This window comes from Natator depressus, chromosome 7, assembly GCF_965152275.1.
Source record: "Natator depressus isolate rNatDep1 chromosome 7, rNatDep2.hap1, whole genome shotgun sequence".
In the NCBI taxonomy this organism is placed as follows: Eukaryota; Metazoa; Chordata; order Testudines; family Cheloniidae; genus Natator; species Natator depressus.
In genome coordinates this window covers 107,173,439-107,234,479 of record NC_134240.1, presented here as the reverse complement: position 1 = coordinate 107,234,479, position 61,041 = coordinate 107,173,439, and the positions used below count along the sequence as shown (strand labels likewise).

General features: G+C 42.7%; 1 protein-coding gene across 2 annotated transcripts; it reads left to right on the top strand.

The window, feature by feature from the left end:
• The first annotated feature begins 30,489 nt into the window (after window positions 1-30,489).
• Window positions 30,490-55,152, top strand: BAG3 (BAG cochaperone 3). 2 transcript variants are annotated; one of them, XM_074959246.1, is made up of 4 exons: window positions 30,490-30,738; window positions 48,438-48,794; window positions 50,829-51,167; window positions 54,246-55,152. In XM_074959246.1, the coding sequence occupies exons 1-4, from the start codon at window positions 30,562-30,564 to the stop codon at window positions 55,014-55,016; spliced, it is 1,644 nt and encodes a 547-aa protein (XP_074815347.1). In that variant the 5' UTR covers window positions 30,490-30,561; the 3' UTR covers window positions 55,017-55,152. The 2 variants fall into 2 exon arrangements, with proteins under 2 accessions (XP_074815347.1, XP_074815345.1); XM_074959244.1 differs by having other exon boundaries at window positions 50,781-51,167.
• The last annotated feature ends 5,889 nt before the right edge of the window (window positions 55,153-61,041 follow it).

Sequence of the window (61,041 nt, the reverse complement as noted above, 5' to 3'; positions counted from 1 at the left end):
AATAATTCATTTTGAACTACAGCATATCTTTAAAAAAAATCTATTTCAATGCTGTTACATGTATCAGCACAATTAGAACCATTAAAAAGTGTTGCCATTTGCTATGCTGCAGTGTGTGTGATGTTCCTTATTCTTAGAATGTAAACAATGGAGGAAAATTTTACTACCACACCTGGGTTTGTTGGGTTTTTTTTTAAGAAAAACACCCACTGTGCAGTAGATCCTCTCAACACTTATTGTACTACCAAGTATTGTGCTTTCTCCAATCTTGCTGAAGTCACAGTAGTAAGTCTCATTGGTACTGTGGCAGGATCAGGTTCTTATTTTGAATAGCATATTTCTACAAACCATATGTCCTCAAAGTGCTATACATTATTAAATTCTACAGTTACAAAGATAAGTGACAGCAGAAGGATGAATACATTAAGAGGTAAAAAGGGAGAAAAAAAGGAGGTTGAAGTTGAGATCTGAACAATATTTTATTTCCATTTTTGCTAGCACTTTTTACTTAGTGCATTGCCTTATTATTTAAATGTCAACAATGGAAAATTAGCTACTGCTACATACATTGTGGTACTGTCAAGTTTAATGACATTTTAATAGCCTGGTAGAGGTGACAGAACTCAGTGTGAATCTCTTTTTCTGCCTTCTCAAAATTTCAGACATTACATATCTTCCTCCTAATATCGAACAAACTGTCAACATGCTGAATTGAGGGTAGTAATCCCAAATCCCATTTGATATGGGTAAGCAGGGGAAAAGGAAGATATAAATGACAGCTATGATAGGCAATAGTATACATAAATGACATACTATTACGGTATACAATATCATAGGAATCACTAATACATTCAGCAAAATATCCTGGCTTTTAATCTTACATGCCAAGAAAGTGAGACCATCCATTTCATTAAAATCCTGTTTTATTAATAAGCTGATAATTAACTCACTAGTTTCACTAAATTCTATGTACCATTCAGCTATGTTGAGTCTTGGCATTTTTATAGTACCTAACAACTAGTGTGTCAAAATGGTCTTAGAATTACTGAGCCATATCCTACTGTTGTTTAGGTGTTCCCACACAAGAGCTAGAACAGAGGTGGGCAAACTACAGCCTGCGGGCCACTTACGGCCCGCAGGACCATCCTACCCAGCCCTTGAGCTCCCATCCAGGGAGAATAGTCCCCGGCCCCTCCCCTGCTGTCCCCCTCCCCTGCAGCCTCAGCTCGCCGTGCCACCAGCGCTCTGGGCGGCGGGGCTGCGAGCTTCTGCTGGGCAGTGCGGCTCTAGCCTGCACGGCTGCATGGCTGGTTCTGGCCAGTTGGTGCAGCTGCCAGTCCTGGTGCTCTGAGCAGCATGATAAGGGGGCAGGGAGCAGGGGGGTTGGATAACGGGCAGGAGGTCTTGGGGGGCAGTCAGGGGACAGGGAGAAGGGGGCGGTTGGATAGGTGTGGGAGTCCCAGGGGGCCTGTCGGGGGCGGGGGTGTGGATAGGGGTCGGGGCAGTCAGGGGACAGGGAGCAGGGGGGGTTGGATGGGGGTGGGGTCCTGGGGGGCACGGTTAGGAGCGGTGGGGTCCCAGGAGGAGGCGTTCAGGGGACAGGGAGCAGGGGGGGTTAGATGGGGCGGAGATTCTGGGTGGGGCGGTCAGGGGACGGGGAGGCGGGGGGGGTTGGATAGGGGGTGGGGTCCCAGGGGAGTGGTTAGGGTCGGGGGTTCTCGGGAGGGGCAGGTCAGGGGACAAGGAGCGGGGGGGGTTGGATGGGTCGAGGGTTCTGAGGGGGGCAGTCAGGGGGAGGGGGCGGATAGGGCGCGGGGGCCAGGCTGTTTGGGGAGGCACAGCCTTCCCTACCCGGCTCTCCATACAGTTTTGGAACCCCAGTGTGGCCCTCAGGCCAAAAAGTTTGCCCACCCCTGAGCTAGAACACTGTGCAAGGATCTTCTTACAAAGTTTCTCCTGAACAGTTCCATTTGAGAGGGCATTGGAACTAGGAAGAGGATTGACCCATTGTCAAGGCTGATTCCTCACTCTGGCACTTCGAGTGCAGAAGGTGGTTGCCCGCAAGGATTCTAAAAATTAATACTGACCACTCTAGGGTTGTATTAAACTCTTAAGGTTATAGCTTCTCTCTGACCTTGGATGGGTAGATGCTGCCACCACTCAAGTGCAAACCCCCCCTTTTTTGGAACCCAGGAAGGCGCACTTGGGAATTCCTTCCTGTGGAGTACCCTCAAGCCCTTTCACACACACCCCTCCCGGGGAAGAGCTGAGAAAGAAAGCAAAGGAAATCAGCTGTTGCCACCAGCTAATTAAACAACATATGCACAAACCTCTTAGGACACAAAAACCCAATCCTGTTCTTAAAAAAGGTAAATTTGATTAAAAACAAAAAGAAAGAAAATAAATTTGGAACTTAAGCTACTGCTAGATTTAAAAAGAGCAAATATAATAATTAAGCATCAAGAATGGCTTTCTGGAGGTCCAGCTTAAAGGTTACAAGTGAAACAAAAGCACTTGGGTTAGCACAGAGAAGTCCACAAGCCATAAAGAAATAAAAGAAATAAACCTAATCGTGTCTTCCTAGACATTTCCTGATCTACTTACATATCTGGGGTTTTTAAAGGAGTAGTTTCTAGGTATGAGCTGATTGTTTTTCATACCTGGCTTAAAGTTTTTTACAGCATAGTTCCAGCCCCATCCCTGCTTTGTCCCCTCTCTCCGGAGAACAACAACAGACAGACAAAAGGGGAGTCTTGTTTCAATTTTAAAAAGTTCTAGCCCTCCCATTGGCTCTTTTGCCACGTGCTCACTCACTTCCTTTTACCTATGCATGCAGTCAGACTTTTTAACCCTTTACAGGTAAAGCAAGTAGAGAACAGCTACCAACAGGGATTTTATAGCTAACTGTCTGGCTGGGTGTCCATAAAAGGGAACTACCCCCCCTCCCCACACACACTTCATTTATCACACCCACAAAACCCATAGATGCGCCAGGATTCACACAGATTTTGGGACATTTCCAAAGACCCAGAGCATACATGCAGCAGCCCAAGGCCTGTATTCTGCTCTTTAACCTCTCCCATTGCAGCACATACTGATATACAACCCCTAACTTGAGGCTTCACAGAAATCTACACTGGAGCAATGGGTTTGTGTTTTAATATAGGGGGATTTACTTTTATCTAGCAGTAGCTGCTACGTGAGTTGATGCTTGGAAATCCATCAGGATTTGAGAGAAGCATGCCACAGAATGCAGCTACTCCTCAACTGGGTATACAGGATGGAAAATGCAGCAGAATCACTGCTCAAACCCACTCCCACTGAAGATTTGAGGGATTTTCTCGCACATTGTTTTTAGCTTCCCAGCAGAGGGTAGTATGTACCCCAAAGTTTTGATTTTATACTACTTACTTGCAACACACCTAAAATCCGGAATCTCTAATGCTCTCAGTCTTTCTTCCAGAGGGGTAGCTTCAAGAACATCAGAAATTCAGGATCTGAAATTTGATGCTACAATATTTCAGCCATTTTTTTCAGAGCGCTGACAATTTTTTCTGTATAAATTACATGACTTGTGGGACAGCCTGGGATATATTGGGATGTTTCTTATCTAAGTCTTGCTAAATTTTAGATGGTGATTCTTTAAATATAGATTCCAGGTTGTATTCATATTATTACCATAATGATTCCATACAACTGATTAACCCTAAACACTGAAACATATTAGGTATCAGAAAATTGATGCAGTACTTCCGAAAGAATTGGTGCTTTGTATCTTATCACTGTTTAATATTAACATTGGTTTCAAAAGCTTTTATTTCAATCCAAACTCGATCCTCTTCAAAAGGCCTCAAAGAATAAAGAACCATGCTGACTGAAATTGAGGTGTTTGGAAGCAAAAATGTAAAGTATTGTACTAAAACTACTGGCCCATTTTAAAACTGAGTAAATAAATATAAAAAACTACATTCAAATTCGGACTTGAATCAGCAAACTGGTTTTTACATTACTCCCTTACATCTAAGGATTCAAACTCAGTGCAGGGAAGTTACATGCTCATCATAGTCATAAGAGTGTTTCAGTGCAGTTTCTAAGAATGAGGTGTCTGCATCACAACTGTCATCTTTATTGGCAATTTCAGCAGAGAGGACAAGCAATAAATGAACATGGAAATGGAATTATCCTCTTTCAACTAGAAGTGCTGTCTAAGTCAAGTTTCAGGAGCGTCATGTGGAAAAAAATGCATACTTCAGCCTGTGCTGAAGACAAATAGAGGACTTTGGTTTTCAGGGCTGTCGCTCCGGCACCTTTCAGAAGCACTTATTTCACAACAATATTAAAAAATATACTGGACAAAATATAGTGCTCTGTGAATGATTTTCTTAAGAGGTGTTGAGTTTATGTACATATAAACATAATCTCTGTTAAGGTAAAAATGAAAAACATAATAAGAGTTAGCAAACTATTGCTACTTATATATTTTGTAATATTATAGTCACTTTTCAGGGTGTTCTGTCCTGCTCTTCCCATGCGCTCTCTAAAAAGGCAGTTTTTAGGGAACGTACATTTTTGGCAGGACTAAGGTTCCTATACCTAACACATAAACTACTACTGGCATGATTCAAATGTTCTCATTATGAAGATTCTGAATAAAGGCTCCATATAAAAACTAGCATAGGAACATCTTTATTTTTCTTTACTTAATGATGTCTATTTAGGGCTTTTCTACACAGGGAAATGGATCGGACTAGCTTCTTGTATGGATGCTTGTATCCCAGAATAAGAGTGCTTTTTCTGATTTAACTTAACCTACTTTGGAAGTGGATTACGCTAAAGTGGAAAAAGGCACTCTTATTCCAGAATAAGAGTGTCCACATGGGAGTTATTCTGGACTAGCTATAGCACTTCAAATTCACATCCTACCTTCTTCTGGAATAACTTCCCTGTGTAGGCAAGTCCTTTAATACTTTCTCCCATCCCTTCAAATAGTGACATAATAAAGAAAACAATCTGTAAAGAGGTTTGTCAGGACATTTACAAGTCATGCTATTCATGCACTGATGTTTTCACATCATTATTCCAAACTGTCATAAATATAAAGGGAAGGGTAACAACCTTTATGTATGCAGTAATATAAAATCCCTCATGGCCAGAGGTACAGAATCCCCTTACCTGTTAGGGGTTAATCAGTTCAATTAACCTCGTTGGCACCTGACCAGAAGGACCAATGGGGAAAGAAGATACTTTCAAATCTGGGGGGGAGAGAAGGCTTTGTTTTTATGCTCTGTGTGTGTTCTCTCCGAGACAAAGAGAGAGACCAAGCAAGTAATCCAGCTCCTACTGAATGATACATCTAAATTACAGGAATAGTAAGTAATAGCAAGGAAATGTGTTAGAGTATCTTTTGTTTTAGCTTGTGAATTTTCCCTGTGGGTAGAGGGAGGTTTATCCCTGTTTTTTTGTAACTTTAAAGTTTTGCCGAGAGGGGAATCCTCTATGTTTTGAATCTGATTACCCTGTAAAATTACCTTCCATCCTGATTTTACAGAGGTGCTTCTTTTACCTTTTTTCTTTATAATAAAGTTCTGTTTTTTTTAAGAATCTGATTGGGTTTAGTATCCTAAAAGCCCAAGGATTTGGTCTGTGCTCACCTGTACCAACTGGTGAGGATATTATTCTCAAGCCTCCCCAGGAAAGGGGGTGAAGGGGCTTGGGGGGGAATATTTTGGGGAACAGGAACTCCGAGTGGTTCTTTTCTTTGAATCTTTGTCTAACTCACTTGGTGGTGGCAGCGAATACCGTCCAAGGACAAGAAGGGATTTGTGCCTTGGGGAAGTTTTAACCTAAGCTGGTAGAAATAAGATTAGGGGGTCTTTCATGTGGATCCCCACATCTGTACCCCAGAGTTCAGAGTGGGGAGGGAACCCTGACACAAACATACATTACAATTGCTGGATTTTGAATCCACATTTTTGGAAGAAGACATTCCGGCTGGAGGCAGTATGGGTTTTGAAAATGTAAAGTGGATAGGTGTTTTTTTGAAAAGTGTTAAAAAATGCAAGAGGGATGAAGATGCAAGGAATTTTTGGCATGGTGTAATCAGCTATATCAACAATGATGGGTCTTGATTTGTCAGAGATCAGATGAGATTTTCCACATTTCTTTTGTCTGAGAAAAATTGTTCCCTGATGAGGAAGATCTGTGCAACTCAAGGTTGCCTGGTATGGGAGATTTTAGGTAAAATGTTTACATGAGGGGGATGTACACTACGTTGTGTGGTCCATGTAAGATGGGCAACTGGATCTGTGCTTCTGCAGATCCAGTAGCCTGGAATCCTGCAGAGTTGATACAGACGTGCAGTGGCTGCTTCTGAAGCCAGAGTCTAGAAACAGCAACTGCAGAGGAGCTACCCATATGTGAAAATGGCTCAATTTCATCTATGTCTTTGAGTAGAGATGATTAATTTGCAGCAGCACTTTTAAACTACCCATACCCATTCTTCACAGAGTCAAGTAGCTCTGTAGTGAAAATGATGTAACCAGGATATTTGACATATCCATGTCCTAGTACAGGATGACCAGCTATAAGCAAGGAACAATGTAGCCAAGATATTTTAACAAATCATAGAAGCAATTGTTATGTGACTCTTATTCTCCTTAGATGACATGGCATAGGAGTTTCAATTATGTTTCACACACACATATTCCTTGTTTAATGATATTTTAAACCCGTTTTTCCTGAATACAGAAATTAGTGTAATCTGCAAGAGAAGCTCTCAGAAGAAAATTAGTTCATCGGATTATTGTTCCTTCAGGGGATCACAGAATCATAGAATATCAGGGTTGGAAGGGACCTCAGGAGGTCATCTAGTCCAACCCCCTGCTCAAAGCAGGACCAATCCCCAACTAAATCATCCCAGCCAGGGCTTTGTCAAGCCTGACCTTAAAAATTTCTAAGGAAGGAGATTCCACCACCTCCCGAGGTAACGCATTCCAGTGTTTCACCACCCTCCTAGTGAAAAAGTTTTTCCTAATATCCGACCTAAACCTCCCCCACTGCAACTTGAGACCATAACTCCTCGTTCTGTCATCTGGTACCACTGAGAACAGTCTAGATCCATCCTCTTTGGAACGCCCTTTCAGGTAGTTGAAAGCAGCTATCAAATCCCCCCTCATTATTTTCTTCCGCAGACTAAACAATCCCAGTTCCCTCAGCCTCTCCTCATAAGTCATAAGTCATGTGTACTTCTCCATCTATTCTGAGGAGAACCCTTGCTTCCATTCACTTAGGGCAGGTCTCAGTTTTTCTAGAGGTGTACAAGAGATAATTAAAATAGTTTATGGAACCTGAACTCAGACAAATAGGATGGTGCATCTGTACACCCTTGGAGCTTGCAAACTAACTCTACTGGACCTTTGAGAGAAGTTATGAACTCTACTAAGAGCTCAGGTAATTTGTATTATCCAAAATTAACCATCTCGAAAAAACTTCCAGTACATTCTGCACCACATCATGCCTCCTATATTCACACATTGATGAGGCCATACATACCCAGATCTCTTTTCTTATGAGCACGAATTCCCTCACACCATGGCAGGGTCTTGCAGAGACACTTCTCTGCACAATCTGAAGTCTGGGCCTGAGAAGGGGGTGGAGACTTTTAGTTGAAATGCACTCTGCCAGAAAATGCAACATAAGAAGAACCAAAAGTTTGCCACCTTGTTTAACACCATTTGTACAGCCACTAAAAATGGCTTCAGTTTTAGAGATTTTAAAACACACTGCAAATTGCAGGCCAAAAATGGCTTTAATCCTGCATAAAACTATATTGAAACCCAGGGAGTAAAATACTTTATAAAAGCAATTGCAAAGTCTCTTAGGCTTTGTCTACACCAGCACTTTTGTCAGTAACACTTTTGCCAGTCAGGGGTGTGAAAAAACACACCCTTAACATAGGCGCTGACTCCGTGGGTGCTCCGGGGCTGGAGTACCCCTGAGGAAACAATGGTGGGTGCTGAGCACCCACTGACAGCCCCCCTATCAGAACCTTCCCCTCCCCACAGCACCTCCTGCCTGCTGGCAGGTCAGGTGGATCAGCACCTCCACTCTCCCTCCCCGTGCCTCCCGTCTGCTGCGATCAGCTGTTTTGCAGCATGCAGGAGGCTGGGAGGGAGGGGGAAGGAGCGAGGACGTAGCATGCTCGGGGGAGGGGGTGTGAAGAGGTGGGGTGGGGCGGGGGTGGGACCTTGGGGAGGGGATGGAGTGGGGTGGGGCCTTGGGCAGATCTGGGGATCAAGCACCCCCCAGCACATTGGAAAGGCAGTGCTTGTGCCCCTAATCAACAAAAGTTTCACCAACAAAAGCACGGTGTGGAAATGTTATACCAATAAAAAACAAAAACCAGCAGGATCTTATTAAAGGGAAAAAGGCAAAATACCACATTTATCGTGAATACAGAAAGAATCATAGTAAGCAGTTAGTTATAGCAATAACATTCCATTCAATCTCATATTTATTCACACATTCATTCATACACACACACACACACAGGTTCTGCAAGGTTGTTATCATAGTAAGCAGTTAGTTTTTAGCTATAACATTCCATTCAATCTCATATTTATTCACACAAAGAAAAGGAGTACTTGTGGCACCTTAGAGACTAACCAATTTATTTGAGCATAAGCTTGCATCCGATGAAGTGAGCTGTAGCTCACGAAAGCTTATGCTCAAATAAATTGGTTAGTCTCTAAGGTGCCACAAGTACTCCTTTTCTTTTTGCGAATACAGACTAACACGACTGTTACTCTGCAACCTGTCTTTATTCACACATTCATTCATACACACACACACACACACACACAGGTTCTGCAAGGTTGTTATCATAGTTACCAGCCTTAGAGTTGCTCATGCCAAGCCACTGGCCAGGTGGCCTGGACATGAGGAGGGAGCAGGGCCTTGTCAGATGCTCATCTGATGCTCCTGGAAGTTGGTTTGCAGAATCAGACCCCAAAGTTCTCACTTTCTAGAGTCCATTTTTATAGGAATTTCTTCCTATGCCAGTCTATGGGAATTGCTTCATCATGCTGTTGCTGAATCAATCAGCAGATAGCACATTCCTGACGGCTCCCTGCTGCTAGATGTTATCTTGTTCTTTGGTTCTCCCATCCTTGAGGCTGTTGGGTGGATTCCAGTCTGCCCTCCGGGGGTCCACCGGTTATTTCCACTTGACGCCTTCTTCAGCCAATGGACACTGGATTCTTAGGCTGGCACCTCCCTGATCATTCAGTTATTATCCACACGAAGCATCCATCCACATACATCCTCTATCTCTATTTTAATCACAATTGTTAACAAAGCAAGATGAATACAACAAAAGGGCGGGGAGTCTCTGGGTGCTGTTTCTGTTGTTACAGAGTATTGTTTTGAGTCTCTCTCTGTGTGAGTAGTTGTTATTACAAAGAACTGCTTTGAGAACAGACTCTGTCTTAGAATGTACTAACGCAATTAGCAGCTTGCAAGTTTAACACATAGAGGGAGAGAAACAGTACCAAAAACCAAGAGACCTCTTAATTAGTAATACCCTGGAATTTAAACTATGGGGAATCAAACTTATCTGTGATTTTAATACAGAACTTCTTTAATATGACCCAACAGACAGTGCTATGCCACTCATTGAGTTGGTTTTATAATATCGATTGGAGAGCTCTCTCCCGTCGGCATAACGTGGCTACATGAGTGCTTTTACAGTGGCACAGCTGTATCAATACAGCCGTGCTGCTGTAAGCTTGTAAGTGTAGACATGAACTGAGAAAACTTCTGTTATCTTCACTGAAACAGTAGACTTGGGATCTGAGACAGATGATGGTATCAAATAAAAATAACAACAGCTTTAGGGGTTGTGAGGATCAGGAGAGAAGAACTCCAATCAACATTGGTTGGCATGAATTTAGATGGTACAGCAGTGAATATGGCTATTCAAAGGGTGCGCAGGCCACGTTTAGGCAAGATACAGTATAGCAAGCTCAAGTGTATCTCAAAAACTTGACACCTGTCTTAGAAAGTTATAATTGATTAATTTTTAACACTGAAAAGTGATAAGAAGTTATAATTCAGCTGTTGCCCATTTGATCATAACACAGAAACTCAGTCAGGGCTGTCATAGTCCAACTTAGGGGCATTCTATTCAGGCAAGACAGGGAAATTTGTGGGGAAACTGTATTTCATTGTGACTGAAGCCTCTTTTATTTTTCAAGGAGAGGATCTCTTGTGTGTGCAGATTCATGATTTTGGCACTCACAACAAGGAAAGGCATCTTGGCCCCTCTGTCTGCAAACTTATTCTTACAGAGGGTAAATCTGAAGAGATAAACCTTTCTGGGCCTTTAGAGTAGGTCTATGCTGCAATAAAAGACCTGCAGCAGTGAGTCTCAGAGCCCAGGTCAACTGACTTGGGCTGGCAAGGCTTGGGCTGCAGGTCTAAAAATAATACTGCACGGAGGGGAAGGGGGTCTTTTGGACATAAGACTTCAGGGGGAAAAAAATCAGAAGCTGACTTTGAACATGGGTGTCAGACTCACCAGGATCTAGTAACCACGATTGATCTGATTTCTTTGCGCTGCTGGAGCAGTGCAAACTGGACAGACAAGGGATCAGGAAATGCCTTGAGGTGGTCACCTTCAGCACTGAGCATTTTCACAGCAGCATGTAGCCATTTAAATTCATTGCATAACACTCAGCATTTCACAGCTTCAAAACACTGTTCACTTATTAATTAATCCAACAAGACTCCTTCCAACTAGGTAAATAAGTATAATTAACTCTGTTTTACAGATAGGGAAACACACAAAAGGCTTAAGTGAATTACCTGACCTCACGCAGCAAATCAGAGCCAGAGATGAGACTAGAACACAGAATGTATTCAGCTGTTCTATTTAAATGATTATCAGTTTGTATGGTGTGGTTTCTCTCTCCATTCCCGCCTTTTAGCTGGAACAAAGCGACTGAAAATCAGACGCACAGAATCTTCTGTGTGATTGAGATCCTTACTCAGAAATATCTCTAATCTCCTAATTAAATGGTGAAATCTGTGAGAAAGTCTTCTTCCATGGTGGATGTATAATCAGTGTATCATACTGAACCTTTGACAGCAGAAGGCAAGGAGAGTCTCTTAGATGCTCAGTTGGTGATCAGCAGACCCATGCTTCAACGAATCAGCTACTCTGACTAATCCATGCCAGTTAGTTTTGTTTCCGGGACTAAATAAGTAGTTAACATAGTCCTGGAAATGTGTCAGTCATCCAGTCCTTCACGCATTGGGCCACACTGTAATATCAGTTGTCCAGCACCACTCCACATTGACTCCAATGGAAAGCTGATAGTTAGAGCTCTGCAAATCTGCAGATATCCATGTGTGCAGATGTGGTTGTATTGTTTACCATCTTTGCGGATCGGATGCAGATCCAAATTTTTCTATCTGTGCAGGGCTCTAACGGTGATATAGAAAGGGTGCTGATGCAGATACATATAAAAGGTGGAGTGCAGATCGCGGGTCGGATAGAAGTTAATTATTGTGGATGTGGATCCAAATTATTGTATCCATGCAGAGCTCTACGGATAGCACAATAAGGCCCACTTGGGGGTACTGCACTGGCTATAGACTCTACTGGGGGAATTTTATGAAGTACCTTCTTGATTTCTCTCTTTGTATGTGCAGTTTATATTATAAAACTTGTTTGGCTTCTACACCATCATTTTTAATTATATGCTTACCCATGACAGTTCTGGAAGCTACATTGCAATTGTGAAACTTTGGGATGAGATGATATCTCAGCTCTGATATCTTCTTAGTTTTCACCTCATCTCTAAAAGTGAAATGTTTGTTGATGAAACAGACACATTTCTGGTTTATGGCGCAAACTGACCTACTGTGAGGAGTTAATGTCTTGATCAAGACCTCGGGCCAGAGGCTGCCCCCCTGACACTGTCCAGTTTGCACTGATCTGCTGAGTCAAAGAGGACAGAGAGATGCTCCAAGAGAGAAACCTGGAATTCCCTTGATGTCAGGGGAATCCTCAAGTGGCACAAAGTCAGCATAGCTTCTACACTATCTGCTTCCCCTCAGGAACATTGAGCAAGCTGCAGGTAGGATGGGGTGGAATCAGAGTGTAGTGCACTCTTGTGATCCCCAGCCAGGTGAGTGGTCTGTAAGGGACCACTCTAGCAGGCATAGTAGCAGGGCTACTCTACGACAAACTGGGGACTAATTCAACACCAGGTTAATCCAAGAATCATCTTTCCTTCCACCCCAACCTAAATCCTGTACCAAGTGCAACTAGGCTGGACCTGGGGATCTGGCCCCTTTTCTTACTTTTGTAGATATTCCCTTCCCAACTGAACAATCCTCTCAACAGACACCATGTGCAATGAGATATAACAAAGCTCTTCTAGTCTGTGAGATCTCACAGGAATAATAATAATTTTAAAAAAAGCTAACACCAAATCCTGAAGTCCTTACATTGGTTTTACTTAGTCTTTATTCACACAAATTTCTATGGAAGCTAATGGAGTTTACCAGAATAACTATGGAGTAACAACAGAAAGGAACTTGGACTAGACCCCTATTTAGGAAATTAAACTCTGTACACAAGTTCTCCTCCTCCTCTACTGCATAGAAAACAATCTCTTTTTCTTGATCACACTCTAAGAAATCAGAATGCTTGATTTAAATAAAATATCTTCTGAGATCAAATTTATGCTATATCTCATTCCAGTTAAAGGCTGACATTTCTCTAAAGAGTGGGGGCTGGTAGCCTGTGATATTTCACCTTTGCAGTATACGCACAGATACACAAACCTCTTATGAACTAATTGTTTTCCTAAATGCAGGTATGTAAGAAGTCACAGCTGGGTCAGAACATGGAACTGAATATTCTGAGCTGATTAGCATTAGTGCACAAGAGAGGGGAAAATTAAATTGCAACTGTTTGAAGATTAAAATATTTAAAAACACAAGAAGGGCTCAAACCTGCTGCTTGAAGGCACTGTTTGCCTTTTGACACCAATTACCTTTTGCTTTGAGGAAGAAACATACACAAATAATATGTAATACTTATCAAATAGATTTGTTTCTATCATGTGTGTTTCATATTTGTTCTTGCCATTTCTGTTAATTGTGAAAAATGTTTGTAGCATCCAATGTGCTGTACTCAGTTCAAATGACTTAGTTATACTCCTTCCTGATTATTCCTGCAGTTAAAAAGTAATGGGTGATCCCGTTATTCCCACAACGGCAGGTACTGTAATATTATAAATGCAGCGTATTGGGCCAGATCCTCAGCTGGCATAAATCAGACATGATTCCGAAAAATCATGCTGAGGAACTGGCCTTGTGATTTCAGTACTGGATCTGGCAGAAAGAAAAGCTGGGCTGTGAGGAAAAAGGCTTTAAAATGTACATAACACAATGGCTTACAAAATAGAAATGACAGGTTTCAGAGTAGCAGCCGTGTTAGTCTGTATTCGCAAAAAGAAAAGGAGGACTTGTGGCACCTGAGAGACTAACAAATTTATTTGAGCATAAGCTTTCGTGAGCTACAGCTCACTTCAATGGGAGCTCAAAACATTTCTGGCATTGTTCTGGGTATGCTATAAAAGCAGCTTATGTTAAGAAAGCATGAAGGTTTCATAGCACTCGAAAGTCAAGGAAAGCCACAACTTTTAGTTATCCATGTGTCGCATCTTTACTGCTCCCTGAAGAGGCACAGGGGTAAAGTTACATGGAACAGCATATAGGATTGGGGCCTCAAAGGCTTGATCTGTTCCCATTGAAGTCAATGGCAAAACTCTCATGGATTCAAAGGCAAAATCAGGGCCTTAATGCGTAGTTTTCAATAGTGGAAGCTAATACTTCAGTCAGTGCACCACTTAGGAAATGCACAGTTATAGAGCCCGCCTTCTGTGAATAATTGTGTGTGTGCAGCTAAATTAGCCAACACGTGCACACACAGCACCCTTTCCTTCCTAGTGCTCACCATTACAAATATCACTGTCATAAAAAAATGACGGGGCATGCAATTTTCAAAGGCTCATAATTCAGTTGTATTACAGCCCACATCTGCGTCACACTGGGTTATTTCTCTGCCAAACTTAATTTTCTTCCCAGCCATTTTGGTGCAAGAGCTTTTTTTTTTTAAAAAAAAAATCACTATTTTTATTTATTTATAACAAGGAAGATCATTTCGTAACTTCTTCTTACACAAAAAACAGCTGAATCTTTTTGGCTCCAACTTTAAATACAAAAATTCACCTTCAGGCAGGGATAAAATTTGGTAAATTTCAATCTGCTGGTCAGAAGTTTTGGGAAATTATGAATGACTGCAAAGATACAATGGATATATTTTGCAGCTTTAACTATTGATGTTACTAGGGCTACAACTATAACAAATATTCTCTTATTTTTCCCCTTAAACTTGCCCTTTTGTGGAAGTTCCTCTTAAATATATTTTGGGTTCCTTCCCTTATTATTGATTAAGGCCATGTCTACACTGAAGGGAAAAGTTGATCTAAGCTATGCAATTTGAGTTACGTGAATAGTTTAACTCAAATCAACGTAGCTTAGATCTACTTACCACAGGGTCCACACTATGCGACGTTGACGGGAGACACTCTCCCATTGACTCCCCTTACTCTTCTCGATCGGGTGGTGTACAAGAGTCGATGGGAGAGCGATCGGCGGTCGATTTATCAGGTCTCCCGCTAAATCGACCACCGATGCATTGATTGCCGCAGTGTCGATCCTCTGGTAAGTGTAGACAAGCCCTAAGAAACTGAAATTGGTGGGACAAGCAATGTTGAATATATTCTAGGGCAGATCCTCACCTGGCGGTAAATCAGTGTGCTGCCATTTTGTTCAATACAACAAAGTTGATTTACCCCAACTCTATGAGGATTGGGTTCTATGTCAGTGAGCTGTGCACTGCTGTACAGAGTTTTTAAACACATTTTTCTGAGAAAGGGGCAATTCAAGAGGAGGATAAAGCAGTGAAAAAAATTAATGAATGTTTGCATTAGTCAAAATGATCTTGACAAACTGAAGACATCGCCTGAAATAAATAGGATGAAATTCAATACAGACAGATGAAAAGTACTACACTTAGGAAGGAATAATCAATTGTAAAAATACAAAATGGGAAATGACTGCCTAGAAAACAGTATTGCAGAAAAGGATCTGGGGCTTATACTGGATTACAAACTAAATATGAATCAACAATGTAATACTGTTGCAAAAAAAAGTGAACATAATTCTCTGGGATGTATTAGCACGAGTTTTGTAAGCAAGACACAAGAAGTAATTCTTCCACTCTCCTCAGCACTGATAAGTCCTCAACTGGAGCACTGTGTCCGGTTCTGGGAACCCCACTTTGGGAAAGATGTGGAGAAATGGGAGAAAGTCCAGAAGAGAGCAGCACAAATGATTAAAGGTCCAGAAAACATGACCTACAAGGAAAGACTGAAAAAATTGGGTGGGTTTAGTCTGAAGAAGAGAAGACTGAGGGGGGACATGATAACAGTCTTCAAGTATGGAAAAGGTTGTTATGAAGAGAGTGATTTTTTTTTCCTAACCACTGAGGGCAGGACAAGAAGTAATTGGCTCAAACTGCAGCAAGGGAGTGTGATACTGTATAAAAAGGAAGTTGATCATTTACACTAGTATTGTTACCATTATTACACAATTGCATTAAATCTTGTACTAAATATGCCATATAAGATATCACTGGAAAAGTTGTGATCTGCTGAACAGTGATATCTTGTTGAAATGGGTATATCATCATTGGGTATGAAGTGATCAAATTTTACTGTATGCTTGTTACCAAACATGTTGTATTCGTGGGTATACCCACAAGACAGATTTACATCAAGACTAGCCAGCCATGTGTTGATGGGCCATTAAGGAGAATCAACTCTTCCAGTGGGCCCCTCCCAAAGACACCTCAGGCCACGTCTATACATACAGCGCTGCTGTACAGCTGACCACGTGTGGTGAAGACGCTCTATGCCGACGGGAGAGAGCTCTCCTGTCAGCATAAAAAAACATTTCCACCAGTGCCAGAAGCTATATCGGTGGGAGAAGCTCTCCCGCCAACATAGTGCTGTGCACATGAGCGCTTATGCTGGTGTAATTTATGTTGTGTGACAGTACTCCCATACTACCGTGATGGGAAGCCGTACACAACCTTGAGAATCTTAGCATATGTGCAACATGCCTGTGGTGGTCGCCAGCTGAGGAGGTGCCCAGGACGCAACTTGTGGTAGGAAGTGTCCCAGGGAAGGTAGTAGAAGCTGATGCCTGAACCCCTAGCATGGAGTTCCCTGACTTCATAGGGCCCTGGGTTGGAACCTGGTGGAGAGGACGGGGCAGGGTTTCCTTACCACTCCACAGGCCACCAGGCGTGACTGCTGTCTGCTTTACGTCCCAGCTCTGAGGCATAGGGGCTATAGACTGTTTGTTTTGCCCTGCCCAGGGGCTACAAATGGATCATTGTTCTGCCCCATCCAGTTGTGGGTGTTGGTCCCAGCCCAGAGGCTCAGGGGTCATGGATTATTTGTTTATACGGCCCCACCTGGGGACAGGAGCCCACCCGGCTGCAACTCCCTGTAGTAGCAGGAAAACCCGACGACAGTGTGTACCAAACCCACACTAGGCCAACGGGGGCAGCCTGGCTCGGCACCCAGAGCCCATCACATGTTGGTCTGCATTTTTTTCTGGATCAGCCTTTCTAGAGGCACCACTTTTTATCCATTCACAAAAATAAGTCACTGTTTACAACTGTGCCAAAGCAGCAAAGCAGAGGCCAGAGCAATAGCAGTGACACTGGCAGCTTCCGAAAAAAGATTTTTAAAATTTACTGCAGTAATAAGTAGACCAGGATTTTGAACTTGGTGGAAAAGTTGAGAGAAAGACACATACATTACTGTTGGGTCTTGTGCTTCCACATGTGGCCTCCTGCTGTCACTACTTTTAATGATGCCGAAAGAAACCTCTCCCTTTCCCTTTTCAACTGGTTTTCATTTAGGATCTGCGTCTTTCTTAAAGCAGTGACATCACCACGATTGGGCATGCTGAGCTCCTACAATAGTTCTTTTGCTTTGGCTGGGACAATCCAAATGTGCTGTAGTCTCCTGGGATGACAAAAATGATTCCTAATTATTGTAGCCAGTTGCAGTATGACTATAGAATAGCAATCTATCCACTAGGTGGAGGCCTGTAACACTAACCCGACGCTGGGAATCTGCTCCCTACATCTCCTAATTTCTTATGAAAGACGGCAGATTTTCCTGATCTCTTTGTAGGCACAAATACTTTCTCCTAAGCCAATAGTTGACTGAGAGAGAGCAACCCAAATTATCCAAGATGAAAGGGACATGGTCAACCTAAAATTAATACGTTTTAAATAAACACATGAATTTACCTCTGTTATTAATAACACCTTACATTAGTAAAATGAAAGAATTTCAAAAATCCAGAGTACTTTTCACTGCCATTGTTGTTTGTTTACTTTTTGCATTTTTCTGAGTTTGGACAGTCAGCTTCACTTTGACTTCAGAAATCAGTCAGTTTTACTTTGTTCGCAGGTTCACTTTCGGTATCTGAGTGCTATAGTGAGTGGGCTGCAAACGTTGCAACGCCATGTTTGTTTGTTTTTTAAAATGCAATGGAAACAAACATAGGAAATATTCTGTATAGCTCTTTGGATACTTTCTACTGGAAAAGATTGATTATACAAAAATCTGAAATTTGGGGCTAAATTTGAGCTGACTGTGTCCCTTGTGAATCCCCATATGCTCTTATTAGGGAAAGCTGTGTACGTGCACTGTGATTACAACATGCGGGCCTGAACAGCTTTGCTCCTGCGTAGTATGTATACTTAGGTGTCTATTCCCCCTTTAGTGTTTGTGCAGTTCCCATTAAAGTTAATGGGAGTTCTGTTCAGGCATTAATTCTTTTACAGCTTTACTCTTGTGAACTGGGAGCATGATTAGAAGTACTAGTATTTCAAATGAGGGGCGCCATATACATATTGCAACAGAATACCATGGTAACAACAGACCCTCTAAAGGTAGTGATTTGTATTCGTAATTATTCAGCATTGCAGTGGTTGTTTGTAAAAATAAACAACCAAAGCCAAATTGTGCTGCTCTTAGGAACACTACTAAGAACGATGGGGTTACCTGGGGTGTAAATGGGGAAAAATGTGACCTTTACTGTAGACCAGGAAGACATTTAGAACAGTTATGCATCTTTTAAGCTATTTAAAAGGCAGGGACAAATCAGCTTGATGTCCCTTTAAAAGGAATTGTAAGAATAACCTGTATATTGTGGAGATGGATTCCCCCCCAGTAGAAGGGGATTAAGGGGGTTGAAATCTCCAGGAAGACCCTTCATGTATTTCCTTCTCAAATATTGTGTTGGGAAGTAGGGTTCGCCTCCATGGAATGAACCACAGAGCCAGCCCTTAAATCAACAAGGGCCAGGGTTGTTCCTGCAAATGCCCCACCTTTCTGCACTGGCTTTGCACTATCCCACTCCCTGACAATGTGACTCTAATGGAACCATGTGTCTACAGTATCCCTCTGTCAATAGCTGCTGCTTGGACCCTCTTAAAGTGCCCATATGTCTTGATTTATCATATGTAGTTCCTAATGTCTCAGGAACTTCTTTCAGGACAGAATTTGTTGTGTCTGTACCAGGAACAAGCTGTGCAGAAGAATGAGTGTTCAGTGTGATGAAAAGTGTTTGAAGTGAAGGAGACTGCCCAGAGAATAGGTTACAAGAGTTGAAGCAATAGAGATTAGCAATGTAATAAAACTAGCTTTGACATGTTCTGTGTATGTTTTATGAAGCTATTTTTAAATAGATTCAATTTTCTCAGTGGCCTGTTTATAAGGTACACCGAGTGAAGTATTATCTGTAGAACCCTATGGTTCAAAACAATGCTACAAATGAGACTGATGGGGCACAGCCTTAAGTCTATTCTCCCCATGATGAGTGGGTAACTCTTACTAGCATCAATATATGGTATTCCTGGGGTTGGAAAATATGCCTAGATATAGACAATGCAGTGGTATCCTGATTAGCTAAAGGTTTCAGGGGACAACCAAAACCATCAGATAACTAGTGGTTCCGTTAATCCAGGAAGCCTAGCTGGAGTTCCCCTCAGTTCCAGGAAGCACAGCAACTCCTCTTTAGCTGTCCATCCTTGGGGCTAGGAGCACTGTCCCCCTTCCTCTTCAGCTGGTCAGCACAGTAAGCCTTTGGGGACATACTAGATTGTATGGGGAAACTTTGGCAAACCAGTAAAGTGCCTGAAACCACTATGGCTTATTGCTAAAAGCAGCCAAGTCAGCAGGCTGTAAATTGGCCATTCAGCAGTCTCAGTTTAACCAAGGCAGGAGGGGAGGGGGGCTTTCGGTGCCACAGAGAGGGAAGCTTGACCCCGCATCCTTCCTGATAAGAATTGTGTTGAAGTTGCTGATACATGCATCTTATAAGAGCAGGATGTGCCCCAGGAATGGGCCTCAAGGCTGCAAACTCTGAAAAAACCCACACCTGGTTAATCGATAATCAGAAGGAGCCTCTTGCTTGCCCATTGGAACTGCTTGCTTAACAAGTTTTCTTTAAGGGACATGTCATTCTATTACTAATGTATAAATAAGGGGGAAAAGTTTGAGGTGGTGGGACTCTTCAGGAGTGGACTCTCTCTCTGGATGCATCTTGTGTTTCCCACCGGCAGCTATGCCACTCAAGAGCCACACTCAGCTTTGGTGATTATCAAGGGTTGGGGGTGTTTTACTAACCTGTTGCGGATGTGTATATAGGTGCTTGAGACTAAGTAAAGTTTAGCTTTAAGTGAAAGCACTCTTGTGTTGTCCTGTTTGTGCCAGCCATCTATCGGTCGGACGGCCGTGTCTCCCCTGATTTATTTCCTGACACCACCTCGCACAGAGTAAAAGTTATGAAGAGCTTTGAGTTGAAATAACCCCAGGTAACAAGATCATCAGACTGATACCAGTTCAGATTAAACTTCCAAACCTGATTCTAAGCTACAAGGAGCTTTCTTTAGTTAGCAAAGGACAAAACCCACCAATATAATGAATATGGCTTCATCTTCCCCTTCCATCTGTTCTGTTTTTTCTCTCTCTCTCTTTTCCAGCTCTCATTCACATGCTTCTCTGCCGCAGGGCCTCCTCTCTTCTTGCACTTGTTGCCTGACCTCTTGTCTCCTTCCTCCCCTGCTTTCTTCCCCATGCTGCCTGGCAGCTTGTTCCCCTTCTCTTCTGAATGTGTTCTTATGCTCTCCTTTTCCCGTTGATGGTGCTTCTCTTTGATCTGGTCCCCTCCTCCCTTGCACTTATTGCCCAGTTCCTTTCTTTCCTGAATATTTCTTTCCCACTGGCAGTTGCTGATGGTGGCTGGCAGCTCAAGTGCCAGCCATGCGTCTGTCCCTGGAAAGGACTCTTTTCTCCTTTGTCTCCTTCTCTTATATAGCAGCAACCCCTAGGACTTCCACTGGCTCCTCCTCCTCCTCATTTCCAGCTGTGAAAGCATTAGAGATTAGTAATGTAATAAAACTAGATACCTGGATACATGTAGAAGCAGAAGGAAAGAAGGGGAAGCCAACATCATGTGATCTGAACTGCCTAATGAGTCACCAAAAGGCTTGGCCTATTGACTTTACTCCTTTCTGAATCATCTTCCTGTGGCAGTATTGCCAAATCCAAGCATGGGGCCACATTTTACTTTCGGTTACACTAGCATAAGAGCCTGGTTCTGCAAATATTTTAAAGGCAGATTATTTACTTTATAGTAAGAGGAGTTTTTCATTATGCCTTAGTCCTCACAAATTTCACTGAATATGTGTGCACCTCACGAGAACAAGCTGGGAGTCTTTTAGCCAGTAGCATCCATTGGGGCTATACATGTGCCCTGCACCCCTTTCAGAGAAGGTATAAAAGGCATCTAGAAGAACTTGTAACTGTAAGGTAAGTAACCTATTTTTCTTCTTCAAGCGGTTTTGTTCAATATCTTCATAAATGATCTGGAGGATGGTGTGGATTGCACTCTCAGCAAATTTGCAGATGATACTAAACTGGGAGGAGTGGTAGATACGCTGGAGGGGAGGGATAGGATACAGAAGGACCTAGACAAATTGGAGGATTGGGCCAAAAGAAATCTGATGAGGTTCAATAAGGATAAGTGCAGGGTCCTGCACTTAGGATGGAAGAATCCAATGCACCGCTACAGACTAGGGACCGAATGGCTAGGCAGCAGTTCTGCGGAAAAGGACCTAGGGGTGACAGTGGACGAGAAGCTGGATATGAGTCAACAGTGTGCCCTTGTTGCCAAGAAGGCCAATGGCATTTTGGGATGTATAAGTAGGGGCATAGCCAGCAGATCGAGGGATGTGATCGTTCCCCTCTATTCGACACTGGTGAGGCCTCATCTGGAGTACTGTGTCCAGTTTTGGGCCCCACACTACAAGAAGGATGTGGATAAATTGGAGAGAGTCCAGCGAAGGGCAACAAAAATGATTAGGGGTCTAGAGCACATGACTTATGAGGAGAGGCTGAGGGAGCTGGGATTGTTTAGTCTGCAGAAGAGAAGAATGAGGGGGGATTTGATAGCTGCTTTCAACTACCTGAAAGGGGGTTCCAAAGAGGATGGCTCTAGACTGTTCTCAATGGTAGCAGATGACAGAACGAGGAGTAATGGTCTCAAGTTGCAATGGGGGAGGTTTAGATTGGATATTAGGAAAAACTTTTTCACTAAGAGGGTGGTGAAACACTGGAATGCGTTACCTAGGGAGGTGGTAGAATCTCCTTCCTTAGAGGTTTTTAAGGTCAGGCTTGACAAAGCCCTGGCTGGGATGATTTAACTGGGAATTGGTCCTGCTTCGAGCAGGGGGTTGGACTAGATGACCTTCTGGGGTCCCTTCCAACCCTGATATTCTATGATTCTATGATTCTATGATTTCTCCGCATGGACCCACTGTACGTAAGTGGCTAGCAACTACCTTCCAAGGAGGTAGCTGATTGAATCCCTATTAAAATAATGACTATATAACAGCTTTGCAAAAGTGAGCATCTGATCTACAAGATGTGACAATAGAGTACTGACAGGAAAACATAGGTACCTAACTCCAGGTAGCTGCTCTACAGATTTCAGGAATAGTAACCTCTCTTCAACAAGCCACGGTTGTTGACTGGTGTCATAAATATAAAGGGAAGGGTAACCACCTTTCTGTATACAGTGCTATAAAATCCCTCCTGGCCAGAGGCAAAACCCTTTCACTTGTAAAGGGTTAAGAAGCTAAGGTAACCTCGCTGACACCTGACACAAAATGACCAATGAGGAGACAACATACTTTCAAATCTGGAGGGAGGGGGGGAACAAAGGGTTCTGTCTGTCTGTGTGATGCTTTTACCGGGAACAGATCAGAAATGCAAGCCTTCCAACTCCTGTTAAGTTAGTAAGTAATCTAGCTAGAAAATACATTAGATTTTCTTTTGTTTAATGGCTGGTAAAATAAGCTGTGCTGGAGGGACTGTATATTCCTGTTTTTGTGTCTTTTTGTAACTTAAGGTTTCAGAGTAACAGCCGTGTTAGTCTGTATTCGCAAAAAGAAAAGGAGTACTTGTGGCACCTTAGAGACTAACCAATTTATTTGAGCATGAGCTTTCGTGAGCTACAGCTCACTTCATCGGATGCATACTGTGGAAAGAAAATAACAGAACGCCACTAGCCGTCACCTTCAGCCCCCAACTAAAACCCCTCCAACGCATTATTAAGGATCTACAACCTATCCTGAAGGATGACCCAACACTCTCACAAATCTTGGGAGACAGGCCAGTCCTTGCCTACAGACAGCCCCCCAACCTGAAGCGAATACTCACCAACAACCACATACCACACAACAGAACCACTAACCCAGGAACCTATCCTTGCAACAAAGCCCGTTGCCAACTGTGCCCACATATCTATTCAGGGGACACCATCACAGGGCCTAATAACATCAGCCACACTATCAGAGGTTTGTTCACCTGCACATCTATCAATGTGATATATGCCATCATGTGCCAGCAATGCCCCTCTGCCATGTACATTGGCCAAACTGGACAGTCTCTACGTAAAAGAATAAATGGACACAAATCAGATGTCAAGAATTATAACATTCATAAACCAGTCGGAGAACACTTCAATCTCTCTGGTCACGCAATCAGAGACATGAAGGTCGCTATCTTACAACAAAAAAACTTCAAATCCAGAGTCCAGCGAGAAACTGCTGAATTGGAATTCATTTGCAAATTGGATACTATTAATTTAGGCTTAAATAGAGACTGGGAGTGGCTAAGTCATTATGCAAGGTAGCCTATTTCCCCTTGTTTTTTCCTACCCCCCCCCCCCAGACGTTCTGGTTAAACTTGGATTTATGCTGGAAGTGGCCCACCTTGATTGTCATGCACATTGTGGGGAGAGTGGTCAGTTTGGATGAGCTATTGCCAGCAGGAGAGTGAGTTTGTGTGTGGGGGGGTGGGTGAGAAAACCTGGATTTGTGCTGGAAATGGCCCACCTTGATTATCATGCACATTGTAGGGAGAGTGGTCACTTTGGATGAGCTATTACCAGCAGGAGAGTGAGTTTGTGTGTGTATGGGGTGGGGGAGTGAGAAAACCTGTATTTGTGCTGGAAATGGCCCACCTTGATTTTCATGCAGGTTGTAAGGAGAGTGGTCACTTTGGATAGGCTATTACCAGCAGGAGAGTGAGTTTGTGTGTGTGGTTTTTGGAGGGGGGTGAGGGGGTGAGAGAACCTGGATTTCTTCAGGAAATGGCCCACCTTGATTATCATACACATTGTGAAGAGAGTGGTCACTTTGGATGGGCTATTACCAGCAAGAGAATGAGTTTGTCTGTGGGGGGGCGGAGGGTGAGAAAACCTGGATTTGTGCTGGAAATGGCCCAACTTGATGATCACTTTAGATAAGCTATTACCAGCAGGAGAGTGGGGTGGGAGGAGGTATTGTTTCATGGTGTCTGTGTATATAATGTCTTCTGCAATTTCCACAGTATGCATCCGATGAAGTGAGCTGTAGCTCACGAAAGCTCATGCTCAAATAAATTGGTTAGTCTCTAAGGTGCCACAAGTACTCCTTTTCTTTTTGTAACTTAAGGTTTTGCCTAGAGGGATTCTCTATGTTTTGAATCTGATTACCCTGTACGGTATTTACCATCCTGATCTTACAGAGGTGATTCTTTTGCCTTTTCTTTAATTAAAATTCTTATTTTAAGAACCTGATTGATTTTTCATTGTTCTTAAGATCCAAGGGTTTGGGTCTGTGTTCACCTGAACCAATTGGTGAGGATTCTTATCAAGTCTTCCCCAGGAAAGGGGGTGTAGGGCTTCGGGGGATATTTTGGGGGAAGATGTCTCCAAGCGGTCTCTTTCCCTGTTCTTTGTTTAAAATGCTTGGTGGTGGAAGCATAGGGTTCAAAGACAAGGCAAAGTTTGTACCTTGGGGAAGTTTTTAACCTAAGCTGGTAAGAATAAGCTTAGGGGGTCTTTCATGCAGGTCCCCACATCTGTACCCTAGAGTTCAGAGTGGGGAAGGAACCTTGACAACTGGTACCTAGTAGAATGAGCCCTAACTTGGAATAGGAAGTTTGTACAGAAAGTAGGCAATCTTTAATGCAGCCTGTAATCCATTTAGAAAGTATTTTGAGAGGAAACAGCTTGCCCTTTAGACTTATTAGTAAGAGTCACAAAAAGTCTAGGTGATTTATGAAAATACTTCATCCTAGAAAGATAAAAGGACATAGCCCTGTATACATCTGATCTGTGGAGTTTAATCTCCCCAGGAGAATCGTGAGATTTAAGTGAAATCACTGGTTGGTGTATAAACTGGTTCATATGAAAGTCCAAGACTATTTTTGCCAAAAAGCAGTGGTTATGGTTTGAGTGTGACTTTGCCTTTTTGAAAGACAATATATGATGGCCCTGCCATTAATGCTTGAATTTCTCCCACTCTGTGGGCCAATAGCTACTAGAAACACTGTCTTAACAAAAGAAATAAAGAACATGTTGCCATTGTCTCAAATGGAGGGTCCATCAACAATGTGAGTATTACATTCAAGTCCCAAAGGGGCAATGATTCCTTAACTGGTGGAAACCATGAATCAGACCTTTTATAAATCTATATACTGCAGGGTGAGAAAAAATTGAGTGACTATCTGCAAGTGGATGATATGCTGATATAGCAGCTAAGTGGATCCCGCTGAAAGTCAAAAGACAATAACACAAGAGGAAGTTTAAAGACAATAAATAGTCCAAGATGACTGATATAGAAAAGTCCAAGGATTCTTGGTTGATTCTGAATAGACCATGAAGAGAAATGTGTTCACTTCAATTAATACGTCTTTCTAGTAGAGGTCTTTCTCATGGGCAGTGCGTAATGGAGGCAGGAAAACTCATGCCATCGAGGGAGGGGGACAGTGGTGGATTTGGAGCCCTCGGAAAAATATCCCCCCCACCACGGCCCTGAGGCTGGAGAAGCTCTTGGGGCCCCAGTGGGAGCACCGAACTTTTCCAGTCTTGGGGCCACAGCGGCGGAGGGACGGATGGAGTGAGTGGGGGCGGAGCCTCAGGGAGAAGAGGCGGAGTGCGGGCGGAATGGGGGCATAGGTGCAGGGGAAGGGGCAAAACAGAAGCGGAGCCACGAGGGAAGGAGCAGAATGGGGTGGGTCCACGGGCGGGTCTGTGGGCAGAAGGGGCGGAATGGGGGAGTGGCTCTGGATTTGGAGCTCCAGCCGGGGCCAAGACTGAGAGCTCAGTCCTGGCTGGGGCAGAGGTCTTAGCCCTCTCTGTTTATACAGAGCATAAGAGTCATATTGTCCATCAGAATATGAACGGTGATATCCTCAAAGAGGGAAAGGAATGCCTGGCAGGCTAAATGAATGACCCTGAGCTCTAGTATATCTATGTGCAATTGAGACTGTGCTCAGGACCACATGCCTTGAATTCAGAGAGAGTCCAAGTGAGCATCCGAACCTATCTTGGACACATCTGTCACCAGAGTCCTTGAGGGGCAGTGGATGAAACAGAACATGTTGGTAGACATTTAAAAGATCTGTCCACCAAATGAGAGGTGATAGCATGTGGTGAGAAACTTCCATTGGTAGGTTCCATGTTGCATATGTTTGGCTGATAAACTGTCGTCAAACAGTCCAGAAAATTTGGTGCTGCAGGTTTTTTTATTGCGGCGCAGACATGCCCTAAAGTTTCCTGGGCCAGGCCTACAGCTCTTCCACTTTCTCTCTCTCCTTTCGCATTTCCTTCCTGTACTTTTGTACCCTCTGAGCAGGGGCGACAGGTTTGTAGAAATTTTGGTGGTGCCCAGAACACCCAGAACCCACCCCCCTCCACAAACTCCCCACACACACCTGCCTACGGCTCTGGGAGGGAGTTCGGGTGGGGGAGGGGGTCTGGGGTTCAGGCGATTGGGATGCACAAGGGAGTGGGGATGCAGGCTCTGGGAGGGAGTTTGGGTGCAAGGGGTGTGAGGGGTCGGGCTCTGGGAAGGAGTTTGGTAGGGGATGGGGTGTGGGGTGCAGGCTCTGGGATGGAGTTTGGGGGCGAGAGGGGGTGGAAGGGTGGGGGTTTCAGGAGGAAATCTGGGGGCCGAAGGGTGTGTTTGCAGAGGGGGTATGGGTGCAGGCTCTGGAAGTGGATGGGGGGTTCGATGCTTACCTGGGGCACCCCCTCCGGCAGTGGCTCCTAGTGTTGGATCATATTAAAGAAGTTCTGTATTAAAATCACAAATGAGTTTGATTCCCCATAGTTTAAATTCCAGGGTATTACTAATTAAGAGGTCTCTTGGTTTTTGGTACTGTTTCTCTCCCTCTATGTGGGAAACTTGCAAGCTGCTAATTGCGTTCGGACATTCTAAGACAGAGTCTGTTCTCAAAGCAATTCACAGAGAGAGAGTCTCAAAGCAATACTCTAACAACAGAAACAGCACCCAGAGACTCCCCGCCCTTTTGTTGTATTAACAATTGTGATTAAAATAGAGATAGAGGATGTATGTGGATGGATGCTTGGTGTGGATAATAACTGAATGATCAGGGAGGTGCCAGCCTAAGAATCCAGTGTCCATCGGCTGAAGAAGGCGTCAAATGGAAATAAGCAGAGGACCCCCGGAGGGCAGACTGGAATCCACCCAACAGCCTCAAGGATGGGAGTACCAAAGAACAAGATAACATCTAGCAGCAGGGAGCCGTCAGGAATGTGCTATCTGCTGATTGATTCAGCAACAGCATGATGAAGCAATTCCCATAGACTGGCATAGGAAGAAATTCCTATAAAAATAGACTCTAAAAAGTGAGAACTTTGGGGTCTGATTCTGCAAACCAACTTCCAGGAGCATCAGATGAGCAACTGACAAGGCCCTGCTCCCTCCTCATGTCCAGGCCACCTGGCCAGTGGCTTGGCATGAGCAACTCTAAGGCTGGTAACTATGATAACAACCTTGCAGAACCTGTGTGTGTGTTTGTATGAATGAATGTGTGAATAAATGTGAGATTGAATGGAATGTTATAGCTATAACTAACTGCTTACTATGATTCTTTCTGTATTCACAATAAATGTGGTATTTGCCTTTTTCCCTTTAATAAGATCCTGCTGGTTTTTATTTTATTGGTATAACACTAGGCGGGGCAGTCCGGGGGGTCTCCTCATGCTGCTGTCTCCAGGCACTGCCCCTGCAGCTTCCCATTGGCCGCAGGGGCGTTACAGACAGGGGCAGTGCGCAGCGGCACAACCCCCTCACATAGGCTGCAAGGACCTGCTGGCAACCACGTGGAACAAGCATGCAGGAAGCTGCTCAGCCCTGCGGCGCTGCTGGGTGGTGGCGGGAGCCCCTGGGCTGTTTTAAATCGCCTGGGGGCGGCAGGTAGGTCTGGGGGAAGCGCGGGGGGAGTGTGTGGGAAACTTTGCTGGAGCCGGGCCCCTGGGACAGGAATATTCCTGGTGCTCAGGCACCACGGACCCATAGAACTTGCCGCCCATGCCTCTGAATTCATGAGGTAATTAGCTTTTAACTCTCTCCAGTTTATCCTCAATCTATCAATTTGGCACAGTTCCCATATTCAGGTGTGAGTGCTGGATCACCTGCTGTTGTCCAATGCTCTGTCACAATGTAGATATGAGAAAGATGGAGGCTTCTGCCTAGAAAATGAATAAGATCTTGCTTTCTTCCTCTTATGGACCAAGAGACTAGAGCATCAGCCTGGAATCCTTCAGACCATAGCGTGCCTCATCCATCTGAGAATTAAACAGATCTTAATCATAAAAGGTAGGTGTCCAAACAGTGGCCCAAACCTCTTTAGGAATTCCTGATGACTGCAACGAAGATGTTCTTCTCATAGAGACTGCAGTGGCCATTGATCTGGCTGCGGTGTCAGAGGCATCCAATGAGGTCTTCAAAGCATTTTTTGTCACAAGTTGGTCTTCTGAAGCCTCTTCTCTCAGTTCATCTCTGGTCTCCTCAGGAAGTTCCTTAGATAGTTGCAGAACTTTGTCCCCATTCAGTGCCAAGCCCAAGCCCCCAGTAGAGCTCTGTTCCTTCCTGCCTTGGGTAGCAGGAGCAACTCACTGACCTGAGGAGGACTGAGTAGGAATGAGCAGGCTCTGAGTGTTTGCCAGCAGCAGATGCTCTCTTAAAAGCAGATCTCATGTCCTGGAGTTACATCTCTTAAAGTTAGGTCACTTGAAGAAACTGGCTTCACAGCAAGAAATGGTTGCTCTTGAGGAGGGTACTGTGGAGTCAGACATATTTCACATAGATTTCTATATAAAAAATTACTGTAGAAAGGCATCACAAGTACTCTGTGTGCACTCAGAAAAAGAGCAAAAACTGGCTCACTTATTAGGTATGTGTGATTCTCCCAAACAACAATAAACACTTTCTTAAAATGTACATCATTAGCAGACACAGCAATCTCAGAGGCAGGACAGATTTTGAAGTCCAAAGACCTGCTCTGCACCATCAGACCTATTTCTTGGTGCCAGGACAAGACTAAAAAGGTTTTATGTTTTTAGCCAATGTGCTTAAATAAAACCTATCAAAATCTACACTAAGCTATTTTACTAACTATAGTCCTAAACTACCTAAGAGCTACAAGGAAGCAGGAGGACACTGTGGGCTCCGACTTGCTACCGTGGTTGGTGAGAAGGAATTAAGTGGGGGTTAGGGCTGCTACACAATTTATACCTTCGCTACAGTGGGTGCAAGAGTGTGCAGGGTGTATGTATGCACAGCCCCAATGGACAGAGCTGGCTAAAACATTCCAGGCTTCCAGCATGCATGAGGTGCTTTCACCTACAGCGGAATCTGTGTGGACAAAGGCATCTCAGAGTAAATTGAAGCATACACATAAGCATTTCCATGATTAGGGTCTGAGTAGTTCCTCTGAAGTGAATGAAGTTACACCTTGTAAATGAGAAAAGAATCAGGCCAAGTACCTTTATCCTTTGTGCACTGGCCACAATGAAGTTACTCTAAGGATGAAGCTGGTGCAGGCAGTGGGGTTGCATGGGTGTGATTCAGAGGAGAATATGGCTGTTTAGGTGTTTTAGATGTGTAAGATTTTATCAATCAGAAACTGCTGGTTTATTGCTGTATGCAAAGGTACCCAGCACCCAGATTTTTAATCATTTACATTATGGTAATGCCCAAAGACCAGTGCTAGGCATAAGCAGACCAAGCAACTGTTAGGGCCCCGGGGCAGCTCAAATAGGGGTCCCTCTAGTTGCTTTTTATTAAGGCTAGGAGTTGATCATAGCAGTCATGGACTCTGGGATTTTTACATAATCTCCATGACTTCAGCCCCAGCCGGCAGGGCTCTGGCTGTCCTGGGAGGGGCGCCAAAGATTCCTGCTTAGGGCCCCCACTAGGCTAGCGCCACCTCTGCCAAAGCCCCTGATCCGGATTGTGCTAGGCACCGTTTAATCACAGAATTTACGAGCCGTCCCCAGAGGAAAGGATGGGATGTAAACATCTGTTAACCCATGAATAAGAAGTTACAAGTGTGGGGAAAGGCTTTCCGCCCCTGGCTCTGACCCCGCGCCCCCAGAGAGCGCAGCAGGCGTGTCCGGGGGGCGCCCAGCGCTGAGGGGCGGCTTTCGCTGCGCACAACGCGCATTAACAACAACGACGGTGCCCGAGGGCGACTCAGGCAGGCTCTCTCCGCCCAGCCGCCGCAACCAAGTTGTGCTCGACACAACCAGAAGTTTCCAGCCGAGCCGGCCAGTTGCGCCGTCTCTCCACCTCTTTCTCCTCCCCCCCCCGTTCAGCTCCTCCTCCGCCTGGCCCCTTTGCAGCTATTTCCAGACACTTCCAGCCCCTTCGCTGCCCCCTCCCTCCGCCCATTGATTGATAAAGGTGCCGGCCTGGCCGGCTTCCCCGCCTGACGCCACAGCGCACTGCCCGGCGGCCGCTGCGGGAGCTGGAGCATGAGCGCCGCCGCTCACTCGCCCGTGGTGCAGATGGAGGGCAGCGCCGAGCGAGAGCCCCTGCCGCCGGGCTGGGAGGTTAAGATCGACCCGCAGACCGGCTGGCCCTTCTTTGTGGATCACAACAGCCGCACCACCACCTGGAGCGACCCGCGGCTGCTGGCGGAGCCGCACAAGGTGCCCGCTGGGAAGCCGCGGCGGGGCGGCGGGGGGGCTCCGCGCCGGGAACTTTGTAGTGGAGGGCCCGGAGCTCGTCCTCTGCGCAGCGCCGGGCACGGCAGGGGGCAGAGCAGAGCCCCGGGGGGGTGCGTGAAGGGACGGGCTTCTAAGCCTCCTCTCGGTACATGGTCATTCTGGGGAGAACCCCCCCTCGGTACATGTCAATTGCGGGGGGGGCAGCCTCCCCCCCGGTACATGGAAAATGGGGTGGGGGGAAGCGCAGCCGGGCCTCCCCTCGATACATGGTAAAGAGAGGGGGGCAACAGGCCCTCCCCTCAGTACATGGCAAATTCGGGGAGGGGGAGCAGCCGTCCCTCCCCTCCCTACATGGCAAATGTGGCGGGGGGCTCGGCCAGCTGGCCCTCCTCTGGGTACATGCTAATTTCCGGGGGAGATCGAGGGTCAGTGGCAGAGCCGCCTGCCCTCTCCTCAGTGCATGGTAGTGCAGTGAGGGTGAGGGGCAGTGGCAGGGCCATCTGCCCTCTTCTCTCCTCAGTACATGGCAATGTAGTGAGGCCAGGAGCTGCCTTTTGTCTCTGACGCACTGCAGTCCTTTTTTTGTGCATTAAATCATTTGATACCTTAGCCCTGTAATGTTTATTTAAAGGTGGTTAAGTCCACTCAGCCTGCCTGGGGAGAGACAAACTCTGATTTATTTTTCAGATGTGTATAGTTTAAACAATGGACATCACTAAAAAAACCCCTTTCCTTGTCAAGGTTTTTTTTTTCCCTAACTGTCTCAGTAATTTTGCTCTCTGGTTTTGTTTTGTTTTAAAGCATGCTTATGGGAAACCCATCTCTCACTCCAAATATGTCCATGTAAAGAGAAGAAGTAGCTGAGAGGTAGAGAGCAGTCATGATTTTTCTAGGTGCCCTCATAAGTGGATCTTTAAAGTAAACCTGTCTTAGTTTAAAGAAATGCTGAATTTATAGTGTCCCTACATTTAATCAAAATTAGTGTTTTTTGTTAGATTTAGGCAATAACCAGGAGAGAAGGAGCTGGAAACTCCCTAGATGAACTAGGAAGTTTTTTTTAGAACCTAGTGGAAAATAAGAGTTTATTGTCAGATGTTTGTTTATTTTGTTTTAAGTTCTGGTATGCTAAACTTTGTCCCTGCCTTTATTTTTGAAACCATATTACTGATGGTCATAAAACATTACTGTCATTAGGACTAACACAGGGCCCAATTCTGCTATCTTTACACCCTGAGTTCCAGGCCTACATAGAAGAGGGCTGTACAGAACTCTGCAGCACATCAGAGGAAAGAAAGCTCCCAATAAAATATGGAAGGTGCTGTTCAGGCCAGTGCTGAAAGAAGTTTGGGTGAGCTCTATGTTTCTGTATATTGGACTGGTAGTCTGAACACCTGATTGCTTCAGCTGTGAGGGAAGGTTCCTGACACTTTAGAAATCAGCTAAAACTTCCAACTGTTGCCTTAAAAATGATGCAGTGCTGGTGGTCTGAGGCTTGTAAAGGTAGCAGGTTATTGTAGAGCACCAAAGCAGTTAGATCATCAGGACAACATTCAGTTCAAACTAACCCTGCAGATAACTATTGTTTCACCATTTTATCAGCACACTGGAAGGACTTAGGGCCTGTTAGTGGACAGTATTGTTGTCTGTGTTGATATATAAGCAGAAGCCCACTGTAACAACATTTATTTGTTTTTGAATTATGTTTGAAATACTGTAAAATAGACAATTCTGTAGAGGTCTGGAGTGCATTTTTATAAATCAGCCCATGCAAAGTGATTTTTTTTTTTTTGACTAATGATGACAACCATTTTTTGTGCAATTCTGACACTTGTAACCTTATTCATTAATGTAAATATTGGAGCTTCAAACACTAAATGTAACAGGGAATACTTTTTTAAATTCCTCAGTTTTAGAATGATGATAATTGAATAAAATTTGTTATTACTCATTTTGTGAATGCAGGTCACAACTGTGAACTCAGAGTACAAGCAATACAGTACGTAAGGGAAGCCAGAGGGACTGATTTTTTCTTCACACTGGTGTGAATCAGGAGTAACTCCACAGAAGTCAATTGAACTACATGGGTATAGAACCAGTGTGAAAGGAGATTTTCTGTATTTAATCCAGATTTTACAAAACAGTTTTTTCATTTCTATTTTCATTTTTGTAAATGTTCTTCTCAAATGCTTTGATAGGCACTGTTTAACTTAATGACAAAGTAAATTATGTAATTTTGGTGCTATGGTGAAGATCTCAGAAAACTATAAATCGGTCAGTATTAAATAAATACTATATAAACAGCTTTAGTTCATCTTCAGACAGATTGTCTGCAAAGTGTAACGGGGTCCCAGACAGCATTGACACTACTATAAACAAATAATAAATATTGATCGATGTTTTAGGTAACCATAACGCTTTCTTGAAGAATAAAGAGTGCAATTTTTGAATTACCTCTGTTATAAATTTGCCATCTCTTGGGAAATTAACAAATGTCTCCTCTAACTTGTTTAAGATAAAAAGTCAGATTTAAGCTGCTTTTGATAATCATCTGAAAACAGGAAAATTTTGAATTATAGTGGATCAGAGTTCTTCCTTTGTGATGGAAACAAAATAAATTCCAGCCTTATCTGATGTGAAATCTGTAGTAATGGAAAGTAACTCCTTTCCTGTCAGGTTTTAGGGATTATTTTACAAATCAGTTTGGAAGTAGTTTGAAGGGAAAATGTACACGCTTCTATATAAAAACAAGAAACAATTGCACCTACCTTTGAAGAGATATTATGAAATAAATTTTCTTAATAGGAAAACTTGGAAAATACTCTCAAAAACAGGCATTTATATGAACAGCTTATCAAGGTAAAGGTTAGTGCTTCCTGAGAAGGAAAGGAAAATTGTTGATTTAATGCTCTATTCTGTTACTGACAACAGACACAAACTCCAGTTGATTTCAATACAAGTTTTGCATGAATGGCCTGATAGGGCCCTTAGAGTTTGGGCCTGAATTTAGAATCACCTATTCAAATTAGGGAGCAGATTCTGGCACCTTCACTCTGGTTTAAGTAGCATTATGTTTCACTAGTAGTCCTATTGACTTCACTGGAACGATTTGTGGAGTAAGGTCATAACGGTTTTAAATTCTGGCCCTCAAGAGATGTTGTGTGTCCCTAAATAAGAATTCTGAGCTGTCAAATTTTGCTACTTAATTGGCATACTTTAACAAACAGAACAAAAAATTAATCTCTGGCTTCACATTCAACTGTAAATACAAAAATATTTCTGAAGGGGCATTCATTATGATTCTTGTGTTAATGAATGACTGAGATCAGATTTTGTATGCAGTCAAGAGGAGGAATACTTTCCAACAGCTTCCTTGTTTTCTCCCTCATTTACCTAGTACAATTCAAACAGAAGAACAAGTTTTGTTTTGATCTCAGGGATGAGCTGAGGAGTATAAGAACTAAAATTTTCATTCTTTACCCTGCTACACTTGGATAATTCAAAAGAGACAAAATGTTTTCTGAGATTTCAGTAATGCCCTGTTCTTTTGGAAAGCTCATAAATGCAGCCAGTGAAACCACTGACTGTGGACCACCCTGGTATTGGTGCTAAAACACCAGTTTAAAATTATCTACATCCTCTTGATAATTCATCCTTTTGAGTGACCTGTGCACTGAAATTAACTTAAAGGACTACAGCAGTGAAACGAAACACAAAGTGAGAAGTCATTTTCTAGCTAACTGAATAATAACTTTTGTGAGACCATTAGTGATAATGAAGCCCCCTTATTTCTGTCATGTTGGGCATGATTCTCTTTTCATTTATTCTGGTTTTATACTGGTGTTACTTCATTGATTTCAATGGAATACTAGACCTATTATCCCTTAAACCCCTAATCCAAGCCCCATTTAAGTCAATGGAACCAGGCCCTCAATTACCAGTTAACTGTGGAATACAATACATAGCAGCAACCACGTGAAGATGTTCTGGTTATTTTTGTTATTTACTGTTGCCCTCTTCCCCCACATATATGAAGAGCAGACACAATACGTTTATGCAGTTTATTAGGTTTTGTGGGAGGAGTGGTGGTTGTAGGTAAGTCTCTCAACTTTAACAGTTTATGGCCCAGTTATTTGTATGGAATCATGGAATTTGTATGAAATGGAATGTCAGAATGGATTACGGACATTGTCCGGAGATCAAGGAGTATAAAATCTCCAACTAGACTGAAGTGAACAGAAGTAATGTTTTTGGTAATGACTGAAAAGCATTTTGAGAATGAAGGCAAGTTCTTTAATAGTTATCTTCTCCCAGGATACTAACTACTAATTTATTGAATGACTTGCTGGCACTTTCAATACTGTGGACCACATAACTTATTACATTTCTATTAGAGAAGTGTTTTCCAACAAATACCATTGCTTTTCCTTTAGTTTCTTTGTTAATAACCATCTTCCCTTGGGCATGTGTGTCATTTGTTTTCCTGAGTAATTAATGTCATAACTCAGCATGGCTTTTGCCAAGATTATTTGAAATGGTGGGTCAGTCTACTAAGTTGTTCAGTGGGAGCCCCCGAACTTTTGAAAATGGAAATGGACCAAATTTAGCTGGGGAGGATGGTTTCAGGGAAGGGCTTGAATGCTTTCAGGAAAGGGAACACATCGACAAGGCTTAAATAAGTGTTAACTAATGTCCCACTCCTATGTATTCTTTTTACATGGACTACTCCCCTTTGATGTTTATTCTAACTAAAGATGGGTCACAGGTGTTAACTGCAGAGAGAGAGTCACTGAATAGATGTGATGGTCATCAATGGCTCAGAGGCATAGTAGGTTGGGGATCCTGGCTTCCTTCACAGCTGTGAATCCCTAGACTCCTCATAGATCATAGAATATCAGGGTTGGAAGGGACCGCAGGAGGTCATCTAGTCCAGCCCCCTGCTCAAAGCAAGACCAATCCCCAACTAAATCATCCCAGCCAGGGCTTTGTCAAGCCTGACCTTAAAAACTTCTAAGGAAGGAGATTTCACCACCTCCCTAGGTAACGCATTCCAGTGTTTCACCACCCTCCTTGTGAAAAAGTTTTTCCTAATATCCAACCTAAACCTCCCTCACTGCAACTTGAGACCATTACTCCTCATTCTGTCATCTGCTACCACTGAGAACAGTCTAGATCCATCCTCTTTGGAACCCCCCTTTAGGTAGTTGAAAGCAGCTATCAAATCCCCCCTCATTCTTCTCTTCCACAGACTAAACAATCCCAGTTCCCTCAGCCTCTCCTCATAAGTCATGTGTTCCAGTCCCCTAATCATTTTTGTTGCCCTCCGCTGGACGTTTTCCAATTTTTCCACATCCTTGTAGTGTGGGGCCCAAAACTGGACACAGTACTCCAGATGAGGCCTCACCAGTGTCGAATAGAGGGGAACGATCAAGTCCCTCGATCTGCTGGCAATGCCCCTACTTATACATCCCAAAATGCCATTGGCCTTCTTGGCAACAAGGGCACGCTCTTGACTCATATCCAGCTTTTCGTCCACTGTAGCTCCTAGGTCCTTTTCTGCAGAACTGCTGCCTAGCCATTTGGTCCCTAGTCTGTAGCGGTGCATGGGATTCTTTGGTCCTAAGTGCAGGACTCTGCACTTGTCCTTGTTAAACCTCATCAGATTTCTTTTGGCCCAATCCTCTAATTTGTCTAGGTCCCTCTGTATCCTATCCCTATCCTCCGGCGTATCTATCTCTCTTCCCAGTTTAGTGTCATCTGCAAACTTGCTGAGGGTGCAATCCACACCATCCTCCAGATCATTAATGAAGATATTGAACAAAACCGGCCCCAGGACCAACCCTTGGGGCACTCCACCTGATACTGGCTGCCAACTAGACATTGAGCCATTGATCACTACCTTTAGAGCCCAACAATCTAGCCAGCTTTCTATCCACCTTATAGTCCATTCATCCAGCCCATACTTCTTTAACTTGCTGGCAAGAATACTGTGGGAGACCGTGTCAAAAGCTTTGCTAAAGTCAAGGAACAGCACGTCCACTGCTTTCCCCTCATCCACAGAGCCAGTTATCTCGTCACAGAAGGCAATTAGTCAGGCATGACTTGCCCTTGGTGAATCCATGCTGACTGTTCCTGATCACTTTCCTCTTCTCTAAGTGCTTCAGAATTGATTCCTTGAGGACCTGCTCCATGATTTTTCCAGGGACTGAGGTGAGGCTGACTGGCCTGTAGTTCCCAGGATCCTCCTTCTTCCTTTTTTTAAATTTGGGCACTACATTAGCCTTTTTCCAGTTGTCCGGGACCTCCCCCGATCGCCACGAGTTTTCAAAGATAATCCTGTCGCATTGAATGGCATCTGCCATGAAAGTAACACTTCTGAAAGCGGCCCTTCTAGCAAAGATCTCACATCATTGGACAATGCTGATTGCCTTGAAGTGATGCAAACAAATTGTCTGCATTGCTTAGAAAGACCGACAGGTGTATGCAGCTATGCCCCAGGTGCTCGAATTTCCAAAGTCTCCCACCCCATCACTATAATTCATTTCTGACTGTATTTACATTTGTCCCTTCAATTCCTCATCAAACTCCAATCTTGGTTCACTAGACCCACACATGGGTGGTTTTTTCAAAAATGCTCAGCATTGACCTAACCCTTCTCCCATTCAAGTCAATGGTAAAATTCCCACTGACTCAAATAAGAGAAGAATTTGGCCAGTGGTAAACAGTTTTGAAAATCCCACCCACTGGTTCTGCTTTTCTGTTACCTTGCACCTCATACCATCTCTTACTCCAGTCAAGGTAAGTGCACAGTGGTTGTAACATGCTGCCAGATTTTATTTCGCAAACGTTTTACACTCGGTTTGCACTGGTGTGAGTGACTAAACAAGGCAGTGGAGAATTAGGGCAATCAAGGTCCACAGATTCACACTTCCATGGGCATAGAAGCTGTATTTTTTTTAACTCCCTAAATTATACATTTTGGAACTGGATTAGTAGTGATACACCCTCTTACCTACAGGCGGAGGAAAGATTTGTGCCAGTGTTCCTCCTAGTGAGGAGTCTTTAACACCTACAACTGATGCACAAACATGACTGTTCATTATGCCCATGTGATAAATAGCATTGTATTTGATTAGACAATAGTAAACCAGGTGCAGAAAAGTTTGGGCTGGAAGGGACCTTGTGAGATTAGTCTATCGCCTCACGCTGAGGCGGGACCGAGTATACCTAGACCGTCCTTGACATTCCTATGTTTCTTTCAAACATAGATACCTATCGGAAATGAGTTTCAGTGGACTAACAGTACCATTCTTCTATGTTGTGAACCCCTCTTCACTCCTCTTCTGTGGCATCAGTACTACATTCTTGCCCTGTTTTTACCCCAAATTATACTTCCTGATTCTGCTTCCAAAGAAAATATAAAAGTAAAAGGGGCTGCAAGCCTGAGAGGTGGCTAAAGAGAGGCTTTTTTTTGCAACTGGTGCTAGGGAAATCTTATCAGTAAATAGGGTGCGGCATAACAAGTGTTTTTACAGTGTGGAAAAATAATCTATGTGGATGAAATGCTCTTTTAGGGAGTGATGCCAGAGGACTACCCTATGCACAATTAAATCAAGATGAAAATTCAGGCAGCAGAGATGTCCTGTGAAGTGAATGACTGACTGACTGATCACTTGTTCGCTATTTGCTTTCCTTTCATGAGTGGCAGCATGTTGCTGCTGCTTGAGATTCATCCTGTCACCTGTGCTCTGAGTTCACGGGACACAGCCAGTATTTGGAGCACAGAAGACAGACTGGCCACCTGCTGCTTAAGGAAAATCACGTAATGAACAGAAGTAGCTTGGTATAGCACGTTGTCATTAGTATCCTTGGCAAGATAACTCCTGTTGGCAGAGTCTTAGTAGGCTTTACTTCAAGTTTATCCCTCTTAGAGACCGTCTCTCTTTGTGGATGTCATTGTTTTCTCAGAACATGTTCAATTCAGCCCAACTGATGCAATCTTCATGTGGGCCAACTTCTACTTATTGACATAAAGGGCAAGTGTCTTCATGTTTTGTGGAAGGCCAGGATGTGATAGCCTAAGAGGAATCTGCTTGGTGAGCAAGAAAATTATAGCTATAATTCATAAAACAAGATTATGTCATAGTACAGCCAAGTTGTGACTTTACAGCTAGAAGCATGGATCTCTGCTTTTGAACTACATAGAACTTACCCGTGGTTAGATTCTTTCCTTGCTTTTTTTGGTCCACATCAGCATATTGTCACTATCCATCAGATAGAGTATGCATTAATGGAATATTTGCAAGGTATATATTAACTACTTTGGTTAACAGAAAAACAAACCATAAGCCTTATTTGCCTGCACATGTGAAAGGCATGAAATAAAACCCCAGCATTAAACAAATAAAACATCAAAAGCAAGCAGCCTGTTGTACAAATAATGATGTGACAGATTAGATGCCTTATTAAGACAAATTCATGAGATTAAATATGTTCATGAGTTATCCTATCTTTCTTCAGTCATTAGTTAATGATGCCTCACTCAATATATATGAACACTGACTATAAGTGAGAGAGAGAATATGAATATGAAAATCCTGAGTAGGTGAACTTCTGAATTACAGCAGTAGAAGCAGTATGGTCCAGTGGATTGAGCACTGGACTGGGACCTAGGAGATGGTAATTCTGCCCTTAAGTGGCTATATGACCTTGGTGAAGTCAACTAACCTCTGCCCCTCTTACCCACCTTTGTAAAATGCTTTGAGAACTATGAATAAAAAGCACTTTGTAAGCACTTATTATTAATCCATGGAAACATAGCATCGCTGAGGGAACTGGTTAGATTAAAGCTTTTAATTAATATTTTTAAGTAAATTACTGTTGACCAGTGGTGCCTAAACTTTTCCTTTATGGGGGCTGACCCAGGCCCCACTGCACCCCTTAGGGTGGCGCACCCCACAGTTTGGGAACCATTGGTGTAGACAGTCTGGGGTGTGCTGATTTTTACTTTTAATAAAGCCTCTTAACACTGATTAGTTAGCTAGCTAGATCAATTGTTATACATTTTTGGGGGGGGGTGGGGGTGGGGGGGGGATATTGGTTTGGCTGTAACTGAATTCCAAGAGGGCAAGCAGTCAGAATTTTTTGAGTTGCAGACACTTTTGGCTTCCTATAAAGTAAAAATATTCTCATGTAAATGGAACTGGTGCATCCTTCTTAGTTCAGAAATATGAGCTACTATTATACTATCATATAATGACACTTCTGTTTAAAAGTGGAATAGATATATGTGCAAAGAATACTACGTTACTAAAATGTCTCAATCAATTTTGGCAGGCACTTTTCCGTTTATTTTATGTTGTTCTCCTGACCTGTGGGACTCCTTGCTCCCTGAAAACATGGGACCAGATCCTGCAACTCTTACTCATGTGAAATAGAGCTTAATCCTGCCTTCATGGACTTCACTGGGTGCAGAGTCAAATCCATAGCCTCCCTGAAGCTAGTGGCGAGGGTTACCAGAGTGAATTCAAGTTCTGCAACATAACTTAAAACTTCCTCCTTTGGTGACCCTATAAGAGAAATCCCAATGGTTTCTGTGAATGTTCATATAACACAGGCACATACAGTATGTACATTTCCCCTTAGTGCCTGTCTGTTTCGATGTCTCTGTAAGAGCTATGGAAAAGCTAAGTATTATAATTAATATGTAAATCTTAGAAAGTCTCCCTTCTTTGGGTAGTGTAATTATACTGAACACAGCTTAATAAAATGTTACTGGCCACTTGTTCTGCAAGAAGCAAAAATGTTGCTTTTCAACTTTTTTCCTGTAGATCCTTGTAGTATTGTATATTTTGGAGTTCAGTCCTACTCTTCTTACTCATGCAAATTGTCTCCAATTTAAGAGACCTGCTGTAATGACGTGCATTCTAGCTTGCATCCAGCATGTTCTGGAAAATTTCAACATCTGTTGATAGAACAATATGGAAGAGTTAGGAGTGACTGAAAGTTCAGGCATGACCTCAGGATTTGACTAATTATAATAATTTTGGCCTCTGAAGAATGCCTGAACAATCAGCTCGATGTGTTGGCCTTACCTCATCCTCCACACCAGGATGAGAATGCTAGTGTGCACAGGCTGTCGTCATAAGGATTCCTTCCCTTTCATCATGCCCTGCTTGCTGAGGGAACTCATTTAAAAGCTGTGAGTAAGGTTGAGAATCTTGATGTCCCTTCTGACCATACCCTCCTCATCGGAAGCCAAGAGTAGGCTGTGGTGCCATGAAGCATTTGTGCTGGCTGCACTTTTGTTTGTCCTGGTAATGACCTCACAACAGCAGCATATGCCCTCTTCGCCAAGAGGTGTGATCATTGAAATGGCCCTTTAGCAGAGCTACGAGCACTGTGCATCTCTTTCACTTGCAGCTTGTTTGAAATGCAGCCACACGTTTTCCTCCCTGATTCGTGCAAGCATAATATGATCCGATTGCTCACTGTTCTTTAATGTGGTTGCCTATAAAGTGGTGGACTGGCTTTAAATTGCCACTGTTGATTTTAAAGCTATTTATGATGTAGGCTATATTTAAAACCTCTGAACCACTTTCTGAAGTGTTTCTGCATTCACATTCCACCTGCTTTTCAGGTCCCTCCCATCACATATAAGAGAACAGATGATCAGGTTTATCCTATGCCTTTAAGACCACTGTTGGACCTTACTTTTAACCTTCCCTTTTATTCATTTATCTTGGACTCCTCTATTTTTAGTTGAGATTTTTTTTTAATTATAATGTTAGCTTTTTTTAAAGTACTAAATGTTAATCTGCCCATCCACTACTGGGGATGGGGACTTTATCAATATTATTATGATTAAAAAATATTCGCATACTCTGTGGCACATTTCACCTTTGTAGCAGCGAGATGAGAGAGAGATTCCTTTTAGTCCATTATGCAGCATTGGTGCATAGGACTTGGATTTCTGCTTGCTTTATTTGAACTAGGATGGTCATCGACTAAGTTTTTAATCTCATTGTATTTTGTTTAGACATTTCTTTTTATACCTGTGTCTTGAGTATGGACTTTGGCCTGTGTAAACATCTGTGTTCAGACATTGTTTATTGTAAGGCACATAGCACATAAGAACTGAATATAAAAAGTACTGGTAAGCATGACTTCTTCCAAAGCTGAACCCTGAGACTGAACATTCTTTAGAGGGGTTCCCATGTTCTCACCTTCATGGTACTACAGTGAAAATTCTGTGGTTGCTAATTCCCCTTCTCTTCCCCCATCCCAGTATCCTAGCTGTGATGTCGTTCTTTTTATGTGCTAGAAGATTCCTGTGTGTGAGATGAGAAACTTCAGCCTTTTGTGCATAGCACTGTGAATTACAATTTCAGAAGATCCTTTTGACCTAAAAACCCAATTATTGAAATCTCTGTTCTTTTAAGATATGCACTTACTATGATTTTGAACAATAATTAAGGATATGATTCTGTCATGGATTCCGTGACTTTCTGGGACCTCCGTGACTTCTTTTGAGGCAGCCCCAGGGCCGCCAGAACTGCTGACCAGCAGTCAGCCCCCAGGCCTGCTGGAGCAGCGATCCCGGAGTGGCTGGGGTTGGGTCAGCCCCCCTGGGGCTGGAACAGCTGCAAGCTCCAGCAGTGCTCTGTTTGTCTCCTCTTCTCCCCTCTCCCCCCCCACCAGGGTATTTTTAGTAAAGTCAGGGACAGGTCATGGGCTTCTGTGAATTTTTGTTTATTGCCCGCTACCTGTCCCTGACTTACTAAAAATACCCATGACAGAATCTAACCTTAACCCGTAATAAAAGGCCAACTGTGCAATGAAACCAAAATCAGTTTGCAGTGATTTAATTTTAAAAAGCCTGTGCTCTTTCTGGGATAGTGTCTTGACTCCGTCTGGATAGATTTTAAAGATTTTTTTTTTTACATACTTATAGATTTATTTTTATGTTTAAGGACTTCTCTTTTCACTAGGAAAACCATTTATTTCTAGAGATTCTGAATTAGAGGAATAATCAAGAATCTGATGAATTTCACATCATCATTTAGATCTCATCTTATTTCAATCTATGCTAAGGCCCAAACATCAATGAGAACAGAATTGGACCTAAAAGTAAGTAGTTCGGGGCAGATTGTTCTATCAGCAGACTGAGGTCATGAAAATTCAGAGTTCTGTGCTGGGTGACTCTGCAGCATCATTGTTCCCTTCCCCATGCTGCACAAAAGCCTTTCTGTAGAGATGACCTAGAGATCCAGGTTATCAGGTGTGGAGGGGACAGATGTCAACAAATCATTTCACCTCTCACCCTCCCCTCTACCAACCCTGCAGTAAATCATTCTCCCCCCCCCCCCCAGTTAATATTACTAAAGGCTATGAAATTGTCACTTAGCATGAATTCTGGGGGCATCAGAGAGAGGACAGGAGAGTCCACAGTAGCCTACTTTCAGTGAAACTTTGCTACTATTGGGCCATTACAGGCAGAAAGCCAGGGCAGGGGCTGAAACTTCAACACTGATGGTTCTTAGATTCATTCTTAATAAATATAAAAAAACAGCAGCTATGAAAGGAATAAATGCAAACAGATTTTGGGTCCATTGTCTATCTGGGGTGAAATCCAGGCTCTGCTGAAGTCAATGACGGAACTCCTATTGACTACAGCAGCGCCATGATGGACTTTATGGCCACTGAAAATCTAGAAGAGGTATCTCATCCTTCTCTTCAAAGTGCCTTTTCCAACAAAATTTACATGGAAAGATCTTGCATAAAGGACTAATGTTTAAAATTCTCCTCCATTAGTCTGGATGTGAGATTGCACTGGCACTCAGACCCTGAATGGAGGACCAAAACTTGACATATTGTAAGGGCTGATCTGCAGTTACGATTTTACCAGCATAGATATTTTGGTAAGGAGTGTGATTTTGTTGTTGTTTTGTTTACGAACATAGTTATGCTTATTTTGCTTTGCCAAACCACAATAAACTATGCTGGTATAAGCATTTTTATTCCAGTAGAGCTGCATCTACACTAGCTGTTTGTTTTTTTTCCCTCCATTTTAAGGATGCCAGCTTAGTTAAAGCAGCAAACTTAAGCATAGACAAGGCCTTATTAACCCAAGGCCATGCTAAGCTACTGAATTAGCTGGTTGCTGATATCACAAACCATGCAAAGAGGTTTTAGAACACCACCGGGAAAAGGAAGTTATTTTTTTTAATGTAAATCCATGTTTATTTTTATATGAAAAGAAAGCGTTAACTATGTTTGCATCAGGAACAATAGCTTCAGACCAAAATCAGCCACCTGTATTGTAAATGATCTTCCAGTATTTCTAGTTAGTTCAAGAAAAGACATCATTTACAGTTTGCTTGTACTTCAATGCTTAAAAAAAGAAATTAATTATTTACATGCTCCTGCTGTTTGTTGACAATGCTAGTTTAAAATTTTATAGCAATGTGTGTATCCTTTGCTGCTGAGAATTACTACCATTTAAAAATCACAAATCAGTAATAACAAGGTTTTAAAATGCTTTCTGTAATCAGTTTAAAAAATAAATTAATGGACTCAATTTGATGATTTCTAGATGTTGTACAAATGTTAAGCCTCCTAACACCCCCGAGACAGGAAATTGTTTTATAGATGGGGAAATTTATAAAGGATAAAGGGAAGTGACTTTGTGACACACAAATCAGTGGCAGTTGGAAAACAAATTACATCAATAAGATTGTGATTGCAGCTAATTACATAGATTTCTTAGTGATGCATCATACATCATGTTTTACTTTATTATTATCCGAGGTGCAGTTGCAAGGGCAAGTCAGAAGCATTGGGGAGGTGATGAAATGGTAGGGATAAAATGAGGGAGGGGGAAGAGCAGCTGGACTGAAGAGAAGATGCTGCCGCTGTGTCACTGTAGCACTTCAGTGTAGACGCTCCCTATGCTGATGGGAGGGTCGTTTCTCACATCAGTGTAGGTAATCCAGCTCCCTAAGAGGTGGTAGCTAGCTCAATGGAAGAATTCTTCCTTTGACCAATCACTGTCTAAGGTGGGGATTACGTCAGCGTAGTTACGAGTCTCGGGCATGTGGATTTTTCATACCCTTGAGAGATGTAGCTATGCAATGGAAGTTTCCAGTGTGGACCAACCCAGTGTTACCGACTAGTAAATTTAAATTAGTATGAATTAAATGCTAAAAAGAATAATCAGGATTATAAAAAATAGTTGTAATTGGATGACCTTCCTTATATTTGTGATTTATGTAATTCACAATTCATGCTACTTCTGGAGGCAGAGGGGGACAGAGAATTTTGTTGCTTTAGTGGGAGGTGCTCAGATGCTACAGTGATGAAGGCCATATAAACACCTTCATAGATAGATACATACATGTAGAAAGACAAATACTTAGCTACAGTTTTTATAATTGACCATGAAGAGAATTTGAGTACAGGGACTAACTACATTTGTAATTTTCCACAGGATGTATTTACTTATTTACAGCTGTAAGTATAATGACAGATTACAGGAGTACAGTTCATGCTGTTCTGTTTAAGGTGGTGTCAATGTTTCCATTATAAACCCTATTTTCAGGGTTTATAAGCGTGCTATAAAATTTCACTCCAGGCAAATCTTGGCATTTAAAAAAAACCCCACACAAACACGCCTCTCAGCCTCTTTGTTGTTGGGCTAGTTGTTTTACATTTCCAACCAGGGTCTGAGCTGTGGAGGCAGGATTTGTCAGATAGCTTTGAGATGGTTCACAAATTTGGGCAGTCTAAAGCGCCTGAAAATAAAACAACAAGGAGTCCAGTGGCACCTTGAAGACTAACAAATTTATTTGAGCATAAGCTTTCGTGGGTAAAAACCACCAGACTACTTGTTGTTTTTGTGGATACAGACTAACACGACTACCCCCTAATACTTGAAAATAGAATGTGTAGGGCCCTAACATGATCATATAGGATGAGATAAATCCTATAGAGTGTGGTTGTGATAGAAGAAACCTTCACAAGGATTCACCTCATTCTGGATTGCTCTGTTGGGGGTTGGAACTGAGGTTGCAAGGCCCACCCTCAAACCTAGCAGGCTTCTGAAATTCCAAGGAAGATTTTTCCTCGGTACCGGCCCCTACCAGCTGATAAGGTGTCTCAGTTGGAGCTTTGCCAACAGGGACTGCCCTGCCATGGATATTCCATGGGAAAGATCCAATACAGCTTCAGGAGGCATCTTGTTTGGGGTCCTCCTGGCCCACCCAGGCTCTAACCTGTCCATAGCACTGATCTTATACCCTGTGGGTCATCTTCTACAAGGTCCACAGGAGGAAAGGACAATACCACAGAGGTGGACAGATCGCCCCTTCCACACTAGTGTGGGGAAATCTGCACGAGTCATCCCAGCTGGGTAGTATAATTCAGGCAGACATATCTAGCTACCTATAGTTCTCTATCTTTGGCAGCGTTTCTCAAACTGTGGCTCAGGACCCCAAAGTGGGTCACGACCCCATTAAAATGGGGTCACCAGGGCTGGCTTAGAGTTACTGGGGTGCAGGGCTGAAGCTGAAGCCTGAGTCCTACTGTCTGGGGCCAAAGCTGAAGCCCGGGATCAAAGCCAAGCCCAAGGGCTTCAGCCCTGGGTGGTGGAGCTCAGGTTACAGGCTCCTTGCCTGGGGCTGAAGCCCTTGGGCTTTGCCACCCCTGTCCTGGGTGGGTGGGGGGGCTCAGGCTTCAGTCCCTCCTCCCAGGCTCACATACTAATTTTTGTTGTCAGAAGGGGGTCACGGTGCAATGAAGCTTGAAAACTCCTCCTCTATAGAAGGGAATTTTCTTCAGAAGGATTGTGTGGAGCAGCTGTTGCAAATCAGGCATGGAATCTAATGACTCAGCCTAATCAGCAAGGTGTTTCTTCCGAGCACTGAATCATCTATTTTCCTGACTGCTAGGCAGCATGGTTGGCTTCACTCACTTGGCAGAAATTCTGCTTTGCACATGGTTTCAGTTGCCACTTGCTGACTGTTCTTGATTTTTCAGGTAAACTCAGTTTGCCAACATAAGTGTATGTCCCTCCAGTGCCTAGAGGGGAATTACTGCCAGTAGCACTAAAAACATACTGGGTTGATCTAGATTTATATTTGCAGGGGTAAATCCATTGATACAGCAGGGAGGGTAAATTGGTGAAGAGGACTTAGTTGTTTGTACTAAGCTCCAGCAGCCCCAAGACCATACATATGCAGGTGCTGATTCTTCTCTTGCATCTGTTAAGTCTGAAATAATAAATAGTTACACTAATATAAAACCACTGCGAGATAGAATCAAACCCGTAGTCTTTAACTGTATGCTAACCTAAAATTATTTTTCTCTGAAAACTTTCTGGGCCCAGTTTTCCTTTCTGACTTCAGTGGCGTTTCTCTTAATTTACACCAGTGAAAGAAAATTCAGGCTCTCTGACTCGAGCCCCTTCCCTCCTGGAAGCACTTCATATATGTGGTCCCATTAACTTTGTTAAAACAAATAGAATTTATTCTCTGCAATTTTATAGCTTGCTGAGTTTCTTCAGTACTCTTTGTTTTAAGGACACACTGGCATATGGGAGGCTCACTCAGTATCTGATTAGAAAATAATTAATTTTCATTTAGTGAATTGGTCTGCTTACATATGACCGTGCTACATAACTAAGTAATTTTTCTGATTACAACAACACTTAATACTACAATAGAAAGGTTAGAAATCCTATTATGTCCTCTTATTAAACTCTCCCTTTACTGAATAATGACATTACCCTCTTGTGTAGTAGAGTGCTTGTTATATGATCTTACTGAAATACATCTGGAACTTGGTCCTTAGGAGGGCCTCAAAATAGAATGACAGTTGCAGGAAGAACTTTATTAGAGGACTTATGAGGGATCTTGGTACAAACCTCTTCCATCTTACGCAGAGTATTAGTATAAGCATAATCCAGCACCATAAATACTTATCTTCCATTACCTTTTGTTAGATTTCCTTTTGGTATCCTCCCTTTACTACTCTAGTCTTTTTTTTGTTATTCTCCCCTTAGCAGCTATTACAGCTGAATCACATTTAGCTGAAAGCAGATACATTTTTCAGTATCCAGCATCAAGAACACTCTTTTAATAGCCAGTGGAAAGAACAATACTGACAAACATTGCTTTTCTGATCATCTCCTGTTTTCTTGAGAATTTCTTTGTCTACAAATGGTCTTGATTCTAAAAGGTGCTGAGGGATCTCTTTCTGATCTTGCACTGTTGTAAATCAGACACATCTCCACTGAAGTCAGTGGAGTTACACTAGTATAAAGCTTCTGTGTGTCAGATCAGAATTACAATCATGAAATGTGAAACATTTGGATATGTTTAAGCTGAAAGTTGCTGTCTATGAGAAGTGAAAACTTTAAAAATATCCCTAGACAAATAATTTGTTCATCTTTTTTCCCTGCTGCCCACAATTCTGAATGATTAGCAGCTGTAGTTATCCTCGGCATTAGAATGTGATACCAGTTGCTCATGCAAAGGAATTTATTTAGAAATAAGGGAAGTTTTAAAGTTCTGACATACAGTTCTTTCGTTACTTTAAAGATGGAGGTTTAAGGTTACTTGTTCTTATGAGTTGCATTGGTCCTAACTTCTAAACTTTTCCCATGTGGTGTATTTTTTAATTTTTAGGAGGGCCAGTCATCAGCAAATGGTCCTTCTCAGGATACTCCAAGGCAGCCACAAGTAAGAGAAGGAAGCTTGGGATACCCTCAACTTCGTGCTGGCTACATCCCTATTCCAGTTATCCATGAAGGTGCTGAGAACAGACAGCAGCATCCGTATTACTCCGTTCATCAACCTGGCATGCAACGATACAAAGCAGAAACTGTTCCCACCACAAAGCGGGCACAGTCACCTTTAAGGGGGGCTTACGCCCACTCAGAATCCCCTGCTAGAGGACCAGCTGAAGCTGCTCAGACAGATAAACAATGTGGACAGACAACAGCAGCTGCGACAGCCCAAACTCCAGCCTCACATGGGCCTGAGGTAACTTGACAGTAGTGCAGGGGTGTGTTTTGGATTACTCTCCAACATTTGTGACCTAAAATGGCATTACAGCGGATTTATCCCTCAAAAGTCCAAAATTACCATAGAATTACCTTTTCCCCCAAATACTTTTGAAGTATTAATACAAACACAAAAATCTACTTTAATTATTCTACTAACAGTCACTTCATTGTAAATGTTTACATTTTCTCTAGCATCACAGTGTCTCACTCACAAATGACTGTGCAGAAAGAATTGCACATAGATTGATTCTGTCTCTTGTCTCAGAAACAGAGGCACGTATAGCCCAATTCTCCTCTCACACTGGTTAACTTAATGGAGTTATTCCTGATCTGCACCAATGTAAATGAGAGCAGAACTGAGCCTACGGTGTCCTGTGACATAACTATGAAACAATGTAAGTGCAAAACCTAAACAAACCAAACCTGACAAAAAATAAAGGCTGTTAATAAATGAGACCATTGTAGAATCCACTAAACTGAACTATTTGCAGCTGAATATTTTTAAAGTGCATATTTTTTTTAAATGTATGTCATTTGAATTCGTTTAAAGCTTTTTTAAAAGATGAACTGAAAAATAATTTTTCTGCCTATGCCCTTTACTAATTTGTTACTATATATTCATAATCAAAGATTTTTCGTAAAAAAGATTCTGCTTGCTTTGTATCTCAGAAGTACTAGGACTTGGTTTCCTATTTTCTTTGGAGAGTTGGAGTTGAGATAATATCCTCACAACAGACTGAAACCTGAGCTTGAGTTTTCCCAGCCCTGAGTTGAGTAGGGAGTGAATGTTGAATTTGAGCCAAAATACATCTTTTAACTGAGTTTGTACTCAGTGGCAGAATTCACTCTAAATATGATTGGCTCATACACCACATGATTTTAAAATTCTGTTAGCCACTATCTCGGCTAACAGTGTTTTTGTCCCTGAAGCCCAGGGAGGCACAAGATAGAAGAATGAACCAGCTACTGGGTTTTGGTGGTTTTTTGTTTATTTGTTCAGTATGGCCAGAACCCCTAAGCCATATTTGTGTAACCACTTTGGCCAGTCCTCTTTCCTCACAGTACTTTGTGCAAAAGGACTTCCAAAAGTATATTGCCCCTGTAATGTTGATGCCACTCTATGTGCATGTCTTCCAAGCAGTATCCCTTACTGAAGCACTTTGGGTCAGCTGTCCAGATTCTCAGAATTCCTTGATACAAACGGTAGTTGGTAGGGATACACAAAAACAGTGTGGCCACAAACTAAAGTGTGTTACCTGTAACGAGAGAACTGCAACTGTGCCTTTAAGTGTGATGTAGCCAAGGCCTTATTTTCCCAAAATATCCAGCTAGTGCAGCTCCACCAATAGTACCAATGGTGGAAGCACTGGTGTAGACAAGGTGCCACCAGCATTTTAACTGTCATGTTACTTAAACTCATTCTGCGCAGCGTTCAGACAACAGTGGATTAAAATGCTAAAACCACATTAGTATTGCTACCACCAGTGGAGCTACACCACTGGGAAATTAAAGTCATTCTAGCATTCACACCCCTATCCTACCAAGATACAAAACCACAGGAAGAAGTCCTAGTGTGGCAAAGGCAACATTGTTTATGTGACTGTGTGGTCCCCCCCCCCCCTTTGTTTGCTTAACTTTTTGCCCCACATCTAACCGGTTTAAACAAGAACAAAGTTTCAGATAGAGTCTGATTAAATGTCCCCTCCCTCCTCAGGGAATGTTGCAGCTCAGGTTTCACCTATTACAGTGATGCTTTCTCACTAGTTCTGCAGTTGTCCAGCAGGTCCCCTAGCAAAACCCGGGAAACCAAATCCTGATGTGCAAACAGATTCCACCACTACTCCTGTGTCTCTCCCCCTTTTTGGGGGGTGGGGGAGAAACAAATGTTGAGGCTGCCTGACAACATATTAATAAAATAAAAATGTGAAACGGTTAACACTAATTAATAATCTTGTTTTTACAGCAACCTCAGTCTCCTACAACTTCTGACTCACAGTCAGTTTCCCCTCAGTCATCAGGTAGACCCAGTGCAGGAAGCCACCAGGTCCGTCGAGGTTATATTCCAATTCCTGTGATCCATGAGGAAAAAGGCCTCAGGCAACCACCACAAGTATATCATCAGGCACAGAAGACACACTACCCTGCCCAGCAAAGTGATTATCATGTCCACCAACCAGTGTATCACAAAATTCAAGCTGATGAGCGGGAGCCCAAACCAGCACGAGAGCAGTCCCCATTCAGAATGTCTCAGAAGGGTTCGTCAAGTCGTGAAAGTTCACCAGCCAGAGTTACCACTCAGATACAGTCCCCAGTTCCCATCAGAGTACAGACAGTTGTGGACAGACCCCAGGTATGCAGGAAGATCAGAAAAATCTGATTTTTCTATAGTAATTGTGCTTTGTGTTAATAGAGTTAAAGATCTGGATTATACTAATAAGCACATAGAATTTCACAAACATAATGCCAGCATCAGATCATGTAAATCCAGTATACACCAGCTGAGGACCTGGCCTTCAGTATTGTTGACAGTGCCACCATGTTACTGAGGCACTATATTCTCATCAAAGCTAGCATTTCACACAATAGGGTGCTAAAATCCTCATTCTCAAATGGGAAACTGTCAAAATTAGAGATTAAGAAAAAAAGTTCAGGGATACTCTAAATCAATTCTGATTAAAACCCAGAACTTGATTCTCTCTTCACTTGCACCCTATGTAAATCTCAGTCAGTGGTGTAAGGGACGTATACATTAGCGGAGAATCAGGCCCATGGGCTTTATAGAAACAATGCAACTTTGTCTCATTTATCATTAATTACAGCAGCAAATCCAGAAAGTAACTTATTTATCATGATGAAAGGGGATTGGTAAAATCTACTCTACAGTCTATTTCTACATACTGTACTTTCTCACTAAACTTGATTCATTCAGGGACAATGTGTCCAATTCTGCAATTTGTTCAAGACAGTGAAATTCCACCATACAGACAGTAATTTTCTACAATGTAGTCCCGTGTATAGTATCCTAGACAAATTCTAAAATACTATTTAGTGCTTGTCATCCAAAAGATTTCACATGTTACATTCACTAATTAAGAATCACAGCTTTAGTCAAGTGGGTATTATAATATCCATTTTACAGATGGGTAAACTCACATAGCAAGACACAGGACTAGAAACTAGGAGTGCTGACCAAGATTAGCACTTACTAGACTACAGTGTTTTTTACATGCCTTTTCTGAAGTATAGTCACATGAGAGTCAGAGTGGTGTCTGATTTAGTGAAGGGGAGGACTATATTTTGATTAGATGCATTTACTGAAAAGAGCTGTATTTGTTTGATTTACAGTCAGCCATTCTGGAACAGTACTTGGGGGTCAAATTCTGCCCTCAGATACAGTTGCTCACAATATCTGAATATAGAATTAGGCCACTTGTACAGATCTGAATATAATTAAGCTTCCTACAGAGGCCACAAAGCAAGGATATTTAGAGTTGTTATGACTTCAGCATTAAACAAAGATTGACGTATTCTCGGATTTCCATCAGTTAAATCTGTAAGATAACCCTAAACCTCTCAAAGGTGCGCTTTTCCCATTGAAGTCAAAGGGAACAGAAATAAGTCAACCCTCAGCCCTTTTGAAAATCCCACCTAGAACACGAACAAAATAGTTAAAGGGGGTTGGGGGAAGCAAAATCCAGAATTAATGACGTGCTAAGTTTCACTGCTTTCTTTCTTTTTTTTTTTTTTTTTTTAAAGGGCCAAACCTTAAGGCACTTAATTAGATTTTATCCAGTCTTTATTCAGGCAAAAATACTCTCCTCGGTGCATATCACCTCTGAAAATTGGCCCATTTACTTAGGTACCCTACATCAATATTTAAGCACCTAACTTTAGGCACCTATATCCAAAATAATTAGTCTAAGTGACTTTCCCAATGCCACACCATGAATCAGTGAAGGAAATGGGAAAAGAACTCTGGCTCTCGTGACCCCCAATCCTGTGTCCAGACCACAAAGCCTTGCTACCTTTGGTTTTTATGGCAATGCATTGTAATTTGTTTTGATGCCCTTTTGTCTCATTCTGACAATTCCGTGACTTTCCACTTTTCTGCAGCAGCTGCACCAGGCAGGCACCGGCTGCAGAGGTTGGGCCTGGGAGGGGGTCAGGGTTTGGGGCATTGGACGGGGTGAGGAGGGCTCTGGGTAGCGCCTACCTGGGGGACTCCCCAGAAGCAGTGACATCCCCCTCACTCAGCTGCTAGGCAGAGACATGGCCAGGCAGCTCTGCGTGCTGCCTCTGCCCAGAGCATTGGCTGGGAACCACAGCCAATGGGAGCTGCAGGGGCGGTGCCTGCAGGTGGAGGCAATGCACAGAGCTGCCTGGCTATGCCTCTGCCTAGGAGCTGAGCGAGGGGGATGTCACCGCTTCTGGGGGGCTCCCCAGAAAAGCACCACCCAGAGCCTGCCTCACATCGTCCTGTACCCTTGCCCCCTCCAACATCCCAACTCTGCTGCTGCTGGGGTGGGGATGTGCGGACACAGGTAGGGAGCCTGCCAGCCCCACTAACCCACCCCTCCACCAGCACGGGTCCTGAGGTGCGTGCAGCTACCCTGGCTGCCCTCCCCCAGCACCCACAGGGCCCCTGGGCAGTGCCCCCCAAGTTTTAGTCATGGGTATTTTTAATAAGTCTGAGACAGGTCGCAGTCCATAAATTTTTGTTTACTGCCCATGACGTGTCCGTGACTTTTACTCAAAATACCCATGACTAAAACATAGCCTTAATTATAGTATATGAGCTTACTTATTTCTTGCGGCTGAGATCCACCATATTCCTTCCTGCCCTTGGTGCATTCCCCCCCCCAGGCCCGATGCCGAGTTGAGATTAGGGGGCAGATGTAGGGCCCAGATCTTGCAGAATGGATAGGGGGACTCTGTGCTGGCCCATTGCAGTCCACGTCTGGTCCCACTGCACCTCCTGAATGATGCAAAGGGGCTGGATCTCAGTAGGAGAACAAATCTCCCAATAAAAAGACCAAGTTAAAGCTAATAAGCTTTGGAAATAGTCTTAGGTCAGTAATGGCAATGTTTGCAAATCTGGATTTTACCAGTGCTAGTTGTCTATTAAGAAGTTGGTGTTAATACTAATATTTTTAAGCAGCATCTTTCAATTAAGCCTCAGTATGATGGAAAAGATTTGAGACCTAGATTTTTCCAAAGGGACTAGTGATGTTTAGGTGCCTGAGTTTTTTGGATACCTGACCTGAGACAGCACATTCTGAAAATCAGGCCTGTTTAAGGTGTCTCAAATTGAGCAGCCAAAATCACTAGTCACTTTTGAAAATCTTTTGACCTGAAAATTGTAATTTTTTGTTTACAAATGAAGTAGCATTGTTTTAATGTCTCAGAATAATAAACTTTCCTCCTTCAGGTTTCTCTGCAACAAATCCCACCCCAAGAAACACTACATGAAAGCATACCTGAAAACAAGGCAAGCCCATCAGGAACTGAGATGCCTTCATCTTATATCCCAATTCAAGTCATTCACAAAGAACCAGATTCTAAACCACCACCACAGAAACCTCCACCCACTGCAGAAAAGGTTGATGAAAAGGTTGATAAAACGATTCCCTGTCCTGCTAAAAGTGCACATCCAGAGGAGAGGCTTGCTTCTGAAGAAACTTCACCACAGAAGATGATGGATGTGGAAGAGACACACAAACATCCTGGTGTCTTGAAAGTGGAAGCAATTCTAGAGAATGTTCAGATGCTTGAACAGGCAGTTGATTCTTTCAAAGGCAAGAAAAATGACAAAAAATACTTGATGATTGAAGAGTATTTGACCAAAGAGTTGCTAGCCCTAGATTCAGTGGACCCCGAGGGTCGTGCAGATGTGCGCCAGGCCAGGAGAGATGGTGTAAGGAAGGTTCAGAATATTTTGGAAAGACTTGAACAGAAAGCAGAAGACGTCCCAGAGGTAGTTCATGTTTATGGACTTCAGTCAACCTTGATGGAGAATAATAAGCCACCACAGGAAATCATGGAGATTGATCCTGTGGCGGACAAAACCAGGAAAGATACAAGTAATGAAGGTGCCAAAGAGGAAACCAAAACGGAAACACATCAACCTGAAACTAAGGAAGAAGTATTTACCAATCTTGCCAGCACAACAAACACAGTTAATAACCCAACTGAACCATAGCCAAATGCTGAACTTTAAAGCTCTCAGACTTTATAACTAGAAATGTGTTAAGTGAATTTTAAGTTGCATGCATTTCAGAAGCTTTTCATCCATTGGTTTTTAAATCAACATAGCAGCTTGGGACACACACTTGCGGGGGGGAGAGGCTATAAAGAAAATGATGCATTTATCCTGTATTCTTACACTTTTTATAAAGAGACATGTTTCAAGAACGAGTCTTGTTCTTAAGATACTTCCGTGCCAGCTGGATGCAAAAAATGCCTCTGGGTTAACATTGATACGTGTTGTATTTTAATGTTTCTTCTGCAGGTAATTTTTGTAAAATCAAAGCCCTGCCTCACCAGAATACCAAACCCTTCTACAAATGTAGCCACTCTAGCAAGAATATTTTATTTTTAATGTTCACAAATGGGCACTTTAAGTAAAGATGCATAGAAAGTGTGTAAGAAATTGTAGAGCTATTTATATGTGTGAAAGACTTCAGTGCTATATTTTAAAAGGGAAATAAAATAATACAGAAATCTGACTTAGTCTTTTGGTTTATAAACTAGAAAGCTGAGTATTTGCCTTCTAAAAATAGATATTTTTAATATCCTATTCTGGTTTAGATAATGTCTGCTTACACCTGCTTTCTGATGAGGGCAATGACTTGCCTTTGCCCAACTCCCTCTTTCCGCTGTGTTTATCAGCTGTCTGCACTTTTTGTTGTATGGAGACTTCATATTTGCTGCTTGACCTGCTGGTATTAACAGAGTTAGTCCTTTTAGGGTATTTTTATATGAAATCTTGCCAAAGCAAATCATGTCACTAACTGTATAGCTGACTCAAGTTCACTGTCATTCCACACACTGTATTCGCGTCCAGTTTCTATAACAGCAAATCAATGGGATCAACAAAAACCCATCTTCTGTTCAGTGAGTTTATTTCAGGGCCAGCTGCACACATTGTATCTGGCAAAATACAATGCAATCACTTTTCCAAGCAATCTGCTTTCCTGTATAATTTAAACAAAGGGCCTAATTATTCTTTCAGTTACAACCATGTAAATCAGAAGTAAATCCACTAAAGGCAGCAGAGCCCGACCACTGCAAGTGAGAAGATTCAGGCCCAATGAGTTTTCAGCTTTCTTTCAAATTATAAAATGGACAAGAAAAATATTTTTTTATAAGCTAACATTTTGTATTTACAATGTGGGAGACCCTCATCTAGTGTAAATGATGAATGTGAAATCAGTTGATCCAAGTTGGAAGGGGATTAGATTGGAAATTAAGATTGTGTCATAAATTAAATGGATTTTAAATCTTGGTTATGAAAGGCTTGTAGCCATTAAGAATTTGGAGTTGTCATTACATAATTTATTCCAACAGAATAATATAGCCTGCAAATTGCAGTAAACAGGTCTCTTAAAAAAATCAAAGCTAAAGTCTATGATCTGTCTACCGACTTTTTAATCTATAGGCAGATTGTTGATGTTTGCGTTAGTTTCATTTTGATGATCAACCCCACTACATAAATATGCACAACAATTTGTAACCAGTTGGCTATTCTTAGCTTTATGACGAGCACTGTAGTCATTCTGGTAAAAGAGGTGCAAATTAAATTAATCTGCCTGCATAATTCTTGCAGGAACTCACTTCAGTGGCACATCCTCCTGCAAGATTATCTCTGAGGAGACATACCTCTGACATCATAAAACACAAATACTTAAATCAGGGATGCTTCTAGCAAATCAACTATAAACAAGCTTCTAGTTAGACTCCCCTTTTTTCTTTCCCCTCAGTGGGACATTAAAAAAATCTTGATATTAAATGTCATTGATTAGCTGAGAAAGTAATCTGAGAATTTAGGCTATTGTCATTACTGAAGCATATTATTTCTTCACGGGAAGTTAGATACATTAAGGTTATAATTACCTTTGAAATAGAGGTATTACACTACCAATCAAGCATGTAATGAGTCATGTAATTCTATTTAAGATTATGCAGAGTCAAAACTTCATGACAAATATATTGACAAGTGGAGCAGGAGCCAGACTTTGATTCCCCTATTCACAGTGAATAGCACGCTATTCCATACATAATTTCATTAATGTCAGTAGCACTACTCACGGAGAATGGTATTGATCATCTGACTGTAGTCAGTGGTTCTCAAACTTTTGTACTGGTGATCCCTTTCACATAAAATGCTTCTGAGTGTGACCCCCCCCTTATAAATTAAAAACAGTTTTTTATATATTTAACACCATTATAAATGCTGGAGGCAAAGTGGGGTTTGGGGTGGAGGCTGACAGAACCCCTAGACTATATCATGAGAGAAGGATCAGTCCTGAATGAGGGGCAGGGCATTGTGTTGTCCATGTCTAGCTATCTTCCCCCTCAGTTCCCCTGCTGCTAAAAGGGAGTAAACTGCACCCACCATGAGTATATGCAGCCTGACATACCAACTACCCAGCATATGGGAGGAGGTGGCGAGGAAGCCAAGCCACCCATTCCAAGTCAAATTCTGTCCCTCTTGCTCACTTGCAGCTCTGCAGAGCCTGTTTCAGTTCCTGGGTTAATACCCATGACGTTGGTAGCCAGCACAGGAGAGTAAGGGAGTGCCTTATATCTCATCATGACTGTGCTATCATACTAGGGCCAGAGTGTGACCCTGCTAAGTGATTAGTTATGGAAGTTTTCTATTGACTTCCACAAGCAGCAGTATCGGGTACTTACACACTTGCCCTCACCAGTCAATCCAAGTAGTGCTATGCTCTACAAACTGGGAATGTGCTTTGGAATGCAGAGTGTATGCAGTTATTTATGTTTAAGGGTTGCTATTTTCAGAGGTTTTTCAGTAACAAAAGTTGCCTAGTAGTTACTATCAACTACTGGCCACTACATTTAATTTTGTTAAAACCAAACCAAACTCTCCAAAACAGACCCCAAAATCTGAGCAGTTCCAGTATGCTTCTCCCCACCCCCCAAAAAGTAGCAATAAGAATATATGACGCCTGTAGACAGAATCACAGTCAAGGCTTGGGCTATTTTCTGATTGCACTATCTTGTCCAGCCAGTGACATTTTAAATGCCAGTAGTGGCCTGTTCTCTATATTTAAACCACCACCACAGACAGGCATTGTGTTTCTCATAAATATAGCCTTTTGACTATTTACATATGGCTACACTGTATAATCACTACCCTGAACGAGGGGCCACATGCAGTTAACGCTGACTAGGAACAGACTAGGGACGACACTGACACAATTCATCACCTAGTTCCCCCTTACTTCAGAGGGGAAGTAAGGTTCACCAGCCCTTTTCTTAGTGCCAGTTATTTCCCCGCTTTCATGTTTGTTTAATTGTGCTTGGAAGCTACTTCCACTCCCCACCCACAAGGACGGGAAGTCTCATAGCTGCGTGGAGTCTACTAGAGAAAGCGCTCTCTCTCCCCCACACTACGCCCCAGGATGTGGGCAGCCTTCGTAGGGTACCAAGGGGAGCACTTTACATCCTCTTACTTCCCTGCCTGAGGACGTAACGTGGATCATGATTTAGTCCATTTTTTAGTAAACACGTGGATTTAAAAAAAAGTTAATGTAGCTGGCATTTAAAACTATATTTAAAAATAGTTTTAGCCACAAATAAAATCATCCTATTAACACTTTTCCCTCCTATTTTTATTGACAGAGATATCTCAGCATGTCCATATGAAACAAAAAGTCTATGCAAAAGACTTTCCTCTTAAAAAGGGATCCTCTGCATGAAGAGCATATGAACACCATAAAACATGTTATTTGTGCTGCCTCGGAAAGCTGTACCTCTTTAAATCAGATTATTTAGAATTTCTTGGCAGTTAACTCTACAGAAGCAGCACATTCTTAATACTGTATTCATGTATCATCCCATAGGCCACTATGCAAATTGAACGGTTTGTCCAGTGTTCTGTAACACTAGATACAAATGTAATCATATGCCAACGAATGGCATCCCAAGTGGGAGTTATTTTAGGAAAGGCAGGAGCCTAGCGGGAAAACAGCGGAACATGTACTGACTCCCTTTGTCGAATACCTTTCTTTCCTTGTTCTAGAATGTTTCAAAGTAATCAGTAATTTCCAAGACTCAAAAAAGAGAGAATTTGGGAGCTAGTCCTGCATTTCTTGCACACTCAAACTAACACTGTGGCCACTGGGAATTTGGGCATGTGCAAAATGTAGGCGCAGGCCTGATCTTCTGGAGTCCAGTACTACTAGGTGCTAAATACCCACAGTACTTTGCAGAACTGGAACCACTTTGGGGTTTTTTCCAAATAATGTTACTATTATAATATTACCAGTTTTCAGATAAACAAAGGATGGACACTCTCAAACCGAGAGTTCAAAAGAAGTTTCTACACATCAACTATCAATTCATTTTGAACAAATGCACAGGATCCTAATATTCTTTTCAGATTTCTTTTACATCTGAGAACAAAAACCACTTATTTCCATGCTCACTCCACATCCTATTGACATAAGCACTGATTTTATGAAGGGGCACTGCATGATTTGGGATTGATTGGGGCTATGGTGTTTGTGACGGGTTGGATCACAGTAACCCCCTGGGGGTTGCCACCTAATGTGCCAAGACTACTTCTGCTCCTGCTTTCCTGCCTTGTCAGCTTAGGACTTCAGTGTCCTGCCTGGTTTAAGCCAGACCTGCTAGCCTGCTCCAAACCCAGACCCAGGTCTGAACCACGTCCCCTAACAGCTGTAGGCTTAACTGAAAGCAGCTTACAGAAGTGTTCCTGTCTTTAACACTCAGATGCCGAACTCCCAATGGGGTCCAAACCCTAAATAGATCCATTTTATCCTGTATAAAGCTTATATAAACACCTCACCAATTCCAGTAAGCTTTCTTTTACAGACTAATCTCCTTCTAGTCTGGGTCCAGCAATCACTCACACCCCCTGTAGTTCCTGTCCTTTGTTCCAGTTTCTTTCAGGTATCTTTGGGGGTGGAGAGGCTCTTTCTTTAGCCAGCTGAAGACAAAATGGAGAGGTCTCCCACGGGTTTAAATACACTCTCTCTTGTGGGTGGAGACCCCCTCCTTTCTCCTATGCAAAGTCCAGCTACAAAATGGAGTTTTGGAGTCACCTGGGCAAGTCCCATGTCCATGCATGACTGAGTTCCTTACCAGCCAAGCCACATTCCTGGGAAAGCGCAGATGTGGATTGGCATCTCCAAGTTCATTGTTGGCTTAAGGGCTTCTTGATTGGGCACTTACTGAGAATAGCCTTTTCTCAGGAAGCTGACCAACTGCTTCACTAAAACCTACTCAGAATCAAACAAGTATGCAGCCAATATTCATAACTTCAAATACAAAAATGGTACATGCATACAATAGGATTAATAGATTCAGTAGATCATAACCTTTACAGAGATATGTTACATGGCATATGTAGCATAAAACCCATTCTAGTTATGTCATATATACATTCATAAGTATATTTCCATAAAGCCTTATGGGGGGCATTGTCACAAGTTTTTCAACATTTGGTCAGGAGTTCAAATCCTGCCTGGGATGAGAGTTACCTACTGTCAAGGTTCCTTCCCCACTCTGAACTCTAGGGTACAGATATGGGCACCTGCATGAAAAACCCCTTAAGCTTATTTTTACCAGCTTAGGTTAAAACTTCCCCAAGGTACAAACTATTTTACCTTTTGTCCCTGGACCTTATTGCTGCCACCACCAAGCGTCTAACAAAAATAACAGGGAATGAGCCCACTTGGAAATGTCTTTCCCCCCAAAATCGCCCCAAGCCCTACATCCCCTTTCCTGGGGAAGGCTTGATAACAATCCTCATCAATTTGCATAGGTGAACACAGACCCAAACCCTTGGATCTTAAGAACAAGGAAAAAGCAATCAGGTTCTTAAAAGAAGAATTTTAATTAAAAAGTAAAAGAATCACCTCTGTAAAATCAGGATGGTAAATACCTTACAGGGTAATCAGATTCAAAACATAGAGAATCCCTCTAAGCAAAACCTTAAGTTACAAAAAGACACA

Excerpts from the sequence above, each read along its gene's own strand:
- BAG3 (XM_074959244.1), top strand. The coding sequence starts at position 30,562 with ATGAGCGCCGCCGCTCACTCGCCCGTGGTGCAGATGGAGGGCAGCGCC. Across the intron at positions 30,739-48,437 it reads TGCTGGCGGAGCCGCACAAG|GAGGGCCAGTCATCAGCAAA; the intron begins GTGCCCGCTGGG and ends TTTAATTTTTAG. Across the intron at positions 51,168-54,245 it reads CAGTTGTGGACAGACCCCAG|GTTTCTCTGCAACAAATCCC; the intron begins GTATGCAGGAAG and ends TTCCTCCTTCAG.